Genomic DNA, 72,089 nt, shown 5'->3' on the forward strand with positions numbered 1-72,089 from the left:
TGTAGACTTACATGTGTCACCCTACAATACAGAGAGCATTATGAAGTCCAAGGGAAGAAGACAATTTTATGAAGACCAGGGGGTAAATGTATCAAGCTGAGAGTTTTCTGGCGGGTTTGAAAAACCAATAAGATTCTAGCTGTCATTTATTCAGTGCATTCTACAGCTAGAATCTGATTGGTTGCTATAGGCAACATCTCCACTTTTCAAACCCGCCGGCAAACTCTCAGCTTGATACATTTACCCTCAGATCTCCTTTATTAATAAACTCATGAGTACCTTCAATTAATGCTGTATGTTGTCTAGATTAAAAATGTTATGCACCCATAATATTCCTACACATTTGCAGAATTTATTATGAAAACTTATTAGGTAAAATCCTGCATTTTGCTGTTTCGGAAGGGTGGATTGATGCCAAGGCTAGAACCACCAAGTTTTTCTTGGTCGGTTTAGAAAAATAATGAACACATTTGCTTTTAGTTCAGTTTCTGACAGTTTTAATAAAAACTAACACTTTTTGCCAATTGTAGGTAGATCTTCTTTGCTGTCAGGAGGTATAAGCAAACGAAATGGTATTTTTGAAAATTCAAGCCAAGTTCAAACGTCTTCTGTAAAAAAATAAAAAAGGTATTACTTGTGTGGGTACCGCACAAACAAATATCTGTTATTGAAGTTGGAATTTGATGAACCCAAGAAGTTGCCAAAATAGGCTCAGCACAGAGGGTGAGAAAGTCCTCAGCGGGAAAGGGGTTAATATGGAGATTTTTTTTTTTTTAGATATAATCAAATAGTTTTGTCTATAAAAAATAAATGTAAGCTACATTGTTTAGTGATTTTACAGTTTTGGGGTTCAGTGTTCAAATGGAAAACAAAACAAAACAATTTAAGCTTGAACAGGCAACATTTTATAGTTTATTTAAGTTCCTTTGCTTTAATTGGATTCTGCAAACTCAGACTTCAGGGAGGAGAAGTTCATGTCATTTTCAGGGGCAAACACAGGATTTGTAGAGGAGGGTTTCCACACAACACCACCGGTGGGCGTGACCAGCATGCATGGAGGCGTGGCTATAATATTAGACAGTGCTTGGCTGCTCTCCAACTCTTCCTATCCCCATAATATACATGGGCAATGCTGCATGCACTACTGTTAGGTGCACGCAGCTCTCTTTTTTTCAAGCAGAGACCTGTGAAGCGAGGGCAGGGTCCAGCCACCTCAATTATACAGTGCCCCAGACTTGGAAGGCGGTTTCCGGGCACAAGAAACCCCCCCCCTCGGTTTGCCTATGATTTTCAGTATGGCCCTTATAACGACCTCATACGAAAATGTGTTTATAATAGATGTGATTTGGGTGTTCCATGAGGTTCTAATTTATTAGGAGGATTGACATTAGATTGAAAAGTTTAAAAAGCACCATATCACATATCAGAGGACAATTTAGGACAGACCTCTAATACACCAAAACCACACCCTGATCTACCAAAATCCTGCCCATTATGAGTCAGGCCACACCCCAAAAAATGGGGAATGTTGGCAAGTGTATATGCCTGTATCTTGTATGCCTGTCCTTTATTACGAACCGTTGACATCATTGATTCATTGAACTGTTATTGCAATTTACTGAATTTGATAAAAAATGTCACTTTAACATTGTTTAGTTTGTGAAAACAAAAACCCAAAACCCCCCAAAACTCATCATATACTTGTCCTCCTTTGTAACGCACATGAGCATATTATTTATGTATAGTTAAATAACATAAAAGCAGAGTGGATTAAAGGCGGATATATATTTATAATAACGGTGGAATTTAGTCTGAATTTAGCACATTGCTCTGCATTATAAATAGCCGTCAATTATCTCCCACTGTCAGCTTTGTGCTCTGTCTGATGTTTTATCAGCGCCTCCAGCTGTGCTGAATCTCAGCATCTTGTGCCATCCAAGGAACGCCAACCGCTCTCCCAGGCTGCTTTAAATACCAGCCTCTGTGAGATCTCCGGGCCTTGTTGGCGTGCGCCGCACCGATTCGAACTGCGATAATATAAGTTGTTTGTTTGTGCTGCAGAAAAATGTTAAAGGCCAGGAATCGTGCAGGCTGAGTCAGAGAAGAGGTTAAGAGAGGATGAGGGAGGGGAGGCATTTAGGGATGATAATTCAAGCAGCTGCCAGAGCTGTCATTCAGAATAGCAAGCTAATGGCTCGGAGGGCACTCGTCTCCCATCTGACATTATCTGTGCGGAGCTGCTGCAGTCAAAGTGTTGGTCCCACTGACTTTCATCTGGTCAAATTAATGTCCACCCTGTCATTGTAATTTGTTTACAGATTAATTCACACCTCCTAGTAATGACAGACAAAAAATTCAGCCACCAGCGGCCTCCAACTTGATTGCGTGATTGTGAAAGCAGCTTTTCCTGAACTAGTCACTTGACTCCTTTTGCTGTAGGCTTTTGAGACATAACAAGGAGACCCTGAGGAATCGGTGAGATATCCTGTAGATTATTGACAGTGTGAAGAGCAAGTATAGGCATTCTTTGACATTAATATCTATCAAACACTGTATCGTTGAGTTGAATAATATACATACGTTACCTGGAGCGTTTACACGTAAATATATATGTCCATAGTCCTCTCTTTCACTCCTCTGCAGCAGGTTTCCATGTTAGAGGAGAGTAGAGCAATGTGGATTGGTTAATTCATGCACTTGGGAAAAAGCCACTGATGTCACAGCAGCTCAAATGACTGCAGCCTGAGCTGTTTGACCTGTATGAAATAGCATATACTTGTCAAAGATATTTTATTTTGGATGAAGACAATTTATTAATATGAAAATATTTATATTGTTCTGTCTTATTTTGGTATATCATTGATAATTGATGTGGTGTTGTTGTCGGTTGGAGCCTTACGTGTGAGCTGGAGAGAAGGAACGGAAGTGAAGGAGTTACTCAAGGGACAGATGTTTCTAATCACAGATGTTGGAACAAAGAGTTGCAAGAATTTCTTCAGACTTTCCAGGGAAGCCTGGATCAGGATACGCCTATATACTTTCTCAGCCAATTGTAATATGATATTTGTAAATTGTAGTACAACCTATTCTTTAGTTTGAACAAACCTACGTGTCTGGTCTGTGGGAGATCAGAGAGTTTTCAATTCTGAAAATGAGAGTGATAATGTTATCACAGCGCTTGCTTATTCATTTGTAAATAAACAATGATATAATTTTATTCTTAAAGTTTCTTTGGCTGTAGGAATTATTTTATTACTTTATTAATTGGACGCACTGCTGAGATTTTTTTCAATATGATTCGATTTGGACAAGGGACATTTGGATTTCTAATTTTGAAATGCATGGTCGACGATTTTCTCTTTTATAAGGGAAGGTAAGTTATTGCCGATCCTTTTGAAATAGAGAGAGATGTATACCATGGATTGCAAACTGGTTATCTTGTGTTTTTTTCCAATGAGATTTGTGTTGCAAAATAAGAACTTTTATTATTTTTATGTTTATCGTAGCTGTAATAGAATTTAAAAGTAGGAGTTTAAAGTGTTACATTTTTCTGTCTGCTACTTTGCTAAACAGTACATCATATGTATTTCTGTTATTGGAATGTAGGCAATATAAAACTTTGCCTGAAGTACAGGGGAGGCTGCTTTGTGAACTGCTTATCTGAGTATGAGTGTGTTGAGTGTTGAGAAGTTAAGAGATAAAATAAAGAGTTAATAAATCTACGTAGTCACTGAATACAGTGTTGAGATTGAGGGGAATCTGGCTCTCAGACGTGAGGCCTAATGGACTTTCTGGATAGTGGGACTGCGGGACCACTATCGATTGAATGCGCACTGCGGGACGCATTTTAACTTGAGAAATTTGGACTTATGTACTGCAGAGTCCAGTTTTTAAAATAAAATAAAAATAAAATAAAGATGAATATAAAATATAATGAGCGATTTATGTACTGCGGGGGATAAATCCTCAGTTAAATAGGAGAAAGATTGTCCAAAGGGTTAGATAGAAAAATAAGTTTAATTTTGTAAAACTGCGGGGTTACAAACGTGTGTTTTTTTTGAGTGATTTGTGTAAGGCTGTATGAAAATGACTAATTATTGTGATAAGCAGTTTACAAATGCAGGGTCCTTTGATAAAAAAAAAACATTTTGGATAATGTGCAAACAGAAATTGAGAAATCAGAAAACGAAATTATTAATGAATTACTGTTTGGTTTTGTGGAAAGCGGAAGCGGAACGTTGAAAGCCATTAGAAACTTTAAGCAGTGTTTTACAGTCACCTGAATCTGATCTAGGTGACTCTGAAACAGTTATGTCTGAAAAGATAGAGGATAATAATAATAATTATTCCAATAAAAGTAATTTAATAGGGAGTGGCTGCACTACCAGAAGTAACCAATAGATGGCACAGGGGCTGCATCAGAAATAGTTAACTGTAACTTTAAAAAATAAATAAAAGAAAAAAAAATACAAAGCCATATTTGTTAGATCGTCAGAAATTTATTATGGCTTTTCGAAATTTCATTGCCTGTGAGAGACATTGTTCAATTTTGTGATAATTCTAAATGCTGTGCATGAATGAAATTATTTTTTTTTTTATCTTACTAAAATTACTAATATTTAATATCATTGTGTTGCTAATTATGTATTTTCTCCTGTGAGTTGATTAATATAAACTTTTCATGATTAAGCTAAAGAATAGTAAATCTTTTAAGGATTATTATGCATAAGATGTGGCTAAAATGTCACATTAGATGGGTATATGTGTTTATATATATTTATATGTGGACATAGCAGAGCATAGATAAATGGCTGTTAAAATTTGGAGCTGAAGTTTTAGCAGAAACTTTGAGAAGCATTCTTCAAATTGCAACCCTAGAGTATAGGAGTAAGAGTTGATCATTAATTGTGATATATTATTAGTAAGAAACAGGAAGATTTGAAATATAGATTATTGACTGTTCAATTAAAATATTTTAGACACAGAATTAATAGCCCAAATAATTTAAAAATATTCAATGTGATTGTGAACCACACCTAAAAATGTCTGGTAACGATTTTATGTGCTGACAAGAATTATTTCTATCAATGTTTTTTTTTGTTCGGATGGAGAACCAGTCCCACCCCCCCCCACACCTTTTACTGCTAGTGGAAGAATGTCTTTGTGCTCAGCAGAAGAGAGGGGGGGCCATGGGTTTTGAAGAAAAAAATACATGTGTAGATTTCTGGAAAAAAAAAAAAAAAAAAAGGGCAGAGATTTTTTTTTTTTTGTTGTTGATCATCATTTATTTATATAGCACCAACATATTCCGTAGCGCTTTACAATTGGGGACAAACATAGTGAACTAATAAACAAACTGGGTAAAACAGACAAAGAGGTGAGAAGGCCCTGCTCGCAAGCTTACAATTTTATTGTTTGATTTTCCTGAGACTTTTATATCACACTGTGATTTTGTATTTATCTTATGTGTTAATAACTTACTTTTGTTTTGTTTTTACAGTCTTTGTAGACACTATTCTTAGCTGTTAATATTCCTATATCAACATGGCTACATGGTTTCCAGAAATAAACTGCAATTTTGCCAGTTCAGGTTAAGTATTTGGGTTCTTGCTTGACCCAAGGACTGATACATCTTTCCTCAGAAAGACTGCGAGTTATTCTGCATATGCACTAGTCGCTAAATAAAATCATTAGTGCACATCTTTCTAGGGATGTGTAGTTGGAATTTAAATGGGAACTATCAAAGACCTATTGTTTATTATAGTGACGAATTTAAATATAGATGCTCATAAATTGTCAATCTGTTTAAAAATAGTTGCAACTTTAGCATTATTCAGAGAAAATATCTAGTAGTCAGAATTTTTTTTATTTTTTTTTCCATTCCATATCCTGTTTTTGTTTTTGATGAATTTTGCACAAACATGACAAGTCTTCGCTGCCAGATTTGTAAATTGTAAATGAGATCTTTTGGCTTTTCTTTATCTAATTATTTGTTGGTGTAATATATTTAATACTGTTATGTTCTTAATTAGTGTGCATAGGAATGCACAGAGTGTGGATGAAAGTACTGATAAGTATATGAGATTTTTGATAAAATAATGCTTATTTATGACTGTATGGAACTTGGAACTTTTGGACTAGAACCTTTACTGCTAGATCTGACATTGAGGATACACACTTACTGGGAGAAGGTATAATTTTTTTATATATACAGATGGTAGTTATCATAGATAAAATGAGATTGAAAAGTTATGTATAAGATATAATATAAGTAGCACTCACAACAGTGTGTGAGTTAGTGCAAGGCAAAAGTATTAAACATCTACACAGATAGTAGATATGTATTCAGTGCATTGTGGTGGTTTAGAGATTGTCTAACTGTTGTAGATACTTCAATAGCATATTTTCAACATGTGAAGAAGATGCTAGATGCTATTCAGATGTCATTGCAGGTAGTGATTAAGTGTTAAGATCACACAGGTAATACTGATCAATTGCATTAGGTAATAAATAGGACAGATGAAGTTACAATAGGTGTAGTAAGAAGTCCATTACTAATTAACATTTCTTCACAGGACTTGAATTTGTTGTTGTTTCAGTTCATTACTGATCAGAAATTAATCAGAATATAAAAGTTTTGTTATTCACAGGAATTGGCACTCTGGAAGTTGAAGGGATGTGTACAAGATACTAATGGTACATGGAAAGATGGTAAAGATAGATCAGTGGCCCCAAAGGCTTACCTACCAGCACTGGCAGAAGCAGCCTATGGTCTGACTCATTTAGATAAGTATGGTATGTGTGGACTTGAGGCCTACTGGTGTCCCCCTGGCTTCTCTTCTCATGCAGGTAAAAAGGCTGGTTCATGCTTTATTTGCCTGAGGGAAGAATCCAGGTAAAGCCATATCTGTAGAACCATCACATATCCCTCCTACAGAGATTTATTACAGGTAATATAAATTGGCTTCATCCAAATAAAAAATGTTGTAATCTACTGTATGTACTAATGTTTGTAGATATGTTTTCTAAGTGGGATAGAAGTGCAATTTCACTGCAAGTTGCACTGCAGTATTTACAGCAAAGAAATTGGTATATGAATTTGTGTATAGATATGGTATATCACCGATGATTGAGAATGACAGAGGTACACATTTCAATGTGTAAGTTTGTTTTTTTAATGTATTTTACTAAAGAATAAAAAATAAGTTACTGAAACGATTTAATGGTATATAAAATACACTGAGTAAAGGGATGAAGAATACAGGGATGATTTGATTAGAGGTTTTATCTCTAATATTTTATAGTATCAGAACCACTCCCAGACTTCCATTCAATTTTTTTCACCATATGAGAGTTTGTTCAGAAGACAACCCAATATTATTATCAGTGCGCAAGAGACTTTTCAAATGCATTGAAGTTGTAACTGTTAAGTACCTGAATGAGATGAGTAAGCAGTTACAAAAGCAACAAGAGACTTTGAAACTGATTGTACTACAGATGCCTATTGAGAACTGTCAGTATATAACTAGGAAAATGTTATGGTCAGAAATTTTTAATGTTCTAGTTATTTGACAGATTGATGGGAATAACCACAGCATTGAAAGTTGCTGAAACAAGATACTTGGATTCACATATCCCACTGCAAGAAGGTAGTCGATCCGACAGTGACCTGAAGAGACGCAGAGACTAATAAAGTTTTGGAACCATATATAACAATTTTGTTTCAGGACTTGGACAAAGATGTGATTCAGGAAGAAGAATCTGACCCAGAAGTCAAAGGATAATATCCTTATTACTATTGCCATCGCTATAGGCATGATCTGTTTTCTGATTCTTATACCTTATATTATTTTATTTTATGGACATTTGGTTATGAGGACCTGATGGTAAGAACCGGTAGTGGTTTTGAGGAAATGGGGGCATATAGTCGTAAAAATAAAGAATCAGAACTGTCTTCATCATTCATTCTACTCATAACTAATAACACATACAATAATGACACATATAAGATAGAATTAAAAGATAAGTAATTGGAGATGAACCTAAAGATTGTAATGAGAGACTGTCAACCGAAATATGTATATGTCAATATTGTAATAAGCTCCTGAAAATGTGTACAATGGTATGATAGGATGAGCAATTAAACTAATTGTTGAATATGTACACATATACTACATGGACACCAATATGTTGAATTGTTGCCAATACCTTTAAATCTTACAGAGTTGCTTAATTTGCCAGAGGAAGGACCAGTTGTTGGGAAATATAATGAAACATGACCTCTTTATTTAAAATTGTTGCCACATGTATTGACTGAAAGTGTTATATGTATAAATTTTACTAATAGACCTATAGATGAGAAAAAGGAACATCTAGGTAAAAATTGGGAAAAGTCCTGCATTTAAAAATAAATCTAAAATTTAGATATGTTGAATCAAAGAGATCTTTGGGAACAGTAGCATGAAAATAAAATATTATAATGTTGCAAGATGGTGTTTGTAAAGAGCTGTTAAAGGAAAACAAACACGGAAAGTTTATAGATATTGTATACATAGATATATTGCATGTAGCAATACCATGTATTTTATTAGATGATATATTACAAATGTGGAAGTAAGGCATATAAGTGTAAACCATTGAATTAAGGTAGAATATGTTATCTAGGTTAGGTAATTCCAGTTGTTAATGTATTTACACAAAATGATTTAAAGAATATTGTATTTAAAAAGTATTTAATAGATGTTTGACTATAAAAAGAAAGGAAAGTAGTGATGAAAAGAGTGAACAACAACCAGTATCACAATTTATTAGTGAATCTACTGGTGTACAAGTATGGATTATATTAAAAATTATAGAACTGTATGAACCAATTAAACCTTGTAATCATAATATTGTGTGATAGTTTAGAGAACTATCAAATGTGGGACTGTCAAAGATATTTTATTTTGGATGAAGACAATTTATTAATATGAAAATATTTATATTGTTCTGTCTTATTTTGGTATATCATTGATAATTGATGTGGTGTTGTTGTCGGTTGGAGCCTTACGTGTGAGCTGGAGAGAAGGAACGGAAGTGAAGGAGTTACTCAAGGGACAGATGTTTCTAATCACAGATGTTGGAACAAAGAGTTGCAAGAATTTCTTCAGACTTTCCAGGGAAGCCTGGATCAGGATACGCCTATATACTTTCTCAGCCAATTGTAATATGATATTTGTAAATTGTAGTACAACCTATTCTTTAGTTTGAACAAACCTACGTGTCTGGTCTGTGGGAGATCAGAGAGTTTTCAATTCTGAAAATGAGAGTGATAATGTTATCACAGCGCTTGCTTATTCATTTGTAAATAAACAATGATATAATTTTATTCTTAAAGTTTCTTTGGCTGTAGGAATTATTTTATTACTTTATTATACTGATAGAGTGATATATAGGTGAAATATTTTGCATTCTGAATTATGTTTTGAAATGCAACCCATTTTCCCCAGTAACAGAGCAATGTCACATATTGTCATTACAGAATGACAGTGGAGGCAGTGGCGGAAATATCATTGCTGCGGAAGGTGCTGTGCGCCAGAGTCCATGGAGATAATGGAGCCAGCTGCACGGCAGATGCAGAGGGACGGGACTAGTGAACCTTGGGCCCCATTTCGCTCCTCCCCTCCTCCCCACTTCCCTGGGGTGGAGCCCACAAATTGCTAGCTCCGCCTCTGAGTGGAGAATATTCTCAGAAATGTTAATTATTGATTAGTAGCTTAAATTGCCCCAAAAAATATTTTTTTTCGTTTTCTCGACATACAGCAGAAAATGGTTAAAAACTGACAGAATCTTTTATTTATACTTAAAAATATGCATGGATTAAAAAAAAAAACATTTAAATGTTTTAACATCAGGATGAGGGTCTTTTTTTTTAACAGAGCCTGAGTCAGCTGTACCTGAATTTTTGACGGAAGCAGCAAAATTAAGGTAATTCATTTAAAGCAAAAAAATATTAATTTTCCTAATGCAAAAGTCTAACATATTCTTTACCTTGTTGGTAGATCTTCTAATTTTTAAAAGCTACAGCATTTGTCATTTAAAGAGCACACGCCCGGTAGGAGAAGGGCACCATTTGATTTGCTGCCTTAGGCTATGCGGCTATTTAATATAAAAAGAGGTAAAAATTTAGGTAAAAAACTGTAAAAGAAAATTGTAAAAGTGAAGCAATTGTCTGATGACATATAATTTTTAATGTTGATCAGTCAAACAAAGTTATTCTAAAGATTCTATATATTATTTGTTGATATTTTTGACTTATTCTTTTGGCAGGCTTTCTACATTCTTTCTATGTAATTTTTCTTAATTTTCCTAATATGTTTTACCATCAGAACACAACCCCCCAGAAAAAAAAAACAATTGGATAATATTACATATTGCATCATACTTGCCAACTCTCCCGGAATATCCGGGAGACTCCCGCATTTCGCGAGAGTCTCCCGGACTCCCGGGAGAGTGTGGCAATCTCCCTGATCTGCCCACTTCCTAGTGAAGTGGGACGAATTTTGTTCAAACGCCGCGATTCACCGGGAATCGCGGCGTTTGGCCCCACCCCCTGCTGTTAAATGACGCGATTTGCGTCATTACGTCATGGGGCGGGGCTAAAATGACGCGATCTCTGGAACCCCGCCCCCTGCACGCCCACCTCCCTCCCGCAGCTCCCGGAAGCCATCTGAAAAAAGTTGGCAAGTATGTATTACATTTAAAACCATATTATTTTACTTTTGCTTTTAACTATTCACAGTTTTGAGATTGTCTTAGATTGTCCTGAATAAAAGTTTTGCCTTTGCTAAGTATACATTAAAAATAAATAACATCAAGTATTATGTACATAGGTGCTGTGGATTGTTGCTTGTGTAGCCTAAATGTCAATGAAAGTTGGCACAGTAAATAAAACCATGAAACCAATATCATTTATAAATAAATAAATACAATTCTAATCTTTTATGTTGGTTCGTATGAATGGTGAAATATTTTTCTACCCCAGCTGCTTCCCTAGAGGAGCATCACAAAGTTAGAACAAATACGACCTCATTTAGAGTCGGACGCAAAGTCCGTTTTAGGCGCATCCAACACTATCACACATGTGCAGCAAGCACCATATCCACCTGCATCTTGGACGCAAATAACACTTGCGACAGCTTGCGGCTCAATACGAGACAATGGGAGGAACGCGGAATTGTGAAGGCGTGACCATGTAAGTAAATCCTAGTCGCAATGAGGCGCAAACGCAACACACATCAAAAAGGGCTAAAGCTGTGCGTCAGGAATTAGGTGACGCAAGCGGTTAGCTAGCTGCAGATACTGCTCGCAGCTCGGTAGGGTATTACGAATGGGATGCGACTGGGGTTGCATGCCACTCATAATACCCTACCAAGCTGCGGCACACTCCCACTCCTACACTTCTTACACGGACTTTGCGTCCGACTCTAAATGAGATCCCTAGTATGCTAATTGCATCATTCACCTTCACCCTCACATGTGCCGTGAGGACCAGACTGTGGTTTCACTATTCGTGCTCACATCAAGCTCCTGTTCTGCTGAGGACGGGGGCTTTGGGAGGGTAAAGGGGCATTGTTGAGCCCTCCAAGTTTTGATATGGGGTCCTGCAGTGTTCTGCTCCTGATTAGGACAGAATAAGCCTAGACCCTGATTCACCCAAATCATGTCCCAATAATCTCAAACTTCACCCACAGCCACACCCATGCCTTGGAAAGCCACTCCTACTTTCTGTCAGGCCACACCCCCTTTCAGGGTCTGATAAATGGAAGAGTCCATTTAAAATTGTTACTATTGGGAGGAATATCTAGATCAGTAAATAAAAAGCTCTGAAAGCAGATTCGTGCAGGAGGGAAAGACATTGCCCAGCCCAATCTCACATACTGATACATTTTCACTGGACAGAGATCGGTTTCCTCGGCATATCACCACTCTCTGCCCCTTTTTCTGGGTGCAGTGCTGTGCACAAGGGGAGGCTTTTCTAAAGTACAATGCGTTCCTGTTTTGCATTTACCATATTGTGAGGATGTTCTCTTGGTTGCCAAATTATATAGAAATTAAGCAATTCCACGCCTACATACTTTTATTTTAAAAAAAAAATCCTAGTATTAAAAGAATATCATAGAATATAACACAAGTGTCCTCAAATCCGGGGCTACGTTCTATTTCATGTGTACGAAGATTTTGGGCTAGATTTACTAAGCTGCGAGTTTGAAAAAGTGGGGATGTTGCCTATAGCAACCAATCAGATTCTAGCTTTCATTTATTTAGTACCTTCTACAAAATGACAGCTAGAATCTGATTGGTTGCCATAGGCAACATCCCCACTTTTTCAAACCCACAGCTTAGTAAATCTAGCCCTTTGTGTCATTTCTCAGGTGTCCTCTGGCCTAAATAATGACTAAAGGTGGACACTGAGTTCAGATCTAATAATAATTCATACAGTTGACCCAATGGAAGGTGAGCAAACCTTTGTCTTATTTACAAGGCGAATCAATTAGCAATTTACCGGATGAATAGGCTGCGTTTTAAGCACAGTGCCAGGGTCTTGCCAACAGTGTGGCAGCTTTAAACCACTCTATTACATTTTGGAAAATCTAATTTATATTCAAAGGGCTGAGTTCTTTCTTAAAGATGAACTGTGCTACACTTCCACACCTCTCCGCTCCATTCCTCCTGGTTTAATCTCGGGCTGATTTCTTATTTTGTGTTTCAGTTTAAAACACCGCTGCAACTGCTTTGTGTTTAATAATAGCCCAGGTGTCGTCGGACGGGAGCCGTGACCTCTATTTTTATGTGAACTTCCTGCTGATTTTCAGATTTGCTTAGCTTTTAATTTATATTAGTCTGACTGCTTGTCAATTTCACAGAAAATCATTTGGCATATGCCAGTTTAGGAATTTAATACATTTCAAATGTAATGCATTTACCTGCAAGGGGAGAGGAGAAGAGGGGTTTTTTTTTTGCCTTTGAAGCAATGAGTTGAGAAAAAAATCAATAGAAGCCCTGGCACATTAGAGATAGTGGTATACCTAAAATTAATGGTGATACTATCATTGCAGCAGTCAATGAAGCTGATATGGGCTCCTCATATACAGGGGGCCAAGGGGCCTTTTTACTATTAATTGCACTTTTGCCCCATTAACTATCATCTGTCCTAGCAGCGATGACAGGTGAATTAACGGAGCAATTTACTCGAGACAGAGCGTCCGATAGGAGACCGTCAGAGCAATGACTTTTTTCTTAAGCTAGCTCCAGGTTCTGACCTAGAGTCTTTACCGGACATGTGTGAACTAGGGTGGTTTACATTAATTAACGCAGTGGAGAGCAGGAAGGCTGCGGACAGGGTTCCGAAGATACCTCTCCTGCGATGGTCTTCCCATAGGATTGTCAGGCTAATGCCATCTTCAGATGGCTTAAGCCATCAGGGTCAAGCTCCGAAAAGCTCAACTTTTCAGAGCTGGATAAATTTGCCCAGACCGCACTCCCCACTGAGTATTATGAGGACTGCTGGATTGTGCGGTAATTTGCCTAATGCAGGAGATATCACTGCGTTAGGCTCTTGTTAAATAGCCACTTTACGTAAAAATGTCTAAACCAGAGTAAAGAGCCGTTTCCGCAGGGTTTAGGGCATGATAAATAGGACCCCAAGTGGAGTACGAGACTCCAGGGCTGACTAATGTTGCTGCTGGAAAAATGAAGGGCAGAAAATCAGAGCTTTTGACGTTACCTGTAACCTCCACGTGAGAGCTGTATTTCTGGTATTGGGGATAACTATTGGGGAGTATCTATGTACAAAGCAGACAGGAGCTGATGACAACAACTGTCCTCTAAATGTCCATATAATCAGTGCACACATTCTCTAAGAAGTCCTTAGGTGAAGTAGGCAGCTGGGAGTCTCGTACTTGGCCGTTCAGTATGTGCAGATATGTGGTAGGCTGTTATGCAGAGTGGAGTAGGGGGGCTTTGCAATGTGGGGCAATGTGTGGTAGGGACAATGTGGAGGAAGTGGCCACGCAGTGTGTGACAGTGGGCACTGTGGAGTAAGTGGGCAAACAGTGTGTGACAGTGGGCTGTACATGTGTAATGTAGCACAGAAATCTGTGCAGTGTGATACAGGGAGTTGTGTTATGTGGGGCAAGTTTTTGGATGCTCTTTGGAGGCAGGGACTAGGAAAACTATTATGTGGACAAAGCAGGGTCTCCTTAATCTCTCTCATCTATAAAGCAGTTTATTCTAGTGACAGAAATTTACTTTGTGACATTATATCAAACTTGCCAAATTTTCTTTGTTGGCTTCAGGGAGATCCTGGGGGAGGTGGGCATGCGGGCGGCGGAACTTGACGAATAATATCATTTTGGCACCGCCCCATAAATGATTGTCACAATTTTGGCCAATTACAGCAGGGGGCGGGGCTAAATGACACAATATTTGCGTCATTAAGCCCAGCCCCCCCCCTGTCACCTATCTATTGCAGGGGCGAGAACCGGGAGGTTGCCTGCCCTCCCGGGAGCCCGGGAGGTCTTCCAGAAATGTAGGAATGCAGGAGTCTCCCGGACATTCCGGGAGAGTAGGCAACTATGCGTTAAAGAAAAGCAGCCAATGAATCTCTAGAGACTGAAGTGTCTTTTACATTTCTGTCTCCATTACTGAAGTCATGTGTCTTACCTGTCAGTCTTTGATTAAATCTTGGTCTCCATGAAAATGGCCACCTCCATAGGCAGCAATACATGGACATAGGACACAATTTCTGAACTGTGTCATCATGCCACAGATGGTGAAGCCAACCACGTCTTGTACTGGCTCAGCATCAGGGAGAATGCCAGACTCTTCAGGGAGTGAGGGAGATCACCCCTATTTCAGGGAGTCTCCCTGACATTAAGGGAGAGTTGGCAAGTATGCATTATATCCCACCACATAACCAGAGCCTCTTTATTCAGACTGTCTGTACTACCTGTGTCTACAGCTTCCAACTAAACTAAACTAAAAATGGCTGTTTTTGCTACTTTTTACAACTGCATTTAAGCAGACACTTTAAGAAGAATTCTATTTTTTTTCCAAGAAATAATGATGTGTCTGATCAATATAACCATGTATATTTAAATGTATTTGCATTTTACAATTGTGAAATCTGATTTATTATGGGTGCTTTGATTAATAAATTGCTGATTATCTGTGGTGGGCAAGCTTTATATTCCAGATTTGTTTTGTGTTTTAAATTGAGGCGTGGACCTCCCTTTTATATACAAAAGGCAGCAGGTTAAAGGTCACCTGTTATGGAGAAAAAATATGTTTTAAAGACTGTTCTTTTGGGTGTTTGCGCTGATTGAGGATATTATTTGTTACTGGTTTTGATGCATATTCCACTGGCGTGCCAACGAAGACACACTATATGTATCAGGAGAACATCATGCAAATAACATTTTAGCCATTTAAACTATATTCATTTAAGATAGTAAGAGATACTGCATACATTTCCTGTACATACAGGTACAATCAGAATAGAAAATTACAAATGAACATTCTTTCCGCTGATCTGGGTGTTTTCCTATTGCACAATGATGGCTGTGAAGCCTCCGGCTGATCTCACTAGAACAATTCCATCTTAGGATCGAATTCAGGGGCAATTTGAAAGTCCCTTCCCATGTGACAAAGGAGTGTAAGCTCTGCATCATTTTGTCATATTGTCTTAATACATCCAGGCGTCTGTAGATGGCGGTGTTGTACAAAAGAGAAACCAGGTACCGACTCCCTCTACAAATTCACATTTCTTACATCTCTCAACTCCTATAATGACCGCAATGAACATTGGCAATTTTTGTATGAAAAAAAATATGCTTTAAACTGTGGCCACAGAAAGAAAAGTGTTTCTCCGATCCAGACCCGCGACCTCTCTTTCAGCACTTCATATTTAATGAGCTGCAGAGCTAAACTGCTCTGTTATAAGTCTGTTTCCCTATAGCTTGATATTTGAAAACATCTGAATGTTCTCATAAACGAAGCCAAATATATTTTTGATAATGTCATATCCAGGCACTGCCAGAGGTCTGTACATAACAATCCAGCGTTTCATTGAGTCATTCATGTGTCCCGATTTTCTCAGCATAGATGTGCTCCTTTCTTACCTCCTGCAAATCCGTAACTCAGAACTCTTCATTTCCTGGAATGTAGGCCTTAGGGACCAGTTTTATCAAGGAAAGGAAAGCAAAAAAAGGAGTAGCTTTGCACCTGGGCAAAACCATGTTGCATTGGAGGGGGGAGGTAAATTTAAAATGTGTGGACAGATTTATAGTTGGGGTAGGGCATGTCCTAGAGCAACTTTAAATTTCATTGTAAAAATAAAGCTATCAAGTATGTACACACAGTAAATTACTGCCAGACAGGTTTACCACATCATCTGCCCCTTACCCCACTAGCTTAAGGAGCTACAGTCACCTGGCTAACCAGATTTGACGACCCATGGATCTGCTAATGTATTTCACTGGTAGAGCCACCAGCCACCCTGCAGCTTCCAGCCATCAATTTCCAGAAGAAACAACACCTCCTCCCTGGAGTCGCTCCTTATATCTAGGGTCTAATTTTCACTGTGTTTTCCCCTCCCTGGGCAAAAACCTTGGGTCTCTCCTTGTTAAACATTGGTGAGAGATGAGCTGTACTTCCACAGAAACTCCTCTATTAGATTGTAGACCAAATGTCTGGAGTAGTCTTGTGAGAACAATGGATACTAATTAGCTCCCCACTCACCAGTATCTTGCAATCTGTTCCCTACCCATAATGCATCTGGCTTCACTTTAAGGACAATGAATAACAGCAATATCAACAAGATACAATACACAATATACATATTTACAATGAGCTACAATGTCCACTTATCCACATGTAATTAGACACTGCAGTTGTAGTCTGTTGAGCTGGGGAACAAAAGTAAGAGCTATAAAAGGTACATGCTATAATCCACATATTGTGAGAAACGAGGGACAGGCTGGTTAAGGTGTTATCAAAGTAGTTTCGTCATAGGCCATATCCTGGATCCACGTATAGTAGACGAGAGTAGCTACTGCTCTCCATGCCAGTGGTCCGGCTCAGTGTGGGGGCACCTTGGAAACATTAAAAATGCTGAGGCCCTGATTCATGCTCATATATACGATTATTTGCATAACGTATCTTGGGTAAAAGCGGACTTTACGCCAATGAACGCGATTGCATGCAATTCATGTCTGAACGTAAATGAAACTATTGTCTATGACTTGAAGGGGTGGAACGGGGGAGAGATGTGGCGGACTAACATTGGCAATGTACAGTAAGGGCGTGCCGAGGGCATTCAGATGCAGAAGCGGCTGCATCAAGTCCTAGGTTTATCGTAAGTTCGCCTGGTTTCACCGTATCATTTGCACCAACTACAGTGCAGGTGTAAGTGCCGACTGACAGTGAGGACACAACATAGTATTTGTATTAAAAACTATACCTGTGCATGCCACACTACTAGCTAGCATATAGCATGTGTATTCAAAAAAGATTGACTATAAAAGTGCATTGTATAACAGTACGCATTGAAAGCATCTCCATTTATGCATTTAGGGCCTAATTCATTAAGGAGAGCAAAGCATAAAAAATGAGTAACTTTGCACTTGGGCAAAACCATGTTGCATTGGAGGGGAGGTAAATTTAAAATATGAAGACAGATTTATAGTTGGGGTAGGGCATGTTCTAGACCTTTATATTTCAGTGTAAAAATAAAGCTATCAAGTATTTGTGTGATACATGACAACACAGCCATTATTTAACTTATGTGCAAAATAATAAACGAATTTTGACCCCTTGCATTGTAACATGGATTGTCCCGGAGAACATTTACTCTTTTTTTTGCCTTACTTTCCTTAACGACTCAGGTCCTTAATGTTTCTAACAATCGTTTTTTTGATTAATAATTATACTGTTAAGAGTTGTTCATTTATTTTATAATATATATTTTCTTTACTCGTCCTTGATGTGACTTTGCGTACACTGCAGTCTGTTGGACATACAGTAAATATCAAGCATCAAATCAAAACATATCTTGAGATCTGGAGATGGATTTGAATACGGATTGAATAGTTAATAGATGTGGCAGATTCAAGCTCTGTGCGTCTTGTACGTACGCTTGTTTTTACTGTATCATTTGTACCAGCTACAGAGCAGGTGTAAGTGCCGACTGTTAGTGATGACTGTCATGGTATCGATATTGTATTGAAAACAACATGTATGCGTGCCACTAGCGAAACAACTATAAAAATGCACTGTATGTACAATGTGCGTTAAGAACATCCTGATTTATGTATTTCATGTAAATAAACAAATTTAATTTTTTATTTTTTATTAATGAATATAATATTAGTAGTTGGTAAATTCTGTTTTATATATATTTTTTTGCATGTGTTCAGATGGAACTTTATAATGCACATATGTGCATATCATGCAGTCTGTTCTATCTTTTAACATTGGACAAGGCAGAGCGCACTTATACGCAGTTTGAAATGGGAACGCATCTTGGATTTGAATACGGGCGCACGTATGCTCAGGTTCCGCGCTCGTTTTAAAAATGCAATTTGCAGGCTGGAAGACGAACCAGGCCCTCAGTGTTTTAGATTCCCCCTAACCATTGGCGCTCTAGGAGCCATAGGCAAACAGAGGGGGGTTCCCTAGTGCCTGGAAACCCCCTCCGAGTCTGGGGAATTGTATAATTGAGGTGGCTGGACCCTGTCCCCGCTTCACACGGCTCTGCTTAAAAAGAGAGTGCTGCGTGCACCTAACAATAGTGCGCGCAGTATTGCCCATGTATATTATGGGAATAGGAAGAGTTGGAGAGCAGCCAAGCATTGTATAAAATTATAGCTACGCCCCCATGCATGCTGGACACACTCACTGGCAGCATGGTGTGGAAACCCCTCCCTACAAATCTTGCGTTTGCCCCTGGGAGCCTGCCTAAATGGACCTAATGGTAGCGCTGACCCTTCTTCCTGGTCTTACAGAGACTTTATAACTGGGTACTTCCTGAAAAATTCATGAATCACTGACATCGATACTTATATTATTGCATGTAACTACATGCTTTTATATTTAAAAGATAAGGCAAATTCAGTGTCTTCTCTATAAGGGAACACAAACATCGACATTCTGGGAGATTATTGCAGAGTTACAATTGCTTACCTGCATATGGCTCTGGAGGGACCATGGGAAACCTAATTACAAGGCTCCATTATACAGTCAAAAATAATATATGCTATGTAGTAGTTATGTAACCCTGCTCCCCGGCTCAAGAGCTGCCTGAGGGTGACAGACTGCCTCTTTGTAATAGAGACAATCCTGACAGCAATTACATCGGTATCATTGGGGTGCTGCAAGAGTGGGCATCAGCCATACTGGGACATTCTTCAAATATATTTTTAGCAAAGAGACTTAGTAAAGAGGTTGATGCATAATTGGAGGCAAAAGAGCAGGGAAGACAAGACTATATCCGCCAATACACAGAGCCGAATGCATCTTGAGAAGTGTCCCCCTCTGCATCAAGGCATATGCCTTGGTCTCCACGGTGACTTAGTGGTTAGCACTTCTGCCTCACAGCGCTGGGGTCATGAGTTCGATTCCCGACCAAGGTCTTGTCTGTGTGGAGTTTGTATGTTCTCCTTGTGTTTGCGTGGATTTCCTCCAGGTGCTCCAGTTTCCTCCCACACTCCAAAAACATACTGGTAGGTTAATTGGCTGCTATAAATTGACCTTAGTCTCTCTCTCTCCTTCTGTCTGTGTGTATATTAGGGAATTTAGACTGTAAGCCACAATGGGGCAGGGACTGATGTGAGTGAGTTCTCTGTATAGCGCTGCGGAATTAGTGGCGCTATATAAATAGATGAAGATGATATGCGCCTGGATTAGGATAAGTCTTCATCAGCACATACTTACACCTGTCCTATAACATGAATGTGAACACAGCCTGCATGTGAATTCCTGTTCCTCCAGGTATAAGTGCCAGAATCACGCAAGTTTGAATAGAACCATATTACGCCCACTTTCTGGGTATGCACAGAATGATTTCACGCAAAGCTTCCCACTTTGCATCAGACCCTTTATTTTTAGTTTCCCTTTGTGTTTGTTTAATGTATCTATTAAGGAATACATGTATACATATATTATTTTATAGAACCTAGTTTCTATAATAGTGCATTTAAGTAGAGATGTTTCGAGTTCGTTTTCAAAGTGGCTTTCAAACCGGTTCACATAATGAGCTTTGATGTTTGAAAATTTGTAATAAATTAAACCAATTTTTTTAGCTAAATTCTATGAAGGAAAATGGGTTCAAGTTGGTTAGAACGTGTTTAAATTTGAATTTATATGGCTCCATTTGCCAGTATTTTGAACTGTTTTCCATGTGACTTACACACTGGAACTTCAAGCTCAAACACAGTAACGTTCACTTTAAAAAACTTTTAAATGACTATAACATGTAGCCATTTAAATTAGAACAGGCCACACTTATTTCTATATATAGTTTTTTTTAATAAACCCCAATTTCAAACCCTAAATTTGGGCGCTACAGTCAAAAGCAAATTGAACCTCTGAAAATCACATTTTTTTTTCTGTGAACAAGTTTGGGGCTCTCAAAATTGATTCAAATTTGATCCGGTTGGAATAAGTAGAGTATCTTCACTTGTACAGTAGGTCCACTTGCAAATTTAATTGTTTGCCTTAGTTCCATTGTTTGGTTATGGGCTTGGTTTAATGGCAAAGGATATTATTCGACACCAATCAAGGCAGGGTATGATGTCATCACCGGCACAGCTAGATCCGTCAAGGTCCAAAAATATGCCCAAAACCGTCAAAGCGGTGCTATACACATTGCGCCGCATTCATTATGGCATGTAATTGCCGATATGTGGCGTATTTTATGTAAAATCGCACTGCGCATGCCCAGAAAGGAACCATACCCCAGAGAACGCAGCAATGTCCAATTTATCTTTAAGTGAAACGGACCCTTACTACAACCTACGATTTCATGGGCAGAAAATGGGCATATGCCCGTAGTCAATGTACAGTAAGGACGTGCCAAGCTCCAGCGCACACAGCAGCATCTGATTCAAGCTTTGGGCATCTCTAAGATACGGGTTTTTTAGTCGTATCACTTGCACCAGCTACAGGTCGGGTGTGAGCGCTGGTCGCTAGTGATGACGGCTGTGTATTAATGCTAGAACATGTGTTTGCAATCGGGAGCAACTGTAAAAATATATTTTATGTACAGTAGACATTAATAACATTCTAATTAGTGTATATTAATGGGCGGGCGGGCGCTTTTATCTTACAGTTTCAGTAATATATAGAGAACCACTGGGGAGAATGGAAGAAATCTGGATCTCGGTGCTTTGACTCATGAAGGAGCCGGAAGATGTTTATTTTTTAGCACATATAGTACTTTGTGCAGTGGATGTGAATGAAATTGAAGGAGATGTACTGTCATTGAGTGATAAATAGTGCATCCATTCAACTCAACATGTCAAGCCCAAGCGCTAAGTGGAGCATGAAATGGTATATATCAAAGCGCTTATTCTAACATCGGTATATGCAGCGTGACTGCTTCAGTAAGGAGCATTCCCAACGCATGGCGGGTAAGAGCTGCTCACACAACAATCACAGGATTAAATCCTCTCCAGGAATTTGGAAAATTGATGCTTCAGCTGTCACAGTTTTAACTGCAAAAACATATGGAGGTTATTAATTTAATCTGGTGCACAGGAAAAAGGTCCTGTAAACCGTCACAGGCAATCTGGTGTTTGGTTTCATGTTCTAAGCAGCCTAAATGTATTGAAATATGTCTAATGATGTAGTATATATTTGTAATTATAAACTATATATACCACCTATATAGTTTTCTTTCTATGGTGCCAGCAGTGACATTTTTTTCATGGTTCCATTTGACTCATAGCCCCATCCAAAAACTGAGAATGGGTTGATGGGGTAAGTGGAAGGACCAATCAAAAGCTGCAATCAAGAAAATATTTGTGGGTGCACCTTCCACAGTATGAAGGTGTTAATATAATTTAGGTGGATATATTTGTTTTTTAAGGCGACCCACTGCTGCCATCTATATTTTCTCTATTACACCCATGATGAGTTAGAGTCTAGGTAGGGAAGGGGGGGTGGGCGATCGCCAATAATATGGATCCGCCCCTGTTCTGAACCAGACACATGTACAGAGTAGATGGGAGGGGTACGAGAAATGGCGGTATGGTGTATCACCGTTTATCAGCCCACTGACTATAATTGGAAGATAGTCAATGCTTGCATATTGCCATGGAATGCCCCCATAGACTTTTTAGTTACTCATACAACCAAGTAAAGGAAAATAATGTGTCGTTGTGTCCGCAACAAGCTCATGCCTCTTGTTAAAAACCCAGCACATTCTTTGTTCATTTTTCAGCAAAGGCGAACCGAGGAAGAGGGGGGGGGGGGGGGGGTTCCTCGTGCCTGGAAACCCCCCTCCAAGCCTGGGTGGCTGGACCCTGCTCTCGCTTCACACTGCTCTGCTCGAAAAGAGAGAGCTGCATGCACCTAACAGTAGTGTAGGCAGCATTGCCCATGTATATTATGGGGATAGGAAGAGTTGGAGAGCAGCCAAGCATTCTGTAAAATTATAGCTACGCCCCAATGCATGCTGGTCACGCCAACTGGCGGCGTGGTGTGGAAACCCCCCTCTGCAAATCCTGCATTTTCCCCTGAAACCCCTCTTGAGATATGTTGAGTTTAAATCATATGCAAGACTGGAGAGGTACAGTGCAAAATCTTTTTTGGCAACGCCACGCCTCATGTTTTGCGCTGGTGCACCTAGTTTTCTGGTGTAAAGTTTCTTTCTGAGCATGCACAAATCAGTTTTATGCAAAATACACCAAGTATCGGCAGTTTTGTTCCTTGATGAATCGGGCCCAGTATGTGGATTGATCTCTTTGTGTACTACTGACTCTACAGCACTGTGGAATCTCTGACACCTCATAAATAAATGACGTTGAGGATTAGACAGTACATATCTGACAGCGAAGTCATGCAGGGAACGGAAACATTGATCCCGATACCTGCACTATTTTCAAAGCGGTTTTCTCAAGTCGCATTCCGTCTAGAAAGTGGTGGGAGCCAATTCTGACAAAACACTTTCCTGACATAGCCCAAAAGCAGAAATAAAGTGAACCCTCTTTCTTCTTAATACTATCTCTTTAAAAACCCCTGCAGCATTCATCTTTACCTCATTATGCTTTATGTAGCAATCCCCATAAAATGAATTCCAAGTGATGTAGGCAAGCTTTAACATTATAGAATATTTCCTGCCTGTTCCACCTTGCTGCCTTTAAATTTCATGAATGGCAACAGTTTGTAAGGGGTTTAATGCGCTATTAACCTTTTAAGGGAGATATTGTGCCTGCGTCTTAATGAATCCAGGGAAATTGCTGCTCTCCCCGAGCCTCAGCTGCAATAATGATCCGACGGCCGCCGAATGCTAGCAAGAGTCACTGTGAGATCAGGACTGGGGCAAGATAATAGGAGAATATTATAAATGAAAGGACGTAAGCACAGGGTAACATCACAGCCATAACCTGCAACCCCAATGAGTGTCTATTATAATGACACGCGCTGGAAGGAATTCCAGGAGACAAAAGAATTACTGTGGAGGTGAGAAAGGGCTAACATTCACACTAGTCTCTCATACCTACCTATTTATCCTTTATTATATTATTCTGTATTTATTAAACCTCTGCGGCCACACTGTGTCATATAATGCCATGGCTCAGTATGAATAAGCAATGATGATAATTTTATGATTACCATAATAATCATGTTGAAATCTACTTACTATTTACTATGGAAACACAGTTTATTTTTTCTTGTAAGTGGAAGAACCGTTGGGTAAAAATTATTGCACAGAGATAAAATGTGCGCTACTAATCATGTGCGGAGTACTCATAGGCAAACCGAGGGGGTTTCACTAGTGCCTGGAAAACCCCCTCCAAGCCTGGGGCACTGTATAATTGAGGTGGCTGGACCCTGCCCCCGCTTCACACATCTCTGCTGGAAAAGGGAGAGCTGTGTGCACCTAACAGTAGTGCACACAGCATTGCCCATGTATATTATAGGGATAGGAAGAGTTGGAGAGCAGCCAAGCACTGTCTAAAATTATAGCCACGCCCCCATGCATGCTGGCCACGCCCACTGGTGGCGTGGTGTGGAAACCCCCTTTACAAATCCTGTGTTTGCCCCTGGTACTGGTATAAGAGACTGGAGGTGCCCTACCCTCAGGTGGCACCAACAGCAGCTTAGAAAGTGTCCAACTGAACAGTTAAAGTTGAACTGTTCATCGAAACTTAAAGGTGTAGGAAAACACAGGCAGAATGCACTATTAATTGCAATAGGGCTTGAACACTCAGCAGCAGAGGGGTTAGGTGTGAGGTAGGGTGTGAGCCAGTGGCGGAAGTACTATTTGTGCAGCAGGTGCAGTGCTCAGGGGCCCGTGGGGATAATAGGGCCCGCTGCATGGCAGATGCAGAGGTTCAGAGGTCCAAGTTCCCTCCTCCCTGCCTCCCTGCATCAGGACCCACAGCTCGCTAGTTCTGCCACTGATGTGAGCATTATGTGATCGACTCACGCCCGAATTTGGGTGACCTCTTCAGCCACGTAAGCCTCATTGCAATATTGTGCTCTGGTCAGGGGTTTAACTACCCTATTAAACACTTATTTTAATTCTCTATAAAGGCGTTTAAAAAAAAAATGTTTTTCTCGGTTCCACCGGTTTCCCGTACTTTGGGTTAAATGTATCAAGCTGCGGGTTTGAAAAGGTAGAGATGTTGCCTATAGCAACTAATCAGATTCTAGCTGTCGTTTTGTAGAATGTACTAAATAAATGATAGCTAGAATCTGATTGGTTGCTATAGGCAACATCTCCACATTTCAAACGTGCCTGAAACTCGCGGCTTGATAAATTTACCCCTTTAAGTTGTCGAGAACTCACATAACTCACTTGAGGATATGGAAAAAAAAATCTGTTTATGAAGGGCTCTGCTGAGTCTTTTTTTTAAGACTGAATTTGATTTCACTGAAGACATTTTTAATGGGTCCTAAATAGGTGGAATCAGGAAGGCAGTTTTTGGTGCAGTAAATAGCAAATAAAATTCAAAGCAGAAATTTATTTTGGTAATCCTGCATAAATTAACTCCTATATTAGCAACATTTCTCATTAACACAGTTTTGCCCTGGGAAGGGCCATTTTGCAGAAATGCGAGCTTTAAGCAATATAATATTGTTTGAGATCTGGATTTGCTTTGTTGTTCCTTGGAATGGCCATTCCTTACCATATTTGTAAATTTGCATATTGCTGAATTTATTGTCTATAAATTAGAGATGCTCGGGCTTGGTTTAAAACCGAGCCCACCCGAACTTAAGAGGATCTGAGTAGGCTCGTGAGTCGGCTCGGTACTTTCGCACCTCCTCGGATCGGGTTTTGTATTCCATAAGTACCTCCCCATGAGATCCAGCGCCATTGCTCATACAGAAACAGGGGTAGCAGTGTTCTTGTCACTCTCCAGTCTCCAGTGACATTGCTCAGTGCCATTGCTCACACAGAAACAGGAGGGGTAGCAGTGTTCTTGTCACTTGACAAAAATTTACTGGAAATTAATATTATTGAGGTTAATAATAATGTAGGAACAAAAAAAGAGCCAAATTATGTGATTTTAGAAAAAAATAGGGATTTTAGGAAAAAAATTGGGATCCAAAACCATAACCAAAACACTCGATGTTTTGATTTCGGAACTACTTAGTTATCATTTTTGCCTTATGGCAAGGTGCTCCATAATGCTGGAAAAGGCATTGATCATCAACAAACTGTTCTTGGATGGTTGGGAGAAGTTGCTCTTGGAGGATGTTTTGGTACCATTCTTTATTCATGGCTGTGTTCTTAGGCAAAATTGTAAGTGTGCCCACTCCTTTGGGTGAGAAGCAACCCCACACATGAATGGTCTCAGGATGCTTTACTGTTGGCATGACACAGGACTGATGGTAGCGTTCACCTTTCCTTCTCCGGACAAGCGTTTTTTCAGATGCTCCAAACAATCTGAAAGGGGATTCATCAGAGAAAATGACTTTACCCCAGTCCAATCCCTGTACCTTTTGCAGAATATCAGTCTGTCCCTGAAGTATTTCCTGGAGAGAAGTGGCTTCTTTGACCTGATGTCAACTGAAATTTTTTTTGTGGCAGCACTGAAATGCAGTGGAAATGTTAGTTTTGGGATAAAGGTCATTGTCATGGCAAAGAGGGACTTTTAAATTAATTGCAATTCATCTGTTCACTCTTCATGACATTCTGGAGTATATGTAAATTGCCATCATAAAGACTGAGGCAGCAGACTTGATAAATGTGATAGATAATATTTGTGTTATTCTCAAAACTTTTGGCCATGACTGTAGATAGCCTAATACATGTTACCTACACTTTAGTTGTACAAGTTAAAAAAAATCAAGTTCCCCACCAAATGGAAAACTTTCATTATGCTTATGTGGCTTTCTGAGCAACAATGAATGACTATGTCATGGAGCATTCAGGGGTGCTGGACAGGGCCTGCTGACATTCTAGGTAATGGCAAATTATACGGAACTTATACAGACTGCTCGTACCATTCAAGTTGAGCTTGATCTCAATTTTGTGTGCAATGAACGAAAATGTGCTCTAGTCATCACCAAAAAAACAGGGAATGCCTAGACTCAAGACATGTAATCAGGTCAAATAAATAACAGATATTACATTTGGTTCTGATTGTCACCACAACTGAGGCCTTTTAGAATCCTCTTATTTATTTATTTTTACTTGCTTGCAAATCGAGTCAGATTCTAAATTTGGTTATGCAGGTTAACTGCAGATTTTCATAATCACTGCGGTCGTAATTGGTTAGTGCTACCCTTTATATTCTTGCAGGTGTCCCATTTTTGTTGGTCCAGCTAAAAAAAAATATGCATCTTTATTTGAAATATATGGCAGCATCCATTTGGCTATGATGCATAGCTTAGATAAACTAAAATGACAATAACATGCCAATATACAGGGGGGTTAGATTGATTATCTGAAGGCATAATAGAGACAGAAGAGAAGAGCAAATGCAGTCAGATTCTAGAAATGTCTTGGACAAAAGGTTATGGAGATGGAACAGAAGCTGACACAATGAGGACATGGTGGTAGTTTATTTTAAAGGAACTAAGGGACTGGTAACATCCTAGGCTACATTATAATTTAATGATGGGCATGAAACCACAATCCAAAAGTTATAAAACACCAGTGGTGACATGTATCAAATAGCAATTTTAATATTGCCTGCATGTTGGTAGCATCAGACCCATTATGAACTCTTGACTTTTCACAGGTGACAAAAGACTCAGTAGGGAAAGCAAGCAAAGTAGCACAGGGTGAAGGAAGAGGTGAGGAAGAGGTTAACTTCTCAAAGAAGGATTCTAAATCTCCACCGCCTTCATCTTATTGGGTGAGCTTATGCCCTTTATAAGGCCTGGCAGCCTCATTACAGTAGAACACCAATTGTAAATGGAGGAATAGTCTAATGTCATCCAAGAACCTTGAGATTCAGGAGCTCAGGTGTTTGTAGAAGCCTTCAGGTGACCACGTGACAACAAGACAGATTTGTCTCTAGATAAAGGGCCCGGTTCACCACATGAAGACTGGTGTCTATCCCTAATGAGCCGCTACAGAGGTAAGGCAATTACCCTGCAGGACTGGTGCTGATACGGCTATACAGCCACTGAGCGCATTCTAACTAAAGAAGTGTCAAACACGGAGGTGTCATGCATAGGAATGACTTATCTCAAGGTGACTTCCTGACCTGCCCCATTACACCGAGGCATTGCAGATGAGGCATGGGGCAGTCTCTGAGTCATACACCATCCCACCATGTGTAGCTTGAAGAATTCCTACACGATGGAGGTAATGTATGGGAATCATGGAGCAATTTCAGGCTTAGTTTGACTGGTTTATCAAAGCCAGCCTGAGAACCACACTCACCTGTCTGTGCTGAGTCAATAACTGGGGGAGCCAGCAATTGATCCAACTCTGCAACACTAGACACAGTGCTAAGATCAACTGTTACAAACTCAGCATCACTAAAGCCTATTAAACACCCAATGTGTCACTAAACACAGAATATGTCCGATGGTATGATTTCATCAGCCACAAATTACAGCAGCACAGTAAGTTCGTCTATCAGGCAAAGCAATGACTGTCTCGGTTCCTTCTTCTGTGTCATTGTCACTTCCTCCACAGCATTGTTACTTTCATCTGCAACACCTACTGCGAGTGAGGCTGAAGGAGGCAAAACCTCCACTGTGCTGGACTCATTGGAGCAGCAACAAGCAGCAAAACCGTTTCAACCACCAGTTAAAACAACTGGTGGGACTTCTACAAAATCTCATCCCTCTGCACATCATCTGATGGTATCTCTGCGGAGGCCTAAATCTTTTCTTAATCTAAACCTCCTACTAGGAATGGGCAATTTAATATTTAGTGTTTTTGTATTTCTTTAACCCTTTTTTTTATTGTTTCTGTTTGTGGTGCTTTCTCTTTATTTCTTTTTTTTTTGCATCTCTTCGCTCTCTGTCTTTTTTTTCTCTTCTTTTCACACCTTGGTCCTGGTCATCAAGGAACGGAAAATGAAAGTATTGTGCTTAGTAATCGGCACTTACATCTGATCTGTAGCTTGTGCAAGTGACATGACAGAAAATCAAGTACATTTGAGATGGCCAAAGCTTGAATCAGACGCTGCTGCTTGAGCTGGAGCTTGGCTCGCCCTTACTGCATATTGACTACGTGCATACGCCCGTTGCCCCCCCATTCGGCCTCTGAAATTGTAGCTGTAGTAAGAGTCCTTTATGTTCGAAGATGATTCTGGCATATGGTTAGTTTCTGGACATGCGTAGAGTGGTTTTAAGTAAAATTTTGTCATTTACGTACCTTAATGAATCGGGCCTTTTTTCTTCCTTCATTGTGTCTCCTTTTAAATCTCTCTCTCTCCCTTTCTCTCTCTTTTTCTCTCTTCTTTTCAGTCGTTAGAAAAATGACAGCAGGAATTCTGCCCAAAACACGAAGCCAATCTCGTACTGAAAAATGTGTGAAAATCCACAACTAAATGCGGATTGAGGTGAATATTCTGCTGTACAGTTTGACGATTCCGCTCATCTATACCCTATATATATTACGTGTGATATCAAAACATGTAAAACGTAGGGTGCGTTCCTTTAATAGTGCAGCTTGTTCGTTAGAGTCAGTAGCGGAGGATGTGGTTAGCGTTTTGCAGAAATGTGGCATTGCAGCAAGAAATTCCTGAATGACTTTCTGTTTCTTTCGAACAGTCTATTAAATGCAAGTTTGTCCTTCTCTAGAACAAGCACGAAATTCTAAAAAAAAAAATTCAGGTTTAGTTCTCATTTGAATCTGATATGTGTTTAGTAATTTGAAAAGTGACATTTAAAAGTTGGTTACAGTGACAGTATAATTAATCATCTATGAAATGTACTTGAATATTGAGGATTATTGAGTAAATATCACTGATTTTATAACTCAAATTCCAGGCACTGTCCAGTCTGACATTAAATACATGTTTCATAACATTAGTAAGGATCATAAAAGTGCATGGTATTCACAGGGGTCTCTATACTCAGGGGAGGGCTGGCAAACTTTATTTTTCCCAGTTACATCTAATGTGTCTCTAATTTATTTATTATGCTTCCTTAAAGTATCTCATGAATGTCCCTATTAATTTTAGAGACGGTATCTTGTTCCAAAGATTTATACTCTTCTAACTCGGAGAACGGGTGGGTCAAACTTCTAAGTTCATCAATATCTTGATCTAATTTTAATAGCTCATTTCTCCTTTCTTTTAGGATAATATCTATAAGTGAACAAGAGCAGATATTGAAAATATTTATTCATTCCTATATTAGAGACAAATTAGATGTCACTCGGAAAAATGAAGTGGATTCCCCCATAAACCCCCTAGTCAGGAAAGAAAAATTCCTAATATATAGAAGAGATAATAATGATTCAGGTTCTCATTGGGAGAGATATAGAGACAATAAAATACACTCAGAAAAGAAATGGGAAAATAATTATGATATTTCTTCATCGAAACCCCTTTGATTCCTTGATGGAAATAGAGGAGACACCCACCACAAGCCATGATTTTTTCCACATGGGGAGAAAATCAGTCAGGCAGAAAAGATATTGATTACGAACCCACATGTAAGTGAAAAAACTATATTAAAATATACAAAGTGTAGGATGAGAGGTGGGGTAGCTAAACTAAATAGGCGGAAATAAAAAAAAAAGTAAAAAAGACTAAGGATATTATACATACTCTCAATAATAATTTAGATGATCAGGAAGTTAAGATTTTCAATCTCAGTAATCATGACCTCACGGATGATGAGAATAAAGTTTTATTAAAAGGACTTAAATTTGCCCCCACTAATTCTATTAATTACTTTGACAATCTATCAACAAAATAAATAATATACATTTTGGGGATGAAAGCTCTAAAGATATCCAAATATGTTTATTTAAGAAAAAGTCTACATTTAATCCACCCAATAATAGGGGTTCTTTTATAGAGAGCTTTGGTAGAATGGTACAGAAAGAACTGGAATCTATTCTCAAGGGTACAAGAAAAGTCAATTTAACTAAGAGAGAAAGAGGGATGCTTTGAAATATTTGAAGGATGATCCCTCATTGGTCATAAAACTGTCTGGTAAGGGAAGGAGCATTGTTTTGTTGGATATGGATAAATATATTGCAGAGGTTCTTAGACAGCTGGAAGAAGTTGATATTTATCAACCTCTGTAGAGTGACCCTACTGACAAAATTAAAACTGCACTTAAGTCCCTGTTTATTAAATATAAAAATATGGGAGTTTTGAGTACAGAAGAGTTTGAATATCTAACTATTATATATTACACTACTCTAGTTTTATACATTTTGCCAAAGGTACATAAAGATGCCAACAATTCTCGAAGACTTAAGGAGATTCAATGGAATAATGGATGATTTTTTAGTTACGGCTGATGTAGAATCCCTATATACGTGTATTACACATGAGGATGGCATTAGAGCCATTAGATATTAATTGGAAAGGGAAAATACTAAGTCCCCTGTGAAAGAATTTATATTGGAAGGGATTCATTTTATACTTACCAATAACTACTTCTACTTTGAGGGACGTACTATTTACAACACAACGGGACAGCCATGGGCACTAGGTTTGCCCCTAGCTATGCCAACCTATTTTTGGCATATTGGGAGGATCAATTTATTTGGATCTGAATATTTATATAGTGGAGAATCAAATCCATACCAAAACTCAGAGGAGTACTGGAGAAGTAGCACTATAACCGACCCGATATTAGTAGCGCAGAGCAGCAGCAGGAGAGTCTCTAGGACAACAGTAGTTCAAAAATAGAGTGATGGCTGATGTCACTGGTACAGCAGAAGTTCAACAGAGGCAGTAGCGGAGTAGAACTTAGCTAGTCCGATGATGGTAATTCACAGCAACAGCAGGTGAGTCACTGGTACAGCGGTAGTTCAAAAGAGGCAGTAGTGGAGTGGAACTATAGCTGATCCGAAGATGGTAACTCAGCGCAACAGCAGGTGAGTCACTGGTACAGTAGAAGTTCAACAGAGGCAGTAGCGGAGTAGAACTTAGCTGACTCGATGATGGTAAATCAGAGCACAGCAGGTGAGTCACAGGTACAGCAGTAATTTCAACAGAGGCAGTAGCAGAGTAGAACTTGCTGATCCGTAGATGGTAACTCAGAGCACAGCATGTGAGTAAGACCGAAAGGAGCCAGGTCCTTACAGAGAGTGAATGAACTTGAAGAATAGTCATCGGACAGGAGGAAGTGGGAGGTTTAAATAGTGCTCCAAAATGCCAGGACCAATGGGGAACAAGTAGAAGGTCATAAGAGAGGGGAGCAGGCTTGCACATGCGCAGAGGAGATGGTAGATGTATCCTAAGGTGTAATCAGGATTCTGGAATCACCGCTTACAGAAGGAAGGTAACAATGCCGGTGCCCGTCCGCGGGCTGGCATGAGACAGTGAGACAGGATGACGCTATGTGTCCTTTTTGTCTACTTCCATTTATGACATTATGGCACGATCCCTCTGAGGAGTGAACTGTGGGAAGACACGCCAGTCACCTCCATGCTGTCAAAACAGGGAGGCATTCTCTGCTGAATCTGAAGAGGTATTACGGAACTCTTTTTGAAGATCGCCACCTGATCGATTTTTGAGACTTAATTTCCCCAACTGTCGGAAGACGCGCCGGCGGTCTTCATGCTGTTGCAACACGGAGAAACAGTGTCTGATCGGAAAGGATAAAGCGAGTGTACTTAATATTACATCCAGAACCCATGCTGAAGATTTTGATTACATTTATCTTCGAGACGGGAATCCTGTAAGTACAATTCCTTGTGGCTAAAGATTGAAGAAACTTTGTGAAATTATGTTTGGTCATTGAAATGCCTACCATAATTTGTGAGGATGGAGGATTATCTACAATTTTGTGTTTTTTTTGAGACTTTGCTTGATTGTTTATTACCTGCATAGAGTGGAACTAGAAGCACTTTTGATATCCCCCTTTTTGTAGTTCATTTATACCTGCGTATTAGCCTGGCATGGAAAGTCAGGAGGGCGATACAAGCATATTAGCCGAGCTGCAGATTGTGTGTCGGATTGTGACCTATTAGCAACATAACACTATGGGGCTATGGTAAGGTTAGATGTGAACGGAGCAATCTTGACTGTATGTGACAGGCATATTGTTTATATAAAACAAGTGTATTTTATATATTTATCTATGTTGTTCTTATTTATAGCTTTTCATGTGTGTATCTTATTAAGACCTGAAAAATGTTTTATGAAAGATAAAGGTAGATTTCCTATCCCCTAGTTTGTTCAGTACTGTTTTTAATATATTTTATTTAGAAATTCAATATTGCTTTTTTTGTCCTTTCATTCTGTTCTGATCTACAATATTTCTTTATCTTGTAACAATACTTTGAAATCAACAAAGTCACATCTTTCTGCAGAATGTTGGAGTTAATTTAAATTGTAAAGCACCTTTCCGGAGATCACACAAGAGCAGAATAAGTTTTCCTTTCAACTTGGGCAGATGTTTTATAAAAGTTTGTATCTAAGCCCGACATCAAATCGTGCAATCCAGCATATTAGATGAACATGGGCTCTACAGCTCGTCTTCAGAGCTACATCAAACAATAGAATAAATGCTAAAAAGGAAATCATTAAAAGATTAGAACTTCTTTATGTGTTTTATGAAGATCATGTACTTGTATCTGAACCAGGATCAGTGCATTACGGGCCGGTCAATTTGACTTATCCAATGACTAGACATGAAAAACATCTCTAGCATTATAATAATAATAATAATCTCCTTTGTGGGAAACTATTATCTGCAGGTAGAGCAGCAATTAGGATAACGTTTTGCTCTTATTTATCACCATAGCAAACCAACTAGATACCTCAATACCATTGAATTACAAAGGTTGTAGCACATGATGTCATTCTTTAAAGTGTGAGTAAATTGAGCTGTGCAGTATACAATAAATTCTGCTCCATCTGTAAATGTGGGAGCACACTGTAGTGTGCCTACTTCTTAAAGGGTCCTGAATTTAGTAGAAAAACCTTGATGATTGAACCCTGAAACCCAAGGCATGTAACCTATTTGAAAATGGCTTTGTAGGACAATGAGAGTTGGTGGGTTACTTTTTAAAGGGTCCTGAATTTAGTAGAAAAACCTTGATGATTGAACCCTGAAACCCAAGGCGTGCAACCTATTTGAAAATGGCTTTGTAGGACAATGAGAGTTGGTGGGTTACTTCTTAAAGGGTCCTGAATGTAGTAGAAAAACCTTGATGATTGAACCCTGAAACCCAAGGCGTGCAACCTATTTGAAAATGGCTTTGTAGGACAATGAGAGTTGGTGGGTTAATTGGTTGTAAATGAGGTTTACAAAGATCGGACATGGTTTGTGTATCAAGGATTGTGGTTTTTGCCCTATTTTTATTTTTTATTTTTGTGTTTGGGTGTATGTATTTTATTTGGTCCTTTCTTGAGTTCTCTCCTCAGCTATATCTGGGACTGTCTTTACTTGATGTACAATATCTCAATGGGTTGCTGAGCCCACTGCTGTCAGTTCCCCCTTCAAATTGAACCTTAAGACAAGTGCCGGGAAGACGATCAAACTTGACTGTCTAGAGGAAATAAGAGTCGTAACAAGGTTTCCGTAGGTGAACCTGCGGAAGTATCATTAAAGGGGCAGGTAACCAATCAAAAAAGTCTCAGATGAATGAACAATTATGTTCTGCATTAAGTTGCACAATGTAGGCGGGACCTATGTTAATAAAAATAAAATGTAATTTTTCTTATACAAAACGGATGTAAAATGCACAAATATCCACAGCCGTAGTTTAATCATAGTATTGATCCAGATTCTGGTCTGTATTGAACGACCCTCTGCTAAAGGTCCTAGGGATTTCACTGCAGTCATGTCACAGGCCTTCCCTGGAAATGTAGGACTAATAATAAATCTAAATTTACAATACACAGTACACTTAAATGCAGTAACCATGTTGTAGGTACTGATACTTTTGAAACAACCTAGTTGTGTAACCGTTTGAGGCAGAAAATAACATGTAGATTAGTCCCTCGTCTCGGCCAGGTAGGGGGATGGCGTTACCTTGACCACTGCATTCTTTTGCCAGCAGGGGCTCCGTGTCTGTGTGCATGTGTTTGAGTTAATAGGAAAACTGTATGAATGATGAAAAATGCAGATTTGGGAATCCCAGGTGTCAGGATTATAGGGGTTAGAGACTGGACTCACAAGGTATACCTTGGTTCTTAAGGGTTCCTTGAATCACACAGGCAAGGAGAGATGGAAGATGCAATAGTATATTTTTTACAGAAGATAAAAGACAACTGTAAACCAATAGTTTGTGTAACAGAGCACCATAATTTAAATAAACACACAGATAATCACTAACATTAAAAGTGGTCCTTACAGTAGACCAGAACAAAGATTACGGGATTTATTATACTTGTTCCCATCCAATCTGCAAGCAAATGCTCCGTAGCACCAAGAGTCTGCTAATGGTAAATACCTATATTGTTATATACACACTTTTGACCAAGTTATAACAACAGCTTACCCAATGAAACTGTAAAAAAAAGTCTCCTATCCAATCGGGCAGCATGCTTTTCTCAGTCCAGATAGTAAATTCCAGCCTCAGTTGATGATTCCACTGACAGGCAGCGTAAAATCTCTACCCAGCTAATGCTGCAGAATTCCTGAACAATATGGCCAAATTTTAGCAGTGTCCCGATCCAGTAATACTGATGAAAACGGGTCCTGCTGTTGATTCTGTAACAATACTCCAACGATATTACATCCATCTGCTAGGAGTAGCACAGGTCCAAATAGCTGCAATCCTTTCCTGTGTAATGAATTCCAGGGTCTCTAGCCAAAAACCAACGGACTACCTAGTCCAAAGATGAATGTACAGCTGTGTTTGAAGCAAATTCTCACTTCCACTGTTAAACCTGTAGACTTGCGTCATCCTGCCTCTGATTCAGCAGTTAATGCCGAATTCCTTTCTATCGTCTCAATTTGATACCCTCTTCTTGCTAGTCCCAGCTGCTCGGCCCAGAGCTTTCTACCAGTGTGGTAGGGGCCTGAACTCTAATCTCAAAACTCACTATATGCTCAGACCCACAAGCAACTTCTGATGGAGCATTTGGATTAGGATCTCTGGTCCCTGTTGCAATCCTTTTCCCAATCCACGTACATCCGATGCACTGAGATGTGGAACTTGTAGATACAGGATGCCTATCCGGATTCATGTGCTTAGTCACCGAACTGCAGATAATAATGGGTTAGCAAATATTTCACTAGGCAGAGTTTTGGGCATCCAAGATGCTTCCATTGCTAAGCTGAGTACTGGAACAATGGACAGAACTCCAACACCAAGCTCAAGCAAAACACGAAATTCTCTTGCCTGGTTTTTCATCTGGTCTAGAATTTCCACAAGGAAATCCCTCCCTGAAGTTTTATCCTAAGGCCAGCTGTGATGGGATTGGCTGGGGTATAGTTATGAGTTGGAGATGAGTGTAGAAAATGATCAGCCACACTCTGGATTCTTCCCTGCTGAGTTGATGCCCAGAGGTCTAACACAGTCCAAGGGAGAACAATGGGGCTGAAACCAGTTTGTGAGGAACTTAATCAAGGTTGATTCTTTCCCATCCACAATCCCCATATCTCTTAATAGTCCACATTGTGGTCTGAATTGCCGAGTCCAAAGAGGGAAATATGAGTTCCAGATGGGGCATCTAAAAAATGTGACCACGGCTGAACACATCGTTGGCATGGACAAATGTGTCCCAATTTTTAATCCTTAAATGTTGGGTTGTATGCCTCCCTATGCAACCTAATTACCCAAATTGATTAATTTTATCTTTATTTTAAAAGAAAACACCCAGGCTGTCGCTGACAGAAGGAAGAAGCGCTGTAGCATCATGCTACCATCTATGCATCAAGGGACATAATAGTTGTGATGTTCATAGTTATTACACTAACGAGAGGAGAAGTTCTGTGAGCATAACTTTTCAGGATAACATACTCATCTGATTCTCCAACACCTCAAAATGTTTTCTAAACATTTAATTTGCCCAACCACAAAATTGCTACAGTCGTAACACAGAATACAAACCTGGAGATCCCAGGCAACATGGCCATGCGTCCTGCAGCCACAAATCAGTCCCAGACATTAATAGGAAGAGAACTCTCTTTTATTATGAACGCGTGTCTGTTTGAGGCATCAGTAATGGAATTCTTCAGGTAGTCTGCACTTCTATAAATCCCCACACCAAATTGTAAGCGTGCAGCCAGCCGTTTCACTGCCGTGCATAGAATTATTCTGCAGGAAAAAAAGACAGTTGTAGCATCGTAAAGACACATTAGTATTTAGTAGACAGAATTTGCAATTAGAGATGATGACAATATGATTTATACTAATTGAGATTAAGTCAGACAATATGGTAAAATTAGCAGCCATTTCAAGCAGTGTATTAATACTCATTGTACAGTGCTCTGTAAACATCTCTATAGAAATTAAAAAGTAATTAGCAACATTTTAGTCATTTAATTCTGTATGATTAGGATTTGTTTTTACAGCGCTGCTGTTGCGGTAACCGGAATGATGCCAAGGTCATAAGTCGAAATTCAAAGATGGAAAAAAAAATAGACTTCACTAAGAAAGGTGTAACATAACATAAACAACAACATGGCAAGGGAAAAGGATTACTCGTAGATAGTTGTTTTTTAGAGATTTACTCTACATCCACCGATGGTGCATGTTTTCCAGATCCCGTCAAAACAAACAGTCCATTAACTTGTATTTTACCACACATGGGCCCGCCTTTACATATGGTACCCCATAGGGCTCTCGTTCTGTGCCATAATATGCCACTACTTTCCAATAGTTGGGATTTTGCTGGGACTGTCCTGATGCACAGATTTAGAAAAGGTTCTATGTGTGGGCATATTTGGTCCCACGTCCACTCCATATTGCACCTCTACCATCCTAGGCCATTTTATAAGGCAGTTCCACAAATCCAGGGTTACAGCTGGGCAGCTCCTGAATTATCTAATAGGCTGGCTAGGCTGCAGCCTAGAGCACAAGGCTTTTTTTTTGGGTGGGGGTGTGCAAAATTAGGAGTAGGAGAGATGTGGATGGTGACAGGTGCAGATGCTACAGCCCCCCTCCCCGTCACATCTTCACCCTCAGTAGTGCTCGTTCATGCAGTTGGGCCAAAACTAGACTTGGCTAAACGACTTTACTTGTGAAAATCTTGTATGCATATTCATTGGTCGCAATGGAAATTTAAAAGTGGTGGTATAGAAAATGTAACGGGAATGTAAGTGAATGGAATTTGATAGTTTTACAATTAAGTCAGTAGGAGAAATGGCAGCACGGTATACCACCGTATATACTCCCACTCCCACCACTGCATATATTTTTAACAGAATTAAATGATCATATTTTGCATATATAATATTCTTCTATGGTATATAATGTGTGCAGAAATGGGCTGGCTGGCAAGGGATACAGGGAAGCTATTGGGCTCAGGCCACTTCAATGGCATTTTTGGCTGGACATTTGTTCTAAAAATAATAGGATGGGTGCGAAAATGCAAGAGTTTAATTTGAGGGTGCAGTCAAATTTCAGTTGGGCATCACCATTGTCCAATTACAAGTAAGTGGTATCCTTGTATCGCTTCATGTGACATGACACATTGGTACATGTGTTGGCATTTGGAAACTAGCAAGGAGATGCTGACTAGGAATCCACAGCAAGCAGGAAGTCTCATGGGCTGTCAGAGAATATGAACCGCACATCAAAACATATGAAAACCTTAAAGTGGCTACAAGTAGAGATGCTCAGGCTTGGTTCCCTGATAAACGAACACACCCGAACTTAGCAGATCCGAGTACCGAGCCGGCTCGGTTCGGTACTTTTGTGCGCCATTTGAATTGAAAACGAGGCAAAATGTCATTGTTACGACGTCGGATCTTGCGAGTTTTGGATTCTACAAGTACCGCCCTCCACGGCGATCCAGCGCCATATCACAGAGGAGCACAGAAGGGGTAGCACAGTTCTTGGCAGTCTGTAGAGCAGTTGGGCAGCGTCATAGGTAGAATAGAAAGAGGAGGGGTAGCAGTGTTCGTCAAAGTCTCCAGTGACATTCAGGAGAGCTCCATTGCTCCACTGCTAATTGTCATTGCTGAAATAGAAATAATAGAGCTTCCAGGCATGGTCTTCTAAATTTGCAGTCACATTGTACTGTGTTATATAGGTAACACACAAAGAGGAGAGTTTCATTGATAATTGTCATTTCTGAACAAGAAATACTAGGTGTGGCAGGCTTGGTCCTCTAAATCTGCAGTTACATTGTACTGTGTTATATAGGTAACACACAAAGAGGAGAGCTCCATTGCTCCAGTGCTAATTGTCATTGCTGAAATAGAAATAATAGGGTTGACAGTGTTCTTCAAAATCTGCAGTTACATTGTACTGTGCCACCTCCCAATCCTCTCAGTGTCTGTCTGTCCTGTCAGTGGTGCCTGATCCCAATCCTCTCAGTGCCTGTCTGTCTTGTCAGTGGTGTCTGTCTCTCAGTCTTGTCTGTCTGTCCTGCCAGTGTCTTCTGTCTCTCATCTGTGTCAGTCAGGGCTAATAATTTGTCTGTCTCCCATTCCTGTCAGTAGCCTCTGTATAAACTACGTTGCCTCCATGGCGCAGGGTGGCAGTCCACAACAAAGCACAGGTATGTGAGTATTTTTTTCTAAGTTACGCTTAAGACTTGCCCTTTTTCCTGCTTCCAAAACATGAACTTCAAGAGCGATCTGTTCACTCGTTGCCTAATATATCCCACACTTTGACAGGTACCATTATAACAAGATAATCAATGTTATTCACTTCACTTGTCAGTGGTTTTAATGTTGTGGCGGATGAGGGTAAATTATAGGTGAATTCTCTCTGTTTCGCTGGAAATGTGTTCCTCCCATCCATTCCTTATTATTGTGTACTGTCATGAAGTTGTTATTAACATGCTTCTAGGGTCTCGGAGAGACGGGAAAGCATGACGATCAATGGCCATAAACATTGCATGATTTGGCGGTGGACCGCACTCCCTCAAATGGGGGGGGGTCATTGTATGTGACACTTCCCCTCTTGGGGTGTTAAGGTGCACCGTCCATATGGATGGGCCCCAACTATAGAGCGAATAGATAGTTATTCACGACCTAAAGCATCAGGGGTGTTGTTGTTGCCCCGTTTGGGTGTTAGTTATTGGCTGGTAGCTGATTGCCCTATGCCTTCTTCACCTCCTTCTCCATTGTTGTTATTTTTGTGATATGGACTGTGAACGTTTATCAGGGAGCTTATCACAAAGGGGAATCTAGATCAACCGTGATGTCAATTATGTGTAGGTTGTAATTAGTAACTAATACTGAGCGTCACCTATGACCATCGCCTCTCCACCACTCTGATCATCTCGTCCCACTCCAGAATTCAAGATTTCTCCTGGGCTGCCCCCCTCCACTGGAACGACCTCCCACCCTCTATTCAACTGTCCCCTAATTTGTGCACCTTCAAATGGGCACTGAAAACTCATCTGTTTCTCAAAGCCTACCAGTCATCCACCTAACCTTCTCTCCATGCTTGTCCTCCTCAACTCTCTTCCCCTGTCCCGCTACTCGCTCCTCTTTCTATCAATCCCCTCTGACTCCCCATTATGCCTCCTGTCTGTTTCCCCTCCCTTTAGAATGCAAGCTGTTACGAGCAGGACCCTCTTCCCTCCTGTCTCTCTACCTATTCTTCTCTTCCAACTCAACTGTGCTAGCTATGTTTGGAGCTATTGAAGTGCTAGTATTTTTGTTTATTGCTCTGCACTGTTTTATCCTGTATGGTTTACTGTCTGTTTTCTGCACGGCGCTGCGGAAATCTTCTGTCGCCCTATAAATAAAGATAAATAATAATAATAATAATAATAGTAGTAATATTGACTGAGATTGTAAAATGGCTCATACAAATTAGGAATCCTTAAACCTATTGAAACAATAGCATTTTACAATTCAGAAACATCAACCACATGGGGATCTTAATGATAAATGTATCTTACTACATACCTATAACACACACTGTGTGTTGGATGTAGGTAACTTCACCACAGGTAAAATGCACGGTGGCTCAGTGGTTAGCACTTTGCCTCACATCGCTGTTGTCATGAATTCAGTTCCCGACCATGGCCTTATCTGTGTGGAGTTTGCATGTTCTCCCCGTGTTTGCGTGGGTTTCCTCCAGCTGCTCTGGTTTCCTCCCACACACCAAAAACATACTAGTAGGTCTCTCTCTTTCTGTCTGTCTGTCTGTGTCTGTGTGCGTATGTTAGGGAATTTAAACCGTAAGCTCCAATGGGGCAGGGACTGATGTGACTGAGTTCTCTATACAGCGCTGCGGAATTAGTGGCGCTATATAAATAAATGGTGATGATGATGATGATAGTGTGTACAAAACAGTTTATCTTTTGAATAATCCTATTAGTCTCAAACATGTTATTAGATAGGACTATGTGAATGACAAACACTTTGGAACTTAATCGCACTTGTTATTCACGTAAAACATTTTAACTACAAAGAAGAGATTCAGGCTTATTGTGTCAGTTTTTAGATTTTCCTCTAACTCTTCTCACCTCTGCATTTGGCCTCATCCGGTGCATAGACATTCAGTAGGGACTGGAAATATATAAGACTTTGCTCTACAGGGGATTACACAGAACTCATTTCCAGGTATTACATAAAGTACTGCTCAGGTACACTTGCAATTCCCTCCCATAATGAAGGTCAACTTCCTCCCAGCTTTCAGCAGTTAAAGTAGAACAAGATGTGTCTGGGTTTATCATTCATCATTAAACTGTCACAGAATTAGTCCCATCACAGAGGGACAAATAGCACTGATTAAGCCTGGCACGCTCCATGGCTCTTAGGCTGCAGAAGGCCGTGCGCTACCTCAGCAAGCGGAAAAAGGCTGTTGTATGTGATTGAGTACATTCCTCTCTATATTACCGCCTCAGGGATGAGAGATCACATCAGCTGTTGAAGGATGTGCTACAATTGATAGTTGTTTTCTTGTCTTCTATTGATTACAGCAGTCGGAGCACCCATCCAAGTTACCTTCCACTCAGCCGCACATCAATGTAATAATAACTCGGAATGTTCACGGTGGAAAAGTTCTATGCAGGAAAATGAATTCTGACAAATATATAGAACCCTGCTTTAATTCATTAACAGAAACTATAAAAAGAATGAATGTTTCAGCTGAGCAAACTAGATACAGAGAAAAGAAAGTAAAGAAAGTCAACACCAAAGTGTATTTTTCATTCTATTGCCATACAGTGTGCGAAACGGGGCCCAAATGCCGCTGGCACTGAAGGTTAGCAGGAGAAACCTGCAGTGCAGTGTGCTATAGAAATGAGCCAAATCTGGGCAATATTTTATGGGAATCGAGGACAAATTGCAGATCTGTGAATTTCCAGGGATGTCTTCAAGTACTGCTTTTCCATTACCATTGCTGGAACAACGATGGGGAATTCATTCTACTATGTTGTGTAGTTGGGTTTGGACTGTAAACATAAGGTCAAATACCAACAGTGAGATAGGCTAAATGATGTGGCCAAATGAAGAAATAGGCAAATATTCTGTGCGGCCATTCACGATGCACAAGGAGCAGTGGGAAAATTATTTTTGGTGACATCACAAAATCCGGGTTTGCACTGGTATGCCCTGTGTTTGCACCGTCCAATAGGAGAGTTTGGGTGGTGCATTGCTAAATGACATGAAATAAAAGGGTGATAAGTGGACATTTTTAGGGGTGTTCCATATGATGCAGAAGGATGAACAGCCATTTCCACTCTGCAAAAAAACACGTGTTGAAAACTAGACCAGGCAAAACTGGGATTTGGGAAATACAGTCCAAATTTTGCAAATATAGCCTCTGAATTTGGATGTATCAATGCAAAGAGAAATCTCATTTTCTATTGCTTCACTAGTAACTTACACAGGTTTTATATATGCTGTGCACTCTTATCGACTACTGTTGAGTCTTCTGCACTTTATGAGGTTTGCAGTCTGTAACTAAGTGTATCAGAGCTTCTTCTGCTACAAGAGACTCAAGTTGTTATTTGAGCACTGATTAGCAGACTCCTACTGCACTTCTTCCTTCCAGATTTTAATAGTAACCATCTGGACCTTTGCAGTCCTGTAACAATGCTTGTCTACGTTCAGAGCTCCTTTTCGGAAGGTGCTGAGAACAGCTATATGAAGTCGGGGCCTGGCAGGATTTAATTTATGCATCATCACCTTGTGTGTGTCATCACTGTACAATGGTGATGTCAATCATGTCATCGCACTGGCTTCCGCCCACGATTTCTCGTTTAGAAAGCTTCACCTCTCGTGAAATGTGGAGATCACCCATTATTTCAGGAGTCTCATGTTTTACAGCTGTAAAATGTATGTCGTCTCTGGCAAAATCATACTTGCCCTCTCTCCCGCACTTTCTGAGACACTCCTAAAGTCTGGGTAGCGAGGGCAGGCCATTCTCCCGTATTCTGCCCACTTCCTAGTGGCGGGCGAGATGTGGCCCTCTATCACACGTCATAGACAGGGCCTTGCGCAATTGCGGCATTGTGTCGCAGAGGCCTAAATAAAGAGATTTGTGACACTCCGACCCTCCATACTTCACCTCCTCCATGGGAGATCCTTGATTATGGACCGGAAAGGAACAATAATGAGAATTTCTTTTACTCAAAAGACGTTTTACTGAAAACCAGGGAGGCTGGGGGGCCACAATAAAGCAAAAAGCCCTATTGCCAGAAAAACACTGTTTGTTTTTTACATATAATCCTATCAAAGGAAGAGTTACTACTGGTGATGACTTTGCTATCAGTGTCAGTAAGCCCCACCATTCTCAAGTATAGTAATACCCCTTATGCTATCAGCATCTCAGGATTATTTGCATAAATGATTTTTTCTTAATGTCCAAGATTTTTATTTTTTCTTATTTTATTTTTTTATTTTTCATCTATTTAAAACATTTCCTTTTTACAGTTCCACTGCGTTTATGCGCGCACCGGACAACCAGGCCACACGTGCGCATATCTGAAGACTTAACCCTTACTGCTCCAGGACAAAATCTCAGGGGCAGCTGTCTATTGCTCAGATCAATATTTTTTTGATAAATTGCGGCAATAGGAGAATTTATTTAGTACCACCAGCCGTAAAATAAAAACTATTGATATTGATGTATAGGACCCCAAGGGGGAGATTCAATACAGCGTCACGTGTGTCTGGAACAGTCCGCGGAGACACAACAAGGACATGTCCGGCAAGGAACACTCAATCATTTCTCCTCACTCCTCACAGAAGCGCGCTGAAAGATGAGCGTAATAGGCGTCAATATGCACATCTCGCACATCTATGCACATTCTATAGATTGTATGCCTGCGAGCAGGGTTCTCTTACCTCTCTGTCTGTATGTATTACCCAGTATTGTCTTATTAATGTTTGCTCCCAATTGTAAAGCGCTACGGAATTTGCTGGCGCTATATGAATAAATGTTGATGATGATGTTAATGATTTCGCACTGAATTGAATCTGCCTCTGTGTGTGCCTACAGTACAATATCTGTGTCATATTGCTCCTGATCCCTGTTAATCTCTCCTGTATTATTTTTTAGCTGCTGTTATGAAGCAGTTTTGTTCGCCTGTGTTCTGCCTGCTGACAATGAGGAATTTCAACAAGGCTTCGGAATCTTCAGAACCTTCCTGTTACACTAAGGTTCCAGCGTTTAACAGACGGTGTTATTGGCAGAGCGGAATCAAAGGACGGTAATATTTGGAACTGTATGACTAAACACAGCATGCATAGAACTTTATTACCACAAATAGTGGCAAAATTGCAGAAATGATGACAATCCTCACCTGCAGCATGGCCCGTAACCATGGCAGCGATGGAGGAGTAGGCTGAGTCATAGCAGATAATTAGCCATTACCCTGCCAGACGATTCACAGTGGCCTCCCTATATAGCTTTAACTGCTTGAGAACATGTGAGATTACACCCACCTACAGTAGTTCCAGCCGCTGTGAATTTATGAGATTTTCTTGGCTAGTGCTGGAAATTTAAAACAGTGACACATTTATAAATTGTCCTCAAGTAAAGTTGACTGTGAGGGTGTAATTAGCTGAAGAAAACAAACATGGTTCAGACATATTTTCCCTGGCGATCCCAGGAGAGACTGTGACCACTTATACCTCGTACAGTCTGTGACACCACTATGAGTGAGCAAAGACGGCTCCGGAATTTGCTCAGTGCTGCAAAGGCTTCTGGGAGCGTAATACGACAGCGCCGGCCCTATAGGAAAAATGTAGGGGAAGTCCTAGCCAAATGGTACTTCTTTGCACATGAGCTGGACATGAGGGTATGAGGGTAGTACTGGGGTCTCTTCGGATGGCGGTGAGATAATTGAGTTCCCCCATGCACCTCCGCTTAAATTTGTGTTATCATTAATTTTAGTGAAATTTCAACCAAATTACGTTTTCTGTGCCAAATATTTACAGAATGTATGATCTGTTCGTATTTCACGGCGGCACAGTGATTAGAATTGCGGCCTCACAGCGCTGAGGTTATGAGTTCGGTTCCCCACCATGGCCTTATCTGTGTGGAGTTTGTATGTTCTCCCCGTGTTTACGTGGGTTTTCTCCGCATTCCCCGGTTTCCTCCCGCACTCCAAAAACATACTGGTTGGTTAATTGGCTGTTGACTAAAAATTAACCATATGGTGGGTGTGCATGCGTGATAGGTCATTTAGACTGTTAGCTCCAAAGGGACTGATGTGATTGACTAAACTTCTCTGTACAGCGCTGCAGAATAAGGTGATGCTATAAATGGTGGTCAACTCATTCTGCTGTGTGGTATGAGTCGGAGCACTTAAAGCTAAATTACCCTGGCGAGACGTACATACAATGCAGAATGACATGAATATTACACTGTCAATAGTTTTCTCAGACCTCCTGACATTTGAAATGCCTAAAAATGAAAAAAGCTTCTTGTCCCTCTCCGCAGAGAAGGCTATCAACTTAACAATGTGGGAAATGTTATCTTCCAACTCTGACATAGTGTACTATTTGCAGCAGCTGATTGGACAAGAGCCGTAGCCAATCCAGACAGCTGCTGTCCGCAATCCTACTACTCGGAGAATTATGCTGAGTTTAATCTGCCGTTATAAAGTGCACCTGCCTGCACCTACGGTGATTAATGGAAGAAGGGGCCGCTGCCAAAATAAGGGTTTGTCCAAGGTGGTCTTCCACTATTATATATTTATCTCTATAATACCTAAAACACATTTTATTATTATTATTATTATTATTATTATTAATTTTTATTTATAGGGTGCCACAAGGTGTCCGTGGCACCATACAGGGACAAAAACAAATTACAATACAAGGTGAGACAGCACAGTACAGTAAACATAAAGCACAGTAACTCAGTAAGCTCAATGCACAGCTAGTGAGGGTGGGGGGAGTATCCGCAAATGACGGGGCCCAAAAGGAGGGCACGGAAGACAGGGAGACCCCCAGAAGGTGGAGGAGGGCCCTCGAGGAGGAGGGCAAAGTAGCTGGAGAGCAGAGAAGTGGTAGAAACAGGAGGAGAGATGGCCCTGCTCAGAGGAGCGTACAATCTAAGGGGAGGGGTGGACAGACTGAGAAACGCAGGGGAGAGAGGGAGAGTAGAGGGACGGAGGCAGGGAAGGGGAAAGAAGGGGGAGAGGCAGAGGATAAGGTAGGTAGTTAAGTGGGAGACTGGAAGGCTTTTTGCTCTTTTATACCCCTAAGCACATCTATTGATAATTTAAATTATCATAAAACATACATACTTAATCATTTGGTGAATTGCAGGTGAGGCGGGGGCAGGACGCTGCACGTCATGTCAATCTGGCGTTATTTCATCAAAGGGGCTGGGGCCAAAATGAACCGTGACAAAGTTCTTTATTGAGGAGATCCTTGTGCAGGATGTGGGAGAATAGCCTTCTTTCGCCGGGGTCCTGGAGACCTACCTGGAATTCTGCATGCTCCTGGACAGGGAAAAGAGACAACTCATAAAACAGCTTCCTGTACAAAGCTAAAAAAAATGTTACTTAAAATAAGTTAGTTAAGAAAGGGAGCTTAAAGAAGCAAAATACAAAAGTTTTAAAGGCTCATTTTGATAATTGAATTCAGTTAATGTGCTCACATGTGAACAAACTACTTCTAAATTCTTATGCAGACATCAGGGTCATTGAGAGCACCTCAGCCATCATGCAAAGATGCGAAAGTATGCACGACCTGATTTTCTTTGTGCAGTTTCCTCTCTTCCTTCTCTATAATCTCCCGTCACTGTGTCACTTTGCTGTTTACTGTGGCGACTGGCAAATTCCTTCAGTCGCTGAGCGCCTCTCATATGCTCATCAGAGGAGAACGCCAGAGATCCTAATTCCGTGTCTAATTAATAAAATTGAACTCACATAAGTCATGTGGTTGTAAACAGTACTTTCTGCTACTGTTGATTTCAGGCCTTTTAAATAAATAATGTCACAGTAAGGTCTGAGCATTAGCAAGACAGCAGCTGATTTTGGTTGTCACATCTGCTCTTCATAGCCCAGGAGGTCCTGGTAGGATTGCATTTCAAGAGGAATAATCAGCTGAGCTCTGTAACCATTTAAGAGCATTTGCATACATTATTTGGTAATTAGCAGTTTTAATTGCTTTCTGACACTAATAGAGACTTTGGATGGATTACACTGCAAATCTATAATGTTCTATAATGCACTGTTACTCTTGTCCCTTATTATTATTATTGTTATTATATTATATTATTAATATTATTTTTATTATTATTAATCACTATTTTTTACTGTACAACAAAGATCAAAATCAATTACATACATTAATGCAGTTCTTCAATAGTAACCTATACTTTCTGTTTATTAATTATATTCTTCTATGAGTGTTGCATTATATGTTTTACTATTATCCATTATATCTAGTGCTTTTCAGAGGGCCTTTTTGTTACTAGGTGCTAAACACAGATATACCTTTGAATTTTTAATATGAATTAGACCAATCAAAGCTGACTGCTGATGGTTACACAATAGGTAACATACATGCATTTTTGGACCTATGTTCAATGACTATAATGTGCCCATACGCGAGGTATTTACATTGTACTTAATTGAGTACAACATATTTCAAAAAGATTATAACAACAAGTTGGAGGTATGAACTCCCCCGGTCAGCCAGGCCTAGGTTCATATATTTTATTTCTGTAGGACAAGTTTCTTTTTCAACCTCCTCTCTTAACTCTTGATCGAACTTTTCAAAACTGTTTCAGGGAGATATTTGTCTTGTTCTCCGCTCGGCCGTGAAAATTTTGCACCTGAAATTTTGCCTTAAGCGTTCCCAATCGCACCACACAGCAGAATGAATTTAGTCTCGTTGTCCCAGTTCTTTTCATAGGCTATAAATCATACACCCACATCTTCACATAGAGATATTCTTATATAAACATTAAAGATTAACGCTCACAACAAGGACAATACAGCAAGTCCAATAAGTTTGTAACTTTCCCAAGATTCACCAAGAATTCTGAGTATGGTTTTCTTTCTATAGAAAAACCTTCTGTCAGTCCGTCTTCATAATGAGCAACATTTTTCCTTCCATAGTTCAAGTGTGGGGGTGAGATCTCTGGACCCACATATCGAGAATACATTTTCTAGCTGCTGCTGAAGCAGACATTAATATTGTTTATGCTTACTTTGAAGGTTCATATATTCTGTGGTCAGGTACCCAAGACTGCCCATTCAGTCAAGAAAGTTAAATAGTTTTACCAATTCTCCCATAATGATTCTCCACACCTGGACCTAGAAGCCCTTTATAATAAGGCAAGCCCAAAAACAATAGAATAAATCAGCTTAAGGTTTTCCGCAATTGGGAATCGTTTTCCATACTTAACCCAAAGTAGGGCTGCCAAGAGACAATTCAGAACTCTGTGTAAAGGTTTTGGTGTGCAGCCTATCCTAGGGTTATTTGACCGTGTGCACTTGTCTCTGTATTCCCCCAATTATTAACAGGCACTGCACATCTTAAAGGCAGGTAGGACCAGAGCCTTTGGTCCCCCTTGGGGGTCTGACCAATTATAACGCAGCACTCGGAGGCGGAACTACCGAGCTGTGGGCCCCGGTGTAGGGAAACGGGGAGGAGGGAACCAGGCCTCACCGGTGGTAATCGTTTTTACGATTACCACCATAACGACATCGAGGACTCCTCCAATTAAAATCCAAATCTGTAAAAAAACTGATTTAAAGAGAAGCAGACTTACCTGCATATCGACGTTGCAGATGTCTGTTCGCGGCAGGATGCTGACCGCAAGTGACTCGGACTACTGAGGTGTCCATCAGGAGACTTTAACGTCAATGCGATTTCTATCCCTTTTAATTTAAAGCGGCAATGTCAAACCCCACAGGTTAAGTGTTTAAACACTTAGCCAAACATTGCCGCTTTAAATTAAAAGGGACGGCCTCACAGCTTGCTAGTTCCCCGTGCAGCAGCCCCAATATCTCCATGGGCCCCGGTGCACCCCACCAGCTGCACCAACGATAGTTCCACCACTGGTACCAGTGCTGGCCGCCTGCCTTCAAAACTACTGATCACTAGGATGTAATTAGCCCTCAGTAGTCAAATCTCCTTGCTTTTTCGCCCTTGGTATCATCAGCTGCTATTCGGTAATTTTGGAGGTACTTAAGGTAGGGGACACGATATAAAGACAGGTTTGTGAAAATTGTGCAACGTCTGTACTTCTTGATACAAATAGACAATGAGTTTGGATTTATCATTTCTATTTCTCACTGTATCCGACACTTCCTGTCATTCTGTACTTTAAATAAATCAGCAACTAACATCATTATCACATCCATTAATGAGCTGTTTACAAATTGAGAGAGAAACCATCACGTTCTGCAACATTACTGACCTTATCAATTCTATATTGATCAAATGCCGTGGCTAATTTTAGAATAATTCCTAGTTTTACTTGCTGGAATTAAAATAAATAGAATTCATTTCACTGGCTCTGTTGGAAATGTTGTAGTACGCTGTTTACTCCTACAAGCAAAGACAATTACTGCTTGATTGAGCCAAAGGGTGGCTAAATATCACCCAGAGATTTTTCAAAAAGTCGGCAGAAATGGGATTATTTATTGGAATGTCAGCCTCAAGCCTTACTTTGTACCCAAGGCTGTGAACTTAAAATATGAAAATGGAAGCCGCTGTTGAGACCCAAAGGGTGCCTCTGTATGGAAGACTCATAATTTGCAAGAAATGCTTATTTTACTACATTAACTGAAAGGTTAATGAGCTGTGTGCTGAATTCTGATTATTATCATTCCAAACACAACTTATAATTAAATCTGAACTTTTCATTTAACCTGTTCAGCTCAGCTAGACCTTGTCTTTAGCAGTAAATACCCCATATAGTTGTTTTTCTGACATAGATAAAATAATGTTGACTTTTTTGAAGAGCTTTTTAAAAATACTTATTGCATTTTTTAATTTTGTACCATCTCCAGGTCAGGAGCCCTCTCAAATGTAATCAGCTCCAGGAGTTCAATGTACAAGTGGGTAGAAACCAAGTCTGTGCAATGGGGATGGCAAACAAATTTGTGCAATGGGGCCTGCGCAATGTGGCTGAGAATCTTGTTATAACACAATGGATATATAGGGCCTGATTCATTAAGGAACGTAAATCCAGTTATGTGCTGCATTTTGTGTAAAGTTGTTCCGAAACGGACCATACGCCAGTGAACGCAAGTGCGTGCAATTTGTCTTCGAAAGCAAATAACACATCTGACAGCCAACGATTTCAAGGGCATAACGGGGGAGGGATGGGGCAGACGTACAGTAAGGGCGTGCCAGGGTCGAGCGTGCACACATTTGTCCGGTTCAAGCTCTGGGCATTTCTCAGGTACAGGAGTCTTAGCCGTGTCACTTGCATCAGTAGCAGGGCAGGCGTAAGTGCCGATTGATATGGATGACAGTCATGGCCTGATGATAGTAATGATGTATGCATGTCAGAACATGTGTTTGCAATTAAGAATAACTGTGAAAATGCATTTTATGAACAGTAGGCATTGATAACATCCTGATACATGAATTTCTTATTAACAAAAAAAGGTTTTGTTTTTTTTAATCAATGTATTTTTTTTTAATGATTATTTTATTGAGCGCAAATTGTTTGGATCACTGCACTGTGTGCCTTAACCGCCAGTGACTTGGAAAGCATAGCAGTAGATGTGACACACTACACTTAGGAAACATGTTGATGTTGCCCATAGCAACCACTCTGATTCTAGCTGTCATTTATCTAGCAAATTCTAGCAAGTGATCGCTAGAATCTGATTGGTTGCTATGGGCAACACTCTCACTTTTTCTCTCTAGAAGTCTTCACAAATCTATCCTTTAGAGTTGTGCACTGTATCAGTTTCCTTTCATTGTAAAATGGAATGTTGGGTGATGGTAATCACAAAACTCTATTTCTAGAGAGCTACAATTCCTAGTTACTCCTCTGCAGAAACCCAACGTTCTATAAAGAAACAACGCTTATATCCATAACTCTATTACTTTACATTTTCATAGCTAACAGGGGCATGTTTAAAGTGAGTATGTGATGAGAATCTGGAATGCAAAACTACTTTTTAATCATGTTTAAAAAGAAAAACATCAACATGGCTAAACTTACCCTCCATGATTTATTTATAGTGATTTTAAATTTTCATTGGCCTGCAGACAAAAGCAGCTTGTGATGCATTTACACAGCTTGTGCACATTCTAGATAGAGCTTTCATTTAGTATCGGACTAAGCAAATATCTGTATTATGCAGAAGTAGTGCTAATATATCTAGTGACTCCTGTAAATAATATCTGTATAAAACAGGAGATCTGACCTGATTGCTAATCTGTGCCGTCTCTTTGATGTGCTTTAGGAAAATTTGTGTAGTACATCACAACCCTACTGTAAATGATTAGATATTAGAAGTGGTCTGGGCTCAGGTGCCCTGGTCACCCTAGGCAGCTCCAATGCTCCACCAGCACCCTTCCCCTCTGGTTTTACTCTCCCACCCCTATTCTTACCTTGTTTTTCTAGCAGGTGTAGTCTTCATCCTCTGCTCCTCTCAGACTGGGGGTGTGGTGCTGGCCTTGACAGTACCGCCTAGTGCCACACTCCCAGCCCACTACTAACATGGAGGAGGAGCAGTAGTCGACAGTCACTCTATTAGGGTTCTAGGTGCCCCCTAAACTATGGCGCCCTAGGCTGCCGACTAGATTCTTCTAGTGGTAGTACTGGCCCTGATTAGAAGTCACCTCAGGTTACAGAAACCTGTATAAAGACATTTAGAATGCTCTATTTGGGGTGTCTGGGAAAGAGCAAGATTAATATTTTTTCTGCAATGAGGCTCATTTGACCTTAATTGTGCAGCGGAGGAGCTGATTTTAACGTTCTATTTGAATCACTGAGAATGTGATCACATTTAACATTCCAAGGAAAAGCAACTGATAGAGTCATTTGAATAAAGGAGGGCTTCAGGATAAAACAAACCCTCTTTCTCCAAGTAGCAGAACCTCAAGCGTTTCATACCAGGGATCCATACAATTTGAGATAAACCCCCCCATCTGGCAGTGCCTGTAACTGATTTTTTGCCTGATATAGTAAAGATGAAGTGAAAGTACATTTTATTATGATAAATGATACGATTAAGCATGAATTAATCTTTTAGTTCATGCTTATACCTTTCCCGCTACCGTTGAAATAGAATGAAGAGGACATCCCACCGCTGACACCACCCATCGGGTGATGACGGCTTGTGACATCTTTAAAATGTCATCAGTATTCAGACGTCATATCTTCAGACAACGCTCAAATGCACGCCAACCTGTGAAGATGAAACACATTTAACACATAGGCTGATACTGCCACTCGACTCACATAAATCCTTTTCCATTTAGATATTTTATCACAATTTATAATATATAACTTTCAAATGGTTCATTTTCTGGTATAGTGCTCTCAAATACACAAATAGGCCAGCAATATTAGTATTAGCATGGCAGTATATACTATAAGAATCATTCATATACATAACTAATATGTGTATGAAATGTGATATGTAACAACTAGATCAAATTAAACTAAACCGTACGTAGAATTATAGCGTCATCGGTGAGAATAAAAACCTCTTCTTTCGGCTACAGTCCTACTTCTCTTTGTAAGGCGCTGTCATGTGAACAAGGTAATCTTTATAGCATAGGCGAGGAACAGAGAGCGCTTTCCATGGTCCTGAACTGTGAGAAACCTGTGAACGATACACAGAGGAGACATACAGCATGTCCTCTGCTTGACATCTAAGTAAAAAAGTTCAAGGATGATTGCAGTAGCCACAAGGGAACCCAGCTGATTCCTAAGATAGAAAATGTGTCTGAGTGCAAATGGCCGAGGCTTTAGAGGAGCAGAATTCAATTTGAATTTCAATACTAGTTTCTTGCTATACTGTGTTAAATTGTTTCATTCCTTTTGCCAGAAAATTAGATTGCTGAGTCTTTGGGAAAAAGCCTTCCTGAGTTTAAGTCTTATGATATCTAGTCATAAAAAAGGACAAGAATGGACCTGGAAACAATGCAATTTTATGGAATTATTTTGATTAGTTTTAGACAATGTAGGAAGATAATAGCTTGGGAATGTTTCATATAATAAAAATCAATACAAGATAGATTATGTTTCTTTGAAAGTCAAGTTTATTACAGCCTGTCCAGTTGCTGTGGAACTACAGGTATCAGCATGGCTTGCCCTTCTATGGTGAACAGTGCCCTCTCTCAATGATATTTGCACAAATGCAATTGCTTTGTGCATGCCAAGCTTGTAATATTCATTACTGTATGCCTTCCAGGGATGACCAAGGGAGGCAGGTTATAATGGGCACAGATGGGGAAATTGCACAGGGTATAGGAGGGCTATCAGCTCTAGTCCCATCTGCCCATTCATGGCCCCATCTGGACTGTAATATTGTAATTCTAGGCTGCACATGCAGCACCAGCTTTTGCCAAGGTTGTACGCACAACTTAGTGGGTCCAAGTGGTAAAAACCCTGTAGATTGTTTGTGTGGCACTGGCCTTTGGCTGGGGGTGCTGACGGCCAGTGCCAATGAATATGCCCCAGCATGCTCCACATTTTCGCTCATTGGCCCTGGCTGCTTACAGACTTGTGCCTCTGCTGGTGTTATTCCTACATGCAAAATTTAGATTTTGCTGTGCAGTACAAGGTATTTAAATGAGATTTAGGGATTGTAGTGGGTGTGCTCACTGTTCAGTAGAAGCCTCTTTCTTCCCAAAAAAGGATTAGAGGTGGTAGATCTCAGGCCTCAGCCGATAATCCCAGTGAGACACCTTTTTGACCTAATTGTGTCTTATATGGGAAAGGACATTTTTAGGCACATTTCTACCAATGCAATAAAAATATTTAAATGTATAACAGTCACACAGATAATAAAAACAGTCCCAGTGTCCTATCCCCCTATGGATAGAGAGGTGCATTGGGGCAAATAGAAATGAAGTGTGGGGGCCAATTCAGTTGGAGAGCGGCATATGTTGGAATCGGGAGCTGAGTGTGCATAATCAAAGTGTGCATGATCACACCATATGCCCCCCAAAAATGTGCTCCTTCTTTACATGAAAATCAATTTTCATAATGTTTACAAAAAATTAAAAGATTAAAATGAATTGAACAGAACCAAATGTATTTTTGTTTTAGTAGAGAGAGAACCATATTACCTTTTCTTGGTAGTGAATAAAGGATAGTACTGTACAGTTTAAGAGCCATCAAGGCTGCTTTCAGTTTGCTAAGTTTTACAAGTGATGTAATCAGCTGAGCAGCTAAAATAATCTTGACAAGTACACAATGAGGGCGGACTTTCCCAGCTGACGGCACCATCTAACGCTATTGGCCAAAAGGAATCATAGGTCATGTGATGCTCGCATCCAATAATGGGCTGCCTCCTATAGCTCGAAATGACTCCCGCTTTGGTCTCTCCTGGCAGATAGTGTATAGAAAATAAAGATTTTTGCTTAATAAGCTTGATTTATGCTTCTGCATTCCATCCATACTACAGTGTGAAAAAGTGGTGCGTGCCCAGTTTTAATAACTACTAAAGGAAAATAAATTACCTTCTTTGCACCTTTTACTGGTTAGAAATTTATTTATGATATATATTTTTAATGCACGTTTGGCTAGGTCTCAGCACCTTATTGTATTCATACTTCCTCTCCTATTCAACTGTAGGTACCTTGTTTATAAGCCATCTGGATAGTCACAACAGTAGGAGTTAAGTGGGAAGCCACTGGCTGAGCGTTATATAGTGGAAGGAGCAGGGTGCCCCAAGCAGCACAGAGTAGTAATGTGAGGCTCCTGTCACACTGAGGCAGGAAGATTCACCTCTGTATGAAACAAACTTCATAAATTCATTTTGTTTCTTCTTATCATTCTTTATGAAGGCACCTATGTGAGTTGTCTTATGGAATTTGTGACCTTCAAAGGGGATGAAAAACCATTCGAGAGGATTGGGACAGGTTCCCAGTAAGTTTTGCTCTCGATTTACCAATGTATGGATTACCAAATGTTTGTACTCTCAGAGTCATTAAGGAGAGCAAAGCAAAAAAAGGAGTATGTTACCTCCTGGACAAACCATGTTACAATGCAAGGGGTGCAAATTAGTGTATCATTTTGCACATAAGTTAAATGCTGGCTGTTTTTTCATGTAGCACACTAATACTTGATAGCTTTATTTTTATACTGAAATTTAAAGTTGATCCAGGACATGCCCTACCCCAACTATAAATCTGTCTCCACATTTTAAATTTACCTCCCCCTGCAATGCAACATGGTTTTGCCCAGTTGCACAGTTACTCATTTGATATGTTTTGCTCCCCTTAATGACTCAGGCCCTCACTGAATATGATTTTAACCATTCCACTGCCAGAAGCACTTTGTCAGTTGTGAATGACAAACAAATGGTATCACATTTATGCAACTTATACTTTTGCCATGACATTGTTTTCTTAAAGGTAGGTTTAATGAAGCTGTTTTATCTTTGTTGTCTGGTAGATGAGTTATGTGTGCACTTTGTGGTTTAAATAGCTGCAATGGGAATAGGAAGAGGTTTCAAGTATAGGGATCAATGTTCATTTTAAGTGCTTTACTCACAATTACATTCTTGTATTTATAACAATGTGGGAAAATAATTAATTTCAGTACAGGAAACAAACAGGAATTGCATTTTTTTGGAGGGACTTGTGCAAACATAGCAATTCTAAAAAAATAAAATAATGATAAATAAAACTGCAACTGGCCACACATAGTTCCCTGCACAATAATACTCATTAGGGTGTAAGATAGGTCATATTTGCCAACTTTGGCATATTCTGGGGGGCAGGTGGGCCTTTGGGGCGTTGCCCAAGAATTGCGCCATTTGACCCCGCCCTCTAGACGTGCATCACATATTATGGGTTGTTACAGCGGGGCAAGAGGCCGCTGTGACGTGTTAATCACGTCATTAAGCCCTGCCACCACCAATTAACTACTGCAGTGAATTGGAACCAGGAGGTTGCCCTGCACTCCCTGGAGTCCGAGAGAGCAGGGCAGAAATTCGGGAGTCTCCCAGATATTCCGGGAGATTAGGCAACTATGAGATAGGTGCAAAGCTGTGTATCAACAACACTGTGTATCGGGAGTCATGTGATGTCACTACACTACAGACCACTAGGCTGTACAGCAATCTTAATACTTATCTACTAAACTGCGGGTTTAAAAAGGGAAGATTTTGCCTATAGCAACCCATCAGATTGTAGCTTTCATTTATTCAGTGCATTCTACAAAATGACAGCTAGAATCTGATTGGTTGCTATAGGCAACATCTCCACTTTTTCAAACCTGCAGTTTAGTAAATATACCCCTCAGTGTCAGCTCAGTTGCAGCAGAGGTGGAGTCAGAGCAGTGAAAGAGTAAGAGGGTGGCTCCATTTTTCCATGGTCTCTCTTAATGAATCAAGGGACAGTCTGCAAGTTAACAGACTGTTACCAGGCACATAATCCCACATAAAGAGAGACTGAGAAAGGCAGATTACAATAAAACACTTTGCTCCCCTCCCCTTGTGGATAAGGTCAGAAGTTATCAAATAACTTCTCTAAATTCAGCAAGAAGAATGAGAATTGTGCATTGACAAGTAAGAAGAATAGCACAATTGATCTACTGGAAAATGTAATTTACTATAACAGTGAGATTAACATTCATACTACAATGATGCAATTGATTTCAACTCATAATATAACAGTTGTTGTTGTATATATTATACTTTTATAAGAGTCTGATTTAGTTAATGCAATGCTTACTGTTATAAAATGATCATCCTTTAAAAATGTATGCTTTGTACTGTTATACTGTTCCGGGATAACACTTTTGACATGTTTTGTTTTGGGTGTCAAATAAAATAAAATAGTTATAAAATCTGTGACAAGATAGTATCGGGGTTGCTGTCCTCTGGGGTGTACGGTTGTATTTCAGCTAGATAAATCACACAAATCCAGTGTTTCAGGTTCAATAGTCTCAGCTAGTTTTATTCACCAGTTTGCAAGCAGAACAAAATATAAACAAAATCCTAGCTGTCTGGCTAGTAATACAGAGGTATCCCCTTTCTAGAGTGAGGGGCCTAGTGTTTCCAACTTAAACCAAACAATGGAACTCACAGATGAACATTGCAGTTTCTCTCAGGAGCCATCTGACCCAGACAGTGAGAGAGTGTGAGACTGATCAGAGCTCCAGCCTTTTACAGGCAGCACACAGGTGCAGGTCCTGATTAGTCTGCTGTGAAACCTGCACTGGGAAGTTTTTCCTACACACCTAAACAAACTCTCTGTTGTTTTAAAATACAAATGACAGGAATCTAGGATTTATATAACTGTTATTCACTTCTTTCCCAGAGCTTCTGTCACACATCCTATATTTTCTCATTTGATATCAATGTACAGCATCAAAAGTGTACATTAAAAGAAAATAATAAATTCAGAAACCCAGTACACCAAGGCACAATGCAGTTATTAGTTAATCTTAAATCTTAAAATAATGCCCAGGTCCCAGTTTGCATACAATTAGCCCTCCATGAGACAGAAGCAGTGGGGGCCTTGTTTGCAAGAGCTTGCAATCTAATAGGAAAGGGAGTTGATACAAGACAAGAAATAGATCAGCCAAATCTATACATTTAGGTCAAGCTGCTCTCCCTCACCTACAAGCCCCCACTAATGCTTCCCCCATACATCTCTGATCTTGTCATTAGATACACCCCTGCTTGACATCTCTGCCCTGCTTCTGGCCTTCTCCTTTCTTCCCCTCTCATAACCTCTTCCCACTCCCATCTCCAAGACTTCTCCTGTGCTGCTCCCTACCTATGACACTTCTTGCCTTGTCCTACCAGACTCCTCCCACCATACAATCCTTCAGAAAATCACTCAAAACCCTCATCTTCATACATTCCTATCCTACCTCCTCTTTGACCCTCATGTCTAATCCATCTCCTTCTTTTGTCTCCCACAGTCCACTTGACCCCATTTTCTCCTACTGTCTCTCTCCACTCCTTCCATTTGAATGTAAGCTCTCATAAGCAGGATCCTCTATACCTTAAGTCTCATGTTTGCCCACTGTCCATCCACCTGGTACGTCTCTTGTCATGTCTTTTTCCATACTCTGTGGGAGTGCTCTGCTGTTTGTTTACACGCATGGACTTCATGCCCATATCTGTAATCATCACTCATTCTCTATATATACCTGACATTGCTATCATGCATATGTGTATCCATGGTGGCTCAGTGGTTAGCACTTCTGCCTTACAGTACTGGGGTCATGAGTTCAAGTCCCAATCATGGCTTTATCTGTGATGAGTTTGCATGTTTACGTGGGTTTCCTCCGGGTGCTCCGGTGTCCTCTCACACTCCAAAAACATACTGGTAGATTAATTGGCTGCTAACAAATTGACCCTAGTGTGTGTGTGTGTGTGTGTATGTTAGGGAATTTAGACTGTAAGCCCCAATGGGGCAGGGACTGATGTGAGTGAGTTCTCTGTACAGCGCTGCGGAATTAGTGGCGCTATATAAATAAATAGTAATAATAATATTTGTAATTATGCTTCATCTGTAATGATTGTCTGTCTCTACGTAATCTCTGGCGCTCTATAAATAAACACTGATGATGATGATTACATGAACTGTCTATATTGGTGGTTACCATTCGTGCACAGCATTAGATAAGATTTCAGTTCCTGTAAAAAGATGCTTTTGCTCGCAGCCGTCATTTAAGTTATTCTTATTATATTACAGTCATGATTGTATTACATGTGATACGACTGCTGATCTTTTAAGGAGTTACAATGTAGTTGATTCTGTTTTCATCTTTAGTCCTATAATAAATATAGGAATACTTTTATTTGGCAATATGTCAACAGCAGCGAACAGGTAAGAACACAAAGTTGTCTGCAGAGTTTCTTGCTAAAGCCAACTTTTTTCCTCTTGGTCATTTCTCAGACAGATGATGTTTTGCCGGAGATATAATGACAGATTTGTTGTGACATACATCTAAACTTTCCGCATGGTAATGAGCTTCTGCAAGTCACTCGGCATGGCACTCAGCTGGAGCCATGGAGTGATTGTGCCGGACATCTACATTTTAAAAATGGACAGTTCAAAAGGACCTGTCAGATGACATTAACTCAGCTCAGCGGCTTACGCCAAAGCCTATAAGAGTGACAACTACTCTGGCACCTGGAAACGATAGACACGTGGCTTCGGGGCAATTTTCTGCTTGCCACAAGGTGTGAAGTCTCCAGCCACACCACGTTCCAAAGTTGTTGTTATTGCTACTGACTTCAATTAGAAATTTATGAGTAACTGGAATAACAATTCAAATATTTCCCTCCCCCGCAACACCACCCCTCCCCCCCTGCTTTTCATGGCTCAAGCACATCAAACTGCTATCGTATTTTTAGCTTCAGGGGTAGATTAAATGAATGTGAAACAAGATTCAATTAATTACTGGCTATCACAACAAACTGCTCCTTGTGATTGCAGAATATATATTTCTCCCGCTCCTTTAGGAGTCAATTTCTGTTGACAGATACGTCCTGCAGGACCCCGTCTGGAAATGTATACGCAAAGAGCGGAAATGAAGACAAGTCATTCACATTCATATGCTTACTGACTTTCTGTTCACTGTTATTTAGGGATTTTTTTTTGTTCCTATGTTTTCGAATGTAGGTGTCACGTACCAAATGCGGCTTGGTTTCATTTTCGACTTCAATTAATCTTGGTTATTGGAAACAGTTGATATTGTATGCAAATTATAATAGTCACATTATGTATCTAGCTTGATAGTTACAACTGGGGATCTTGAAGGAGGGGAAATTGTAGCCTGATACATTGCTATGCAAATTGCTTGGGCCAATATGGTGGAATAGAGAACCACCTTCGGCACACAATTGGGGTATTGGTGCTTTTGTTCATATTGGATTTTGGGCATTTAGCAGATGAGCACAATTGTACAATTTGTTCAGAAGGGTATTCTGAACAAATTTTTGTATTTTGCAGGAAGTTTTGCATTTTTGCAGAATTAGAGTTATCCATCTTACCCAACCACACTGCAGCAGAGTAGATTGACTGACGTCGCCCCAGCTGTATTCAAAGGCTATAAAATCTTTGAAATGCAATTTTACTAATACATTGCAGAATGCCTTTCCATGGAATGTTGAAGCGAAAGCAGAACTCAATCATTGGCGGAATTTCGCTCCACCGTGAAATGGTCTATTCTGCCTCAATTTGCATAAAATGTCACCACAATTTTGCTAGCGCCTAAACAGTAGTCAGAACCTGCCACAAGTAGTCCATTCAGGTTTACTTCAATAATATATACAGCGGATGAAATAAGTATTCAACACATCAATTTTTACCATCTCGGCCGAAAGGCTGGGGCCGTTTTGTACGGCACTATTTATTTTTTTCACTTGTTTGTCACTTCACTTTTTTTTTAATGTTTTATTCACGGATTTTAGGATGCGGATAGGTCCTTATGGGCTCTTCTCCCCGAAGGGGCCCTGAGATTTCCGGCCCCCCTGAAAAACATTGTGGGTCCTCCCTTCAGGGGGTGGACAGTTGCCGAGCCCTGGGTGAAGCTTCGGCGGATCCCAGGGGCTAAAGGGACCCCCCTAGCCTTTCACGCGAAGGGGGTCTAAAAACCCTTGCCCCCTAAGGGTCCTTATGGATCCGGGGGTCGGGGAATAGGGCTCTTCCTTTCTTGAGGAGGGCCAGTGCTGCATCCCTTGTGCACGTTTTTTGAGGTTTCACTTATTTTTTCAAGCACTTGGGCACGAGAGCACTGATTTTACAGGCTTTCAAAAGAAAAAAGTATTGAAAACATCAACATTTTTCTCAGTAAATATATATTTAATCTGGTTATTGTAATGAAGTTTACACCAAATGTCAGCAACTACGCTTGTAATCCACACATGCAAAGAAATCAAACCATAGACGTCCATAAATTAAGTTCTGTGTAATAACGTCAAATGACACAGGGAAAAAGTATTGAACACGTGAAGAAAGAGAGGTGCAAAAAGGCATGGAAAGCCAAGACACCAGCTGAAATATCAGTAATTAGAAAACAATCCTGCCAGCTGGTTCAGCCACAACTGACGGCCAATAAAAAGGTGTCTCATTACGAAGGTGTCACACAAGAAACATCTCATGATGGGTAATACCAAAGAGCTCTCTCAAGACCTTTGCTACCTTATTGTTGCAAAACATACTGATGGCATTGGTTACAGAAGGATCTCTAAACTGCTGAATGTCCAGTGAGCAGTGTTGGGGCCATAATCCGGAAGTGGAAAGAACATCATTTCACCATAAACCGGCCACGAACAGGTGCATATCACAAGATTTCTGACGGAGGAGTGAAAAAAATTATCAGAAGAGTTTCCAAGAACAAAGGACCACTTGTGGAGAGCTTCAGAAAGACCTGGAATTAGCAGGTACAACTGTTTCAAAGAAAACAATAAGTAATAAACTCAACCGCCACGGCCTGTATGCACGCTCAGCATGTAAGTCTCCTTTGCTGAAGAAAAAAACATGTTGGAGCTTGTTTAAAGTTTGCTGCACAACATTTGGACAAGACTGTGAAATACTGGGAGAATATATTGTGGTCAGATGAGAGCAAAAATTACCTCTTTGGATGCCATAATACACACCATGTTTGGTGGAGAAATGGCACTGCACATCACCCCAAAAACACCATACCAACAGTGAAGTTTGGAGGTGGGAACATCATGATGTGGGGCTGTTTTTCTGCACACGGTACTGGAATACTGCATGTCATTCAAGGATGGATGAATGGAAAAATGTACCCAGACATTCTTGATAAAAATCTGCTGCCATCTACCAGGATGCTGAAGATGAAACGAGGGTGGACATTTCAACCAGACAATGATCCCAAACACACAGCCAAGGACACTCTCAATTGGTTTTGGAGAAAGAAAATAAAGCTGCTAGAATGGCCCAGCCAATCACCTGACTTGAATCCAATTGAACATCTATGGAAAGAACTAAAGATCAGAGTTCATAGAAGAAGCCCACGGAACCTTGAAGATTTGAAGACTGTTCGCGTTGAAGAATGGGGCAAAATCACACCTGAGCAATGCATGCGACTAGTTTCTCCATACAGGAGGTGTCTTGAAGCTGTCATTACCAATAAACGCTTTTGTACAAAGTATTAAATAAATTTCAGGAAGCGTGTTCAATACTTTTTTCCTGTGTTATTTCACATTATTGCACAAAACTTGGACATCTATGGTTTGATTTCTTTGCAGGTGTGAATTGCAAGGGTTGCTGATGGCATTTGGTGTAAATTTTATTTAACATTGCACTTTCTCTGAAACTCACATTAAATGTATATTTACAGAGAAAAATGTTGATGCGTTCAATACTTATTTCACCTGCTGTATTTTATATATATATATATATATATATATATATATATATATATATATATATATATGTTTGCTATACATTTATTGTGTCAGACCTATATCAATCAGTTTTGTAAATAAATGGTGGTAAACTTGGGTTAATACTGTCAATATTATAATTATAATTGAAGAATCTTTGCTTTTTCTCTCTCTTGCTGCTTTTTTGGACTGACAGTAAAATGGTACAGGTTTATTGATGAATATTGTAGCACAACCTTTTGTCCCAACTCCCAACAACAAAAAGTTGTCCGTTATGTAAAGAGCAGTCCACAAAGCATTCTTGATGGCTACACCATGCGCTTACCCATATAAAGTTCTACAATTGTTCACCAATAATAATAATAATAATAATAATGATTATTATTATTAACATTTACTTATATCACGCCAGCATATACCATAGTGTACAAAGCACATGACATTACAAAGCAAAATTCCTCTAGCTTTGTAAATGATCCTTATTGGGTGAACTTCCTGCATTTTTGCTTTATAAAGAGAGAGTCCGAAACGGGGAACCCAGCATCCTACAAATTCCGAACCTTGACAAATCATTCTACTCATCTTTAATAAATACAGCTACAGCTGAATGAGCGTTCATTACATTATCCCAAAAAAACAGAGTGACTCTCTGCCATGTTGATGTGAGTTTCTGAAAGGGCTGTCACACCTCAGTGCAGATATCTTGTGCTGAAGATATTGATACCTTAGTTTTGTCTTTGAGCACCAGACAGAAAATCAATGGCTAACACATCTTGCATTAACTCTTCCACTGTGGCGAAGATTGTAGTCATGTGACCAGATGGCTTTGCCGGTGTGTGAGGATCATTATAGAGTATGAGACCCCAGGCACTGTGTTCTAGATTTTCATTTTGTCTGTGACATGTATTGATTGCCCAAGACCCATTTCCTGCAAGGCCTCCAATGGAATGTCAAGGCGAACACCTCAATGTTGATGCCACAAATAATGTGTACAACAGAAAAAAACTATATTTATTGAGTGTTGAGAAAAACTAATCTTAAAATATACCTTCACATTTTCTTTTCTTATTTAAGTTGATTTATTAAAGTCAGAAATGTGTTAGTTGAGTAAGATGAATAGGACAGACCGATGTTAGGAGAGAGTTGCACTCACTACCAGTAGCACCGAGGGCCCTGGCATACCTGGGGGTCTGGGCCTGAATTGGAGCCGCATCAAGGTACTTGGGTGCGGGGCGATTTTACCAAGTTCCGTTCATGCGCCAGATTTTCGTCTTTCCTTTGTATCTCCCCATTTGTGTATCTGTCAGCCTCTCTTTACCCCTGCTGTCTTATCTATCCCCCACCGCCTTCTACCAGTTGCCATTCACTTTCCCCTGTGCACCTCACAACCCACTTTACTCCCTGCCCTGCTTTTCCTCCCCCCCTTCATCTTCCAATTTTCCCTCTTCCCCCTTCAACCTCATCACCTTCTTCTGCTGAAGATTACGGTTTCATCCTGGTGGCTAGCGATCAGGAGCGGTGTGGATACACGGAGGCAGAAGTCCATTTACACAACTCCATCCACACAACGTCATCCACCAACTCCATCCATACAACTCCATCCACACAACTCCATCCACCAACTCCATCCACCAACTCCATCCACCAACTCCATCCACACAACTCCATCCACACAACTCCATCCACACAGCTCCATCCACACAACTCCATCCACCAACTCCATCCACACAACTCCATCCACACAACTCCATCCATGCAACGTCATTCACCAACTCCATCCATACAACTCCATCTACAAAACTAAGCCTGAGGATGGCAGGTAAGCATAATCTGATTTTAATCATTTTATTTCTATACTACACTATGGCACTGGGCTTACCACGCTCCCTCTCTGGTGGTTGGTCATGCCCCTTCAGGGGTGGCACACGCACTATTTTGTGTACCCCTGCCAGTTTTCTTTTGGTAGTTTATTGGTAGAAGAGTTTGGGCCTCATTCTTGTGTTCGCCATAGGCCAAAAGTAGTCACCCCTCCCCTGCTTGTCATCCAGCAATCTTCCCAGTCAGCTGTGGAATAAATGTATGTTATAGTATAATGTATTACATGTTGCGTGATCTGTATTATTTACTTATTGCCCCAAAACGTTGCTGTACCATGTCCCCAAATTCCTTTTGGCAGCCCAGCTCTCTACATTGATTCCCAGGCAGAATTGTGCTGTGAATCCAAAGAATTGTGCTGTGAATGTCCAAAGTTTCATAGGACTGTACCAAATGTTTGCGGTCTGCCATTGACTAAGCTTGCACTGTTTAGGGAGTGGTCTCCACAAAGAAGAGGTGGTTAGGGCATTTCTAAGTGTGGTTGTTTTGGATCAGGACCTGTGTCGATTGGGTTCATGGTTTGTTGTGTCCCAAATTTTAGCCACAGAACATCCCTAGGTATGTTTTGGGTGATATTGAGCTTTGTAGTGGGTTCCTAAACTGTCTCTAACTTTTTATGTTTTTCGATACCTATATTGCAAATAATGACTTGGAGTGTTTTGCCAAATGTATCAATGTGTGTCTATATAGGTAAAGCAGAGAAATGTTCTGCAGATCGTTAGAATGAGCGTATCTACAAAATCAATTAAAAAGAGAACCTTAGACAAGAATTTAAGATTCTTGTGTTTTTACTACATCTTTTGTTACTACTCTGGGCACAGATTATATATATATTTTTGCATTTGTTGATTGGTCTGAAAACCCTGAAGCATTTGTTTAGACTGGATTAAGTCAGAATGCAGACATATTCGGGCAGGTGCAGATGCAGATTTGGCAGTCCTCTTATGTTCTGTGTCATCAAGCTTGCCTTTGTCTGTAATCTGCTCCATGTGATCACGCTTCATTTCTAGTTAATGTATCACATCCAAACAGCTGTTCCATTCAGTTTGTTGCATTACATTCCAATTCTTCATCAGCTGCCTCTCACCTGGCAGAACTCTGGGATGTTAAAGAAACGGCTCGAGTCACACGAGGACACTTCCTGAAGCTTGAGGACGGCCAGGTGTCGTTTTATAAACCTAAACTTGCGCTCATACTCAGCGGTACCTCTGTGTGTGGCTACTTTTGTTCCATCAATTGTTTCCTATAAGCTGTTCCCAATGTACCCCATAAAGGAAAGTCTATAGCCAATCATCCAGGTCCAAAGTAAGTATAGTATATTGATGTTGTGAAAGAGTTTTTTAATGTATTAAATAATAAGTGGGCACCTTACTGGTCCACCAGTAGTTTACAAGTTCCATGTACTATTGCCAAATAGAAAGATGTGTGGGTTTAGGTATTTGCTACAAATGAGGACCCACGATGTTGGGTTGCGAGCTTAAATGTTTTGATCACAATCTGAACCACTACTGTACCTCATATTTCTATTGTGCTAGATATATACAAACTTGCAAATCTATGATAATAATAATAATAATAATAATAATAATAATAATAATAATAACTTGTACTGTTAAGGATATGCGATGACCAATGTTTTGCTTTTTGTATTCATATAGTGCCTTTATTTTGCCCTGCAGTGGGTTGCATAGAAAGTGCAGATGTGGTCGATGAGGGTATTTTTCTTAGCAGGGCTGCAATGAAATAATTGTCTCTTTTCTTGATAATTTCTACATGCTTGTCAGTCTGTTTTCACATCAGCATAGTCTGTGTGTTAGCCGCAGACACAAGCAATTCACTGGTCTATGTTGTTTCCACTGATATCCTCCTGTGTTTGCAATTGGGATTTATATTGTTCCTAAAGGAGGTGTAGTGGATGGAACTGGATTTACTTTTAACTGCCTAATTTCTTCCATTAAAGTCAGCTGTATTTATACACAGAATAATACGTTTATGGTGCTCCTTTCGCTTTTATTATGCTAACAGTAAATTATTGATTTTCTAAATTGTATATATTGCACAGTTTAGCTCGGTTTTTTCTTTGTTTTATCTTTTTGGCTTTGGATGGGAGTTGGCAAATCCCCCTCAAATAGCTGCTTTCTGGTACTTGATTGATACACCTAAAATTATATCTAGTTTTTGCTGGTACTACAGCTCCCCAATCTGCCTCTCTGCGGTCACCAGGGGCTGTGGAAGGAACTGGCCGATGGCTAAAATTAGTTCTTTTCAGAATTCTTATTATCATTCTGAAATAAATCAACAAAATAAATGTATTTATATTTAAAGGAAAGGAAAAAGAAATGAACTGCAAACTAATATGTAAAGTTAAACTAACAAAAGAAAACTAAACATTTATTACGTAACAATCAAAAAAGACAACAAAAAGCAACATACTACAATACATACAGACAAAACTGAGCTTTAGCTTAACAAAAAATGAAATATTTTAACTTTTCAGCGCCCTCCCTAGCTCTCAATGGCTGCATTGTGCTGCTTGCTGCCCCTATAGACATTGTAGATAGATATGAACATACTTCATAGTTGCCTACTCACAAATTTTTGGGAGTTCTCCCGGACTCCCGAGAGAGCAGGAAAAAATCCCGTATCCAGCTGTCGTCGTTGTTGAAGATGGTGAAGGTGGGGCTAAACGGGTCATCGTGGCCCCAGACCCTGCTGCGATTGGCCAAAATTGCCTAAGACTGACAGGGGCGGAGGCTAACGGCGCACCACGCGTGGTCACGCCCCCTCAATGGACCCCCTCCCGGACAGCTGGCTTCAAAAGTAGTTAAGTATGACATACTTTGACACCAAATCTGCCATCTGAATGGGGTAAACGTGCTTCAAGATGAATTGGGAGATAATGATTATTTTCTATTTAACTGTATGTATAAACAAAATTTTAATTTGAGTTTAGTGCTGTATAAGCTATGTTTAGTAAACTGGCTGGGGTGAGGGCTGACAGAAATAGGTCAAAGATACATAGTAACATTGGTTAGCGATATTGATTTCACTGTAATCATTTTATATTATGCATTGCCAATATTACAGAGAGGAGATACATTCAGCTGTACAGTGAGTAATTTAATATTATTTGCAAAATTATTTAAAATGACATACTGCTGAATTGTCTTATGTACAATATAGATAAAGCTATTGATCCACAGATTTCATATACATAGTTTTATTATCTATGTATTAGTATTATATTTTTTATTATAGGAATTAATTACTGTGATCTTGGGAATAAGGATATTTATGATTAAGCTGGAAACAGATTTTAAACAAATCCACAAATAACTTTTAATTAGAAATGAGTGAAGTTACAGCAAAATTGCGTACAAATTAGAGATGCACACTGACCCCCGTGAACTGGTTTTGGTTTTGGTTTTGGATCTGGATTAGCTTTGTGCTTTGGTTTTGGTTTTGGTTTTGGCAAAACCGCCCTCGTGTGTTTTGGTTTTGGATTTTTTACGAAAAATCCTAAAATACGCTAAAATCACATATTTTTGCTATTTTTTTGTTCCTACATTATTATTAGCCTCAATAACACTAATTTCAAGTCATTTGCAGTCAATTTTGACCACCTCACAGATCACAATATTATTTTCATACACTTTCGGCCAAATACTGCAGCGACCTGGCTGGATGGTAAGTGACAAAGTAATGACTCAAACACACGGCAGTTCCTAGCACATCTAGGACACATTGGCACACAGCAGTGGCAGGAAAGAAAAGTGGTGCAAGATGGAATTGTCCTTGGATCATGAAATCAGTTATGGTTCAGTTGATCGCTCCACCCGTTCCTTGGATAACTGTGGGAATTCTACAGCTAATATATGGCAGCGAGTGCTGACTTTCCCCCCTGGGATGTGTGCCTCCCTCCCACCCACCGTTATTTTGGATCATAAAAAGGAATCCAAAATCGTGAGATCCGAGATCCGATGACATAATGATGATGTTTTGCCTCATTTTTGATTCCAAGGGTGTGCGAGAGTACTGAGCCGGCTCGGTTCGATACTCGGATCCCCTAAGTTTGGGTGTGTTCGGTTCTCGAGGAACCGAGTCTGAGCATCTCTAGTACAAGTTAAGTTTATAGCAGAACAGGACAATTTCTGCTATGAAGAGGAGGGCTGGCAAATTTTAGCCTGGGGGGGGGGGGAGACTCTACTCAACAGCCTATTAGGAACATTTTAAAGGAAAAGAAAATGCCCACGTTAGTCCACTATGGGGCCGGCCCTGGGGCCAGATGCCCCCATGCCCCCCGGGCTCAGCCCGCCCCGGGAGCTGTGCAATGTTTTTCGAAACCTATGGTCAAATTATGACAAAAATCGACTTGTTCGTTAATAATGGCAAGTACAACAAAGTAGAGTGAAAGCAGGCTTAATCACTGGAAAGTTAAGGAAATAATTATAGTAACGGTAAAAAAAAATAGGTTTCTATCTTGCAATATGCAATGAAATAATATGATTTTTATTTTAATTTTTATTTTTAATACCACAGCCCATCCGTCAGCCTCTTACTCAGTTTTAAAAATGAACCGTTTGGAGAAAGATTAACATTGGTTTCTTATTAGTTCACAGAAAACATCCGGAAGAAACTGGTGTCATTGTAATTTTTTTTTAATTAAAGGAATATTTAATTCATGCCACATAACAATAAATAAACCATAATAATTATCTTCAATAACTGTGACTCATGCTATTATAGTTATGTAAAATGTTTCTAAATAAGCACACACACATTAACTACAGATAATGCTTCTGCATTTAAACCTTTCTTTTTTCTATTTGCCATGCGTTCCTGCACAAATAAGACAATTACAGACTTTGATTTTATTCAGCTTTTGTCAAGGATACTGATGAGACAATCCAGCAACAGTGCGGAAGCTGCAGCAATCAGTGCCAAATTCTACATGTGTTCGATAAGCTTGTATTTCTCACGATATAATTGTACATGAAATGCAACAAATGGCTAAAGAGCTAAAACCAATCACAAAGTTTAAAAAAAAACCCCTCTGATGTCGGTGTCTAATGGTCTAACTAACATATGCCAGTTCTTCATAATGAATTCTGTAATTACATGTGGAGAAAATCTCAGATGGGAGCTGTCGAAATAAACATACGGGAGATTATTACAAAAACGTCATTATTCTAAAATTTTATTTTTAATAAACGTAACACTCGTCACATTGAAAATGGTAGAGCACTCCTATCAGAAATGGAAACTTGTACTAAGGGCCTGATTAACCTTCGAACGCAACCTGATTTAGTTGCTTTTGAATAAGTTGCGTCATTAAAATGATCACATAACTTGAGCATACAATGCACTCATATTCAAATCCTAGTGGATCTCAAGATACGCTTCCTCTAGTTATAAGTACACTCTGCATAAACAGTACTTGTTGTATATTAACAGATAGAACAGACTGCAGGATATGCACATACAATGTGCAATCATACAGTCATTACTACCCGCCAACAAACTTGCTGGCGCAAGTTATGCGGCTTAAAAACCGCGTACTTAAGAGAAATCATCATCATTTATTTATATAGCACTACTAATTCCGCAGCTCTATACAGAGAACTCACTCACTTCAGTCCCTGTCCCATTGGAGTTTACAGTCTAAATTCCCTAATATACACACACACACAGACTAGGGTCAATTTTGATAGCAGCCAATTAACCTACTAGTATGTTTTTGGAGTGTGGGAGGAAACCGGAGCACCCGGAGGAAACCCACGCAAACACAGGGAGAACATACAAACTCCACACAGATAAGGCCATGGTTAGGAATTGAACTCATGACCCCAGTGCTATGAGGCAGAAGTGCTAACCACTGAGCCACCGTGCTGCCCAGAACTTGAATTGTCTGCATCAGCATTGGCACGCCCTCGGCACGCCCCTACTGTGCATTGACTACGTTCATCTGGCCCTTCTCTCCCCCGTTCCGTTCTTCAAGTCGTAGGTAGTCGTAAGGGTCATTTGCGTTCAGACATGAATTGCCTTCACCTGCGTTCATTGGTGCGATGTCCATTTCTGAGCAAGCGGAGGGCTATTTCACGCAAGATACCGGACCCAAAGGGACTTAGGTCCGAACATGACTCAGGCCCTAAATGTATAAACTGTATATAGATTGATGATGGTGATGAAGGTGGTGATGGTGATCATGGTGATGATTATGATGATTATTAGTAGTAGTCGTACTACTACTTATAGTAGTAGTGTTTTATTATTATATTTTATCTAAAATTACATAGATTTTTATAGCCAAGTTTCCAAGAAGTATCCTATTAATATTGCTGCCCATGAAGAACTTTAACTTGGGAATTATAGATCTCCACACAAAGCAACCTTGGTTGCAAATTGCTGGCACATTTGCTGACAGTCAGTAAGTATGTTGTGACACTCTCATAGGTTAATCCAGTGGTAGAATTCTAATATCTTCCTGACATTATTATACTGCAAGTCTAAAACAATAATCTAAAGTAGAGATGTTCACTGACCCCCATGTTTTGGTTTTGGCTTCGGTTTTGGATCTGGATTAAGAAAAAAAGCCTGCAAGGACTTGTATATTTATATTTGTATTTCAGCAATGACAAATTCAGCAATGGAGATTTCTCTAGCACTGCTACCACCCTCCTCTTTCTCTTCTATCACTTTGCCTGCCCAACTGCTCTATACTCTGTCCTACCCCTTCTATGTCCCTCTCTCAAATGGCGCTAGATTGACGTAGAGGATGGTATGTATAGATTCCAAAAATCACGAGATCCAATATCCGATGATGTCACAATAACGTTTTGCCTCGTTTTGGAATCTGAAAAAGCGCGAAAATACCGAGCCACAACTAAATTCGGGTGGGCTCAGTTTTCGGGAAACCGAACCCGCCCATCTTTAATATATATATATATATATTGCAGAGGAGATGATGTCTGAGTATAATATTATTATTATTATTTGGTGTAACATTTGCACAGAATTATTCAATGTCTTTTGTTACATCTATTTATTTGTGTTGATACATGAGAATATAGTGGTATGAAGAGTAGTGAGAAGATTCCACGGGATTAAAATCAGATAATCCCTATTTTATTCATTGCTTAGAATGCAGGCATTGTTTGCATCAAATTATAACTTCAATATATATTCAGATTAGTACTACATCATCAGGCGCCCTCTTCTCTCATTTTTTTCCTAGATTCTTGTTCACCTGGCTGTCCAACAACCGACGAAACGCGTCAGTGTTAAAGGTTCTGTGGACTTCTATATTCCAGTGGAGCTTTAACAGCA

Source organism: Mixophyes fleayi, chromosome 10 (assembly GCF_038048845.1).
Source record: "Mixophyes fleayi isolate aMixFle1 chromosome 10, aMixFle1.hap1, whole genome shotgun sequence".
NCBI lineage: Eukaryota > Metazoa > Chordata > Amphibia > Anura > Limnodynastidae > Mixophyes > Mixophyes fleayi.